At 33.6% G+C, this 72,089-nt stretch overlaps 2 protein-coding genes and 1 pseudogene across 4 annotated transcripts; all 3 read left to right on the top strand.

Moving 5' to 3' along the window:
- The first annotated feature begins 7,534 nt into the window (after positions 1-7,534).
- On the top strand, positions 7,535-18,892 carry LOC110666503 (uncharacterized; annotated as a pseudogene).
- A 42,481-nt stretch (positions 18,893-61,373) lies between these two features.
- Positions 61,374-65,687, top strand: LOC131173000 (uncharacterized). The gene is made up of 4 exons (XM_058134641.1): positions 61,374-62,536; positions 62,643-62,855; positions 63,053-63,823; positions 65,561-65,687. Exons 1-4 carry the CDS (start codon positions 61,374-61,376, stop codon positions 65,685-65,687), a joined length of 2,274 nt encoding a protein of 757 aa, XP_057990624.1.
- LOC110666500 (uncharacterized) lies at positions 65,137-70,697 on the top strand. Of its 3 annotated transcripts, XM_021827000.2 has the most exons (6): positions 65,200-65,273; positions 65,561-65,752; positions 66,387-66,559; positions 67,612-68,497; positions 69,849-70,018; positions 70,123-70,697. In XM_021827000.2, the coding sequence occupies exons 3-6, from the start codon at positions 66,393-66,395 to the stop codon at positions 70,229-70,231; spliced, it is 1,332 nt and encodes a 443-aa protein (XP_021682692.2). In that variant the 5' UTR covers positions 65,200-65,273; positions 65,561-65,752; positions 66,387-66,392; the 3' UTR covers positions 70,232-70,697. The 3 variants fall into 3 exon arrangements, with proteins under 3 accessions (XP_021682693.2, XP_021682692.2, XP_021682691.2); XM_021827001.2 differs by lacking the exon at positions 65,561-65,752 and having other exon boundaries at positions 65,137-65,273; XM_021826999.2 differs by lacking the exon at positions 65,200-65,273 and having other exon boundaries at positions 65,317-65,752.
- The last annotated feature ends 1,392 nt before the right edge of the window (positions 70,698-72,089 follow it).

Here is a 72,089-nt window from a genome sequence, read left to right on the forward strand (position 1 = left end):
TCTGCATTTGGCACTAACCAAAACCATTCACTGCTTTACATTATAGGTCAACTTGGACAAAATATAACCACTTCAAAATACACCAAATACAGTCACAATTTACAAAGTTCAAACCCAACAATATATACACATAAATACTTTTAATTATCACACATACTTCCATTAACAATTTGCCTATCTTATCACTATTATCCACACACATATATGCTGCCATTTTTTTGTACAATATTTCAATAATATTTCATGAACTTAAACACTTCAATCTTCTTCATGAGACTGTCAAAAATTTATACATACACATCCACTTCCATTTTCACTTTTCAAGCTTAACATTCAAACTTCACACATGGAATTCAACTTCAATACAATTAAACATTTAAATCAACATCCCAAACTACCATTTACATGCAAAAATAAGTTGTACATGGTGAAGTTCCATGGCTGCCGAAATGCTCCATCCCCAACAATTCATCAAACCTCAAACTTCTTCCATAATTCAACTACCCACAACCTTAGTTATACTTTTAATGAAATAAGAATTGAAAATAACCACTTACCTCTTTTGGACTTCTTCAAAACTCCACCATAACTTAGCTTTCTTGCTCCCTTATTGCTGCCCAAGGTCTGTAGGTAAGGTTTAGTGAAGGAACCTAGTGAAAAAGGTGACTTAATGAAGGTTGCATGGAGGTCCTTCCATGGCCGGCAATGGTGATTTGGAATGGAGCTTGAATTCGGCCAAAGTGAATTTGTGAGGAAGAAGATGATGTTGAGCTATCCACTAAGGCATTATATATGGCCACTTAATACAAAATTAGTGGAGCACTAAGTTAGCTTAATGATTAATTAATTTCCAATTTCCTTCATTTGCAATTAGGATACAATTCTTTCACTATTTACATTAGGTACCACTCTTTTAATTTTCATGATATTTTTAAGGTTTAATATCATTTATTTTTAATGGAAATTTAAGTCAAAAAGCAACTCGAGGTGTCAAATTACCATAATGCCCCTACTCGAGTTACATTCTTGATTTTTCTGTAACACCGAGCATTGTCGTTTTCTCGATTTCTCGTTTTTTCTTTATACTAATTAATTTTTTTTTTTTTATATTTCTAATGACATTTGTACTTCAATAGATGTTTATTTAAGTCTTAAAAATATTTTCTAGGGTTCCCCGCAATCCAGGGCTAGTCAACGGTCCTCGTCACAACTTACCGGTGCGGTCACCCATCTCTACGGTTATCGGCTCGTTTAACTTGGTTACATTTCCTTGCTATTATTTTTCTTTTATTTTTCTTGTATTTTTCTTTCTTGTATTTCATTATTTTATGTCTCCTCACTAACATTTAAATGTAGTTCTAGGCATCCTAGCTGTCCGGACAGACACTGGTCACCGGAACAGTAGAATGCACTGCCGAACATAGGGGTGTTCCAGCTTCCTTCCAATTCAACTTCAATTTAGGGTTTTCTATGGAAATCATAGGAAAAAGTCAAGATTTCACGCTTGGTAGAGGGCTTTAATGGAGGTTTTGAAAGAAACTTTGAGAGAGAAAGGGAAGAGGAGGACGACAAGCTTTGGAGAGGAAGAGAAATCTGATGGTTTTTCTATTTTTTTTAAAGATATTTAAGTGTATTTTAATGTTAAATAAATAGTTTGTCTTATTAGGTAATTTCCATTTAATTTTCATTTAAAATTTGTAATTAATTTTCTTAATTTTTCCATCTATTATTTTCATTCTTATACATACTCTTTTCCACTAACTAATTATGTTTCAATACTTTAAATTTCATTTAGCTTATGTAACATTTTGATAAAAAATTAACTCTTCAAGTGAAATGACCAAAATGCCCTTCATCGGGTCATGGTTTGTCTTTACCGATTGGCATTGCTTTCCTTTCATTTCCTTGACATTTTCATTTCCATTAATCCCTCAATTAAGCCCTAAATAAATGTCTCACAAGTTTTCCCATGAATTTGGGGTGACTACTGAACTTTCAGTTACTTCCCAGTACGGTTACCCATCATCGGGACCTCTTACTCATTTAACCGATTTGTACTTCGCTTTTTTTATTTTCCTTTAACTTTACTTGATCTTTATTCAACCAATTTATGACTCCTTACTCTAGTTTAAGCGTGGTTCCAAATATTCTAGCTGTCTGAACAGACGTTAGTCATCGGAACAGTAGAATGTATGGACCTACCTAAAATGAGGATGTCACACAGATTGGTCGACTCGATTGTAGCTGGTCTAACTGAAGAGAAGAAATGCTAGCCAGCACCAATCACTTATACATACACACTGACCTCTATCAATTTACTAGTAGAAATTAACCAATTAATTTAATTAAATAAGCGAGAATAATTCCTAAGGTTTTGCTGAAATTTTGGCAAAGTCCTTCCTATAATTAGACCTAACCTCCTGTAAGAAAAACTCAATAATAGAAACACACAGGGCCTTAGGCCCACAATAGCAATTATAATGCCTATCCGGGGTCTACAAGAAACCTAATCTAGGTCCAATCTACCAAGCTCCAGCTCGAGTCCCTAACTTATACAATCAAAATAATTATTTTTAGCACTTTAAAAATTAAAAAAATATTTCTGGAGGTTCTCAACATCATCCTTGTATTAATTAAAATCATTTTACTTCATTTTACTAAACCAGGAATATTTTACATATTTAATCAGCTAACTAAATCAAGACACAAACTACACAACTTGAGTTAGGGACTAACTTTGTAAATTCTGCTACTTGGAATGCGTTTGGAATGTTTCAAAATGTTGGGATCGACTATAATATTGACTATGTTTCGGGAAAGGCCGTCGGGCATCTGGATCAGGCTGGAAACTCGGCCCTAGGTGCCAGTGAGCTATCATCGATCTGAGTGCATATCCAGGATGACCATGAGATGCTATTGATAGATCTGCTAACGGTTAATCAAAAATCAGCTCCGATCGCCTGATATCGGCCAATTTAGTTTAGGTCGTCCGATGAACATCTTCTCCGTTCAATCTCCAATCAAGGCATAATTGGTGTCAAAACGAAGCTTGAGGAGTGTAGATCATAATCCTCGGGTCCGATCGTCCAAACTGGCTGTCAGTTGTTCGGGATCTAGTCGAAAAGCCACAAAAACTCAAAACTTCTCTCCTCTTGATCTCACTCATCCGACCAACAAATATTGCAAAATTGGTATCAAAAGAAAGCTCACAGAATAAGCTTTTTAACACCACCAAAAATGTCCTGATCAAACTTCTGATGAAGCCGAAATCGTGCCTGGAATTTCCCCTACCTACACACGCATTGAAGGCAAAAAACTCACCATGTGCGCTGCTGCTGGCACTGCTCCAGCTGGCATATGGCTTATCGGCGTCGCCTAGGTGGTGGTGCTCCTCGCCGACTGTCACTAATGGCTGGGGGCTCGCCGGCCATTAGAAGAAGGGAGGAGGAAATAAGGTGACGGGAGAGAGGGGAGAGAAGGAGGGAGAGGGAGAGAAAAAAAAGAGGTGCCATTTTTTTTTTAAAAACTTTTTATTACCCTTTCAGTCCTTGAACTATTTAGTTATATTCAAATAGGTTCAAATTTTTTTTATTATATTTAAATTAATTAAAACTTTGGTAATAATAGTAATAATAATATATGTAAAATAATATTCAAAATAAAAATATTATTATTATGAAAACACTAATTTACCACCATGAATATAATAGTAATAAATTAATAGTCTAATTAAGAATATTATATATATATATATAAAAAATTAGGTTATTACACTAAATAGCCTCTGCTCGCTTTCCCTGCCTCACCTCACATTATTGTCCCTCGTTTCATGCCATATGAACATACTGTCTAGTGCCCAGCACCATAAGAAGTCAAGAACATCCTCTTTGAGGTTCTTTAATTCCTCCTCTTACAAGTCAACAATGATGATTTGTTTGTTCTCTAGTCCCTAATTCTCTTGTATTTTTTTTTTTGTGTTTAGTTTTTTTTTTTAATTTCTTAACGTGTTGTTGCTGGGCTATCCATTGAGATTTCTTTGGTTGCAAGGATTCGTTCTTCAGCTTTAAGTTATCTTGTAGTCTACTTTTGAGAATTGTTTGGTTGAAAATTTGTTAAGTTTAAACTTCGTTAATTTCTTGATGGGTTGTCACTAGATTATTCATCTGGCTAGATAGAGCATAGAGGAATCTAGGAAGTGAAAACGGAAGAATGAATTGGAAATAACATCGTTTGATTTACTTGGTCATTCTATTTAACTTAACAAATTAAATCAATTTGAATTAGTTAGTTTAATTCAATATGATTTGGTTTTACCATTACTTTAGTTCGATTCAATTTATATTTTATAAAATTTTTATTTTTTAATTTTTTGATTTCAGTTATATTCAAAACTGAATTGAACCATTTATTTAACCCTAAACTATTTTGATAAAAGATATTCCCGTCTTTTTCACAATCTCTTTTGATATTTTTGATATATTTTTATCTATAAAGTTGTTTCATTCCCTAGAAAATTAAAACTAATAATAAAAATTTAATACCAAAATTATAAACAGCTTGAGAATTATACAAGAATTATTAATATCTAAAATAAAAAAAAAATTATTCTTCAATCTTTTCAATTAAATTAAACATCAAAACTCTTAAAAGATGAACAGCTACATATTTTATAATAATATATATTTTTTATAACTAGTTCGCATATGGGATAAAATTTTTAATTTATATTATCTAATATTTTTAAAAATATAAATATGCAAAAATATTTTAACTAATTTATAAGTTCATCTCATTAATAATAATAATAATAATAATAGATTATAAATTAATGTGAATAAATTAAAAAATTAATAGCACAATAAATGATAAAGTTTCCACTTATATTAGTGTCATTACCCACCAAACCTCTTTCATTTCTCATTTCTTGTGGCGGCCATCGGCCTTTGCTCTGTACTTTGCCTCTAACTAAATGGCTATTTGGAATTACGTTCAGAAAATTAAAATTATTTTTTTTTTAAAAAAATATTATTTTAAATATTATTAAAAAAATAATAAAAAAAATAAATTTATTATTTTAATTTTTTATAATTAAAATTTATTAAATTTAATTTTAAATTATTTTTTAATATTTTCTAATTAATATATTTAAAAAATAATTTTCTCTATAGTAATTTTATCAATAATATCAAACAAATCATAACTCTCTATAAAGATAATACCATATAACTACCGAATAACTAAGTTAACCAATATATTTTAAATTAATTAAATTATCAAGACTAATTTCATCCAACACTCAAATTAGAATTTGATAAATTATAATTTAATTTCTGAAATTTAGTGAAATCTTATACGTTAATTTTTATATTTTAAAATTATAATAATTTAATTTTTAAAATTTAATAAAATCTATAATTTAATTTTTTAATTTAAAATTTATATTTAAATAATATAATAAATATATTATTTTTTCCAAAATTAATTCTTCCTCCCATTTATAGAATAGTTTTAAAATTTTTCTTCAATTTTTTCATATATAATTTTTAGATTTTAATATGGAAAATTTAGATTTATTGAAATAACATAAAAGAAAAAAATTGTTGTGTTGGAAAAACAAAGATTTGGTTCCATCAAGTTGGGTTTATGAGTCATGACTAGGCTTACAAGATATTTCTCTAATACTTTGATCTTCGCGTTTCTAACGACTGTAAATTCATTTGAGGATGAGACTGATCTCAACTTGATCACGGCTTATGATGACTAGATCCATTTTTTTGCTCTTAGAAAATAAATAAAGTCAATGATATTTTAATTATTTTTATTATAGTTAAAATTAATTGGTCATATGAATTAAATTATAGATTTTGTTAAATTTTAAGAATTAAATTATTTAATTTTAAAAATATAAAAATTAAATTATAGATTTTATTAAACTTTAAGAATTAAATTATAATTTTTTAATTATAATTTGGAGATAAAATTTGAGTGTCTAATAAAATTTATTTAATTTTAAAAGATTTAACTTAATTGTTAAAATTAAAAAGTTTGAATAAAATAGTAATGAATGTGACAGTTTGGATTTAAAGAAAAATTGTAATTTACCTTAAAAATAATATGAATAACGCAAATCTTTGAAGTCTTCGAATAATAGACCAATAGTCATTTAAACTCTATTCAAATTAAATAAATTACTTTAATTTGATATTTTTTAAATAACCTCTTAACTCTTTAAAAAATAATATAATAGTCATTTAAACTCTACTAAATAAATAAATTTAATTTTAAAATGGCCAATAATTAAGTTTGCAATGAATTATGTTAATTTATATTGTAAATAAATAAAAAAATAATTTTAAAAATTGTAAAAAAAATAAAATATTATTAAAATTTATAAATATTTAAATTTAAATTTATTAAAAATGTAAAAAAATTCTTACTGAAAAAATTTAAATTTTCCTTTATCTTCTCATCAATCAAATACTAAAATTTAATCTCAAAATCTACCTAAAATATTTTTAAAGTATCACTAAAAAGTGTGTAAATATTATTCTATATAAGATAAATAATAAAATCTATAAAAATATATTAAAATTTTTAATTTAGTTTTCTCACATAAATATGAGATTCAAACTATACTGCAATTGAGAAATAAAAAAAATCCAAAACTATATTTTATAATTCTTTACTAACCTTATTAAACATTTTATTTTTATGACTTTTATTAACTTTAATAAGAAAAATTTAAAATTATATCTTAAATTTAAATTTTCAATATATTTTTATGAATTCCTATTTCTTTAAAATGATATTATAAAAATTTTTGACAAGATTTTAGGTTTAAAATTTAGTGTTCAGAAAGGAAAAAATATATATTTTGAATAAATTTCGATATTTATTATTTTTTAATAATATTTTATTTATTTTGTAAATTTTATAAAAATTATTTTATTTATTTATAAAACAAGGAAAAGAACAAAACAAAAGAAAAAAAAAAAAGTCACAATCTTTCTTACTCGCATTCAAGTTGACGAACGATAACTAAAATGCAGTGATCCTACTGCATCTAATAGCATTCCCAGTTTCTATATGTCGAAATTTCCCTCACTTTCCTGGGAAAATCTGCCTTCTTTATGGGCCGAAATACTTCTCCTTCCCAAATCGACGAAGCCGCTACCCCTACCGCCACCGCCACCGCCACCACCACCACCGTATCCTCTACTACCTCCTCCTCCTCTGCCACCAACGCCGTCGCTAATGGCGGCAATGGAAACAACAACAACAACAACAGCAATGACCAAGGTTTCCACTTGATCCGTGACCGTTTTCGCTTTAAGCGAAACCCTTGCCTTATCTCCACTGCCACTGCTAGTAATCAGAACAGAGCTGCCAAATCCTCTGTAGATCGTCCTTCTTTGCCTAGCCGATAGCACCATAACACCAACAGAAGCAACCGCAAGGACTTTCTCTTTTGGTTTCCGTTTAGAGGCGCGTATTTTCTTTATTTTGTGATTTTCTTTGCGGTTTTTGCTTTTGCAATGGCGTCCATAGTATTACAGAGCTCGATCACCTCGATGGTGTTTAGTCAGGGGTGGAGTGAGAACCGGAAGTCGATTAGAGAGGGATTGAAGTTGGGGAGCACCTTCAAATTCTTGCCAGGGAGAAGATCGTTGCGGCTTTTGGAGGGGCATGGGCTTGATCAATTGAGATTGCAGGGGAGAGTGGGGCTTCGGCGTCCTAGGCTTGCCGTGGTGAGTGTTTACTGATTTTATTTTCGATTTTTGAATTAGTTGATTTGAATTTTTTACATTGTTGTCTTATTTGGCTTTTGGCTTTATTTGGATTGGAGGAAGTTCATTTTGGAAGTGCACCTTTTAGTTCTAAGTTGGAAGTGAATAGTAAGGTCCGTACTTTTTTTTCCCCTATAACTTTTTTGCCTGTAAACTCAAGGGCAGTGGCACTTCTATTGTTGCTACAATAAAAATTGGAGAAATGACATATAAATCTGATTAGTAGAGGTTCTATTTTCGTAGTTTGTTAACTCATTTTAGTTAGTTATTAAACTGGGTTGCAACTTCTAATGTGGTGGGCTTCTTTTTTTGTTGAGAGAACTAAAAGGCAAAGGGGAAAAAAAAAATAAATCTTACGTTCCACAACATTTTAGAATCCACAACATTTTGGAACCTGGGCATGTTTGTTTGAGGCTTTGGTTTTATTGGTCACAATAATTATCAAGGTCCTTTAGATTATGATTATCAATGAACTTTAGCTCAGTGGTATTGGAATCATCTTCAGGACTGATGAGGTCTTTTGTTTGAGTCACAGGGGGAGTCAGATGAGCCAGAAAGAAAAGTAGGAAATGAATCACCATTTTCTGTATGAAGTTTTACTTTATTACCAATCAGTTAGTGTTCTGCAATTGGATGCTGCTGCTACAGTGGTCCTAATCCTAAGCATTCAAAACAAATGGGAATCACATTCTTAGAGGGTAGAGAAAATTTGGGAAAACATTGCTACAACAACTGAGTCTTAATTCTAAACTAGTTAGGGTTGGCTGGATAGGCCCCTTTTTGCCATTCAGCTCTGTAAAATTTGGGAAAACATAGAAAATCTTTATTAGCTGTAAGTGGAGAATATCTAGTATTTATTAAGGATGCGAGTAGAAATAAAGATTCCTGATGATATGACGTGGAAGGAGGGTTAAGGTTATGAAAAATTATATTGGAAACTATATAAGTCTACATATGCATTGTAAATAAAAGCTTGTATCTTGCCATCATTAAAATAAAGTTTGACATCCACATGCATGTAAACTATGATGTATATGAAATTTTCATTCTGAGAAATTTGGAGAGAATTTGATGGAGTTTTATTTTACGAACTTGAAGGAAATGAAAAAGCTTAAAAATTTAGAGTGAACAGAACAAAACAATCTCTAAAAGTGGAGCAAACATGCAAATTTTAGAAGAGAAATTGAGCAAGATGTTACTGGCAGAATACATATGTACTTTTTGAAACTTTGTGTAGTTTTGAGCTGGGATGTCCACCAAGAATGGGAATATCAATAATTGGCTATGCTGCTATAGTGCTATCATTAGTTATAGTTCAATTTTTTTGCATTGTTTGTTGCTTTCAAGTTTATATTCATCCTTAATCTTAATTTTTTGGGTTTCATATTAGGTTTGATTACTTGCTCTTCTCACTTCCCCTTTCATTCCTAAAAAAAAAAAAAATTGGAAAGTTGAGAAAAGGATAATTTTTAGGAGAAGAATATATGTTGATGAAGATATAGAAGAAGGAAATTTTATGGAATTTTAAGAAAAGGAAAAAAATGGAACATAGGCTATGGATAGTTTTAGTTTTGTCCCTATCATTCTTTTTCTTTGTATTAGCATGAGCACTGCACATGCATACTGCACACTAAACAATACACTTTCTTTTTATTTATTTTTATCTAGTTGGACTTTGTATGGTTGACAAATTATCTTTTCTACAGTAGATTCTTTAGGGATAATGACTTTTGAAGTCTTAATACTTCTTTTTTTTTTTCCTCCTCTTTAATTAAGTCCTAATACTTAACTCAACTCAACTAAGCCTTTATCCCAAAAATTTGGGGTCGGCTATATGGATTCGCTTTTTCCACTCTGAACGATTTTGGGTTAAATCCTCAGAAATGTTAATTAATTAAGTCCTAATATTTGTTAAAAATACTTACTGTTAGTTATAAGACAGAAGTTTCATCAAACTGAACACTAGATTAATTAACACTAATATGCTCTCTTCGTCTTTTGTTTTAATTTCAGTCCTAATGCTTTAAAAAAAATGACACATTTTTCTTAATAGCACTTGATTGGATGGTTGGCAGATCTTAGGAAGCATGAAGAAAGATCCACAATCACTGCTGTTGGCTACTGTGATGAAGAATTTGCAGAAACTTGGTTTTATGCTTAAGGTGAATTGCCCTAGCTATGCCACATACGATTGCTCTGCTATTTGTGAATGAATTTTGATGTTTTTGTTGGTGGTTGGAAACTTAGCTTCACTGTATGATATTGGTTTGTCCTATTGCCTCTTTAACTGGATGATGTAGCTCCATCTCAAAAAGAAACATAGCATAAATGTCGATGGAAGGAGTGAAGATCAATTATGTTATGTATTTTCAGCTACTAGTTTAGAAAAGCTTACATGCCTCATATGCCTTTGACAGATTTATGCCATAGAGAATGTGAAAGCACAATCAGAGTGGGATCAAATGGGTTTTCAGATATCAATTTTACAACCAGAGCAATATGATCATATTGATTGGTCAATGTACGTTTTCTCTTTGATGTAATGTGTCATTTCTTGAACTGATTTCTCCTTTCCGTTTTTGTTTCAGAATTTATTATTTTTTATAACTTTTTTTTTTTTTTTTTTAAATATTTGTTATTTTATAAGTTTTTAGTTGTGGTTAATTAACAAGTGTGTCTTCCAAAGTTTTGAAGGTGTTATTGTTGATTCACTTGAAGCCAATGAGGCCATTTCAAGGTGGGTAGATCTGATTCTTTATGTAACTCACTAAGGTTTATAATTTTAATCAATCGTTCCTTTGGTTAATTTCCTTGGTGGATTGTGTTTGATATTCTTATCTTATTGTTTATACCTTTTAGGACATCTATCAAACAAATTATATTTCATGTGGTTATATGTGTGTGCTGCATATTTTGATGCCTTTGCTTTGTATATAAAATTAAAGCACAAGTGGCAAACAAAGAATTATAGTTCCTTGATTGTAATAAAATTTTCGAAACATAAAATCATGTGAGATGTTGTGTGTCCTCATGAGTACTTGGATTGAGGTACCATGCCTGGTTGTTACTTATGTTTGCTGGAGTTAGAATTGACCATTATTTAGGGTATGGAGTTCAAGGTATTTTTACACCTAAAGAGAAACATAAAGATGTTTTAGGAGTTGTCCTGATAATTTGTGAAATTATTGCCATTAAGTACATCATATATTCTCAGAAAATATAATTAGTTTGATTTATGAGAAAATTTGATGGTAGCTGTAAAAGAAAGGTGATGCTGAAGGGATGTTGGAAATTTGATTGATAAACTATGGTCAAAGTCAAATTGCCTGTGAGTGTTTTATCAAATCTCTCTCTTCCCCTTGACCCTCAACAGGTTTTTGTGTATGAAGATGTGTATTTTTGCTATGATCAGTGAGTTTTATATTTATGCAGCCTTATGCAGGAGCCTTTTTGTTCAGTACCACTAATATGGATAATCCAAGAAGATACCCTTGCAAATCGTCTTTGGGTATATGAGGAAATGGGCTGGGACTATCTCATTTATTATTGGAGAAGAGCATTTAAGAGGGCTAATGTTGTTGTATTTCCAGATTTCACTATGCCGGTAATTGTGCCTTCTTATTTTGATGTTGCACCTTATTTTTCATTCAGCCTTGTAATGTTCTGAAGCTGTCCACTATTTATATTTCTTCTTGTTTCAGATGCTATATAGTCTGCTTGACACTGGAAACTTCTTTGTGATTCCTGGATCACCAATAGATGTGTGGGCTGCTGAAAGCTACAGTAAGACCCATGCCAAGCATCAAGTAAGGACAGACAATGGATTCAGTGAGGATGATGTGGTGGTTCTAGTTGTTGGGAGTTCTTTCTTTTATGATAAGCTGTCATGGGACTATGTTGTGGCCATGCATTCCTTAGGACCTCTACTAGTCAAATATGCAAGGAGACAAGATGCTGAGGGGTCATTTAAATTCATTTTCTTATGTGGTAATTCTACTGACAGTGATGCTTTGCAGGTAGTTAATTGCTTGATATAATACTATGTTCCAAGTTTCTCGTTTCCATTCTACATGCTTAAAGTGCCTCCCTTTATGATCAACTGAAGCAGTTAAATTTCATGAAGGTGATGATGATGATGGTAATAATAAGTTGGGGTTAGGGGGTGTACTTGTTAGATCAAACCTTATGTTTGCGTCTATGATATCTAAGGGACTTGATTGTAATATTCTTTGCAAGTTAATATACTTGTAATGTGTTGTATGCATTGATACCACTTGTTGGGACCATAATAACTTTGATACTACTTGCTGTAATAGCGTAAGTCAAACTTGAGTACATGAAATTATAAATTCACACATGAATAAAAGGCAATGCTACTTAACATGATTACTGTCTTTTATATGCTATCACTGAGTTGTCCCTCAAAATTCCCCATCAATGACAACTATTATAATCTTTCAAATCTCTTATCCTCAAAACTAAAAAGTCCTAACAACCAAGAAGCTCACTTCCTTTCTGGACAAGTGATGTAGAACACAATAGAATACTCAAAGTGGATGAGAGCAATTCTCAAAATTTCTGTTAGTTCTCAATATCAATGTCAAATTATCAATAATAAAAGTCTAATGTAATGCGTAGATGACATAGGTATTAACAGTATAATATTAATCTTATTACTACAATACTACTAGGATTAGGAATCCCAAAACAAGAAAAATACTAAACCAATAACTAGGAATATAAAACCAATAATTACTAGGAAACAATTGCATTTAAGCATAAGAAAATATAACAACTACAATTATAAACCCTGTTGCGCATATTAAACATAGGCATCTTTTAGCTCCAAAGTATCTATGCTCTTATGTCAAAGTCACGAAACTCTTACTCTTCTGTTCTGCATATAGAAACTAGTTCAATTTCTTTTTCCATAAGGGATAGCCGGTAGCCTTACCAGGCAAATCTCCAAGCTTCACCTCTTCTGATTAAAAAGAAAAAAGAAAAGTAAAGAGGAATTTGAGGAAAACTAAACACTCATATGCCACATCTGTAATGTGTAAACTTCATAAGAGAAGTTTTAGGATGCAAGCTTGCAAGGTTTTACACTCCTTGTAATCATGCTTGCTGGTATCTTGTGAAAGACTATGTGCGTACTTTCATTTTCTTAATTAAGTTCAATAATGGAAAGGCAGAAGTGAAATCAGGAAGAGGCATTTTTTTTTTTGTTTGGAGTGAAACAGCAGTAATAAAATGTGACAAGGAAAGAACCAAAATGTGGAAAAGCGTCTCAAAAACTGAAAGCAATAAAATTAAAATGTTCTCATTTCTTTGTGGGAACAATTTTCCTGAGATGATGTTCAATCTTATGATTTGGTTAATTTCATTGGACTTTTTTGTATAGGAAGTTGCATCTTGTCTGGGGCTACTCCATGGTTCTGTAAAGCATTACGGCTTGAATGATGATGTCAACAGTGTGCTATTAATGGCTGACATTGTTCTTTATGGCTCTTCCCAAGATGAACAAGGTTTTCCTGCTTTAATTATTCGAGCCATGACGTTTGGAGTACCTGTCATTGCTCCTGATATTCCTATAATGAAGAAATATGTAAGCCTATTTAACCTTTTCTGGTCTTTGATTGTTTCTTGGTAAATCACAATGAGCTTCCCTTACTTTTTCTCACATGTTTTCTTTTTTAGTTGTACTCTGATAAAGTCATTGCTGAATTGCAGGTTATTGATGGAGTTCATGGGTTACTCTTCCAAAAATATAACCCTGAAGCTTTGATGAATGTTTTCTCTCTTTTGATATCAGATGGGAAACTTTCTAGGTATGCATAAACTGTTGCTGCCTCTGGAAGACTGCTTGCTAGGAACATGCTTGCATCAGAATGCATAACTGGTTATGCAAGGCTATTAGAGAATTTACTCAGTTTTCCATCAGATGCCTTGTTGCCGGGTCCTTCATCCCAGCTTCAACTGAAGGTATGGGAGTGGAACTTGTTCGGGAAGGAAATAGTACAGGAAACTGATGACTTGTTAGGCATGGATGGGAGGGAATCTTCTTTCAGAGGATCTAGCATTGTTTATTCCCTTGAGAAAAGGTTGATGAATCTTATTGTTTCGACTAATATCTCTGCAAATGGAACCAAAATTCCATTCCCAGATATCCCAACTGAATCAGATTGGGATGTTTTAAGCGAACTAGATGGCTTTGAAGAATATGAGAGGCTAGAAATGGAGGAGGTATACATTTTTCTTGTTAATACAGTACAGTCTAGTATTGTATATGACTGCCTATTTCCTTGTTACCTCAAACTTTCATTTGGCTGAAATGAAGAGTTGTTTCCTGATTTGTAGCTTGAAGAAAGAATGGATAGAAGCCCTGGTGTATGGGATGACTTGTATCGCAATGCTCGAAAATCTGAGAAACTTAAATTTGAAGTAAATGAAAGAGATGAGGGAGAACTTGAAAGGACAGGTCAACCAGTATGCATTTATGAGATATATAATGGAGCTGGGGCCTGGCCATTTTTGAACCATGATTCTCTGTACCGTGGGTTAAGTCTTGTAAGTTTCTTCTAGCCACAAACATATTATTAGAAGTTATAGTTCTTTATTAAAGCTTATCATATTTCTTATCCTGTTTTGTTTGCTTTCTGGCTATGATACATGGATGTGGACACAATGACATGGACATGAAACACAACAATTCTTTAAAGAAAGGACATGACATAATGACATGCAGATATTAGTTATATGCCTGTGTATTTACATGTGCATTCTATTAACTTGATGTATAACATCTTATATATTGATAATTAATTGACATTATAACAAAAACACCACAATGATTAGGTGTGTATAATCTATGTATTAAAAAAAAAAAAGAGAGAAAAACAGTTTCATAGGAGCTTTCCATAATAACAATAACAATAACAATAATAATAATAATAATAACCAAATGCATGCAATCAAATGTTGACATATGAATACTAAAATGGCTAAGGCCAAAACTGCAACTATCTAGAAAGTTCATATAATTAATTGATAAATGACAAAGAATTGTCTAAATTGAAAAAATTCAAAAGTTCAAGTGTTTTTTTTGCAATCGAGTCTTTGTTTTTAACTCCATAATATTCAATTATGGTTATTGTCTAAATCTAGATGCATCACAATGAATTACATGTATCATTAAAACATTAAAATGCAGTTTTTTTAATGCAAAAGGAGCACATATTTTGGTGATTTCCTAACGCTTTTAGCTACGCTACTTCATTAGTAGTCAAACTTCTTTTCATAGTTAAGCTATATTTGTATCTACCAGTCTACAGAAGCACGGAGATCAAGATCAGATGATGTGGATGCAGTTGCCCGGCTTCCCATCTTGAATGACACTTATTATCAAAATATACTGTGTGAGGTTGGAGGAATGTTTTCTGTTGCAAACAGAGTGGATAATATTCACGGTAGACCATGGATTGGGTTTCAATCATGGCGTGCTGCTGGTAGGAAGGTATCTTTTTTTCTGGTGGATATTTTCAGTTTGCTTTTCTGAAATTTGGGGTTATTTTTTTCTTATTTAGTTTCACCTATTGCTATTGAACTTGCTGCTAAATTCAATAGTCATTAAACTTCAATTTTTATTGGCAAAACTACTCAACTTTAACAATCATTATTAATAAACTCTTGTATAGATTTAGTAAAACAAAGTGTGTTGAATATCTTTGTTTTATATCTTCGAGAAACCTCACCCTCCCCCACTCCGCGCCGCACAACCAACCCCACACCCCACCGGGGTCCTCTTCCCAATTTGGAACCCATGAAATTGGTGGGTTTGGACTTTAGAATGTTTGGCCTTGAATGGGTATTAACCTGCAATTTATCATCCTTTCCTCCAAACGAGATAGAGTAAATTATATAAACGGTACCTCAACTTAAGGCATGTATTAGTAAGGTATCTAAATTTTAATTTGTAACATAAAACCTTTTTTTTTTTAATTATAATAACATAAAACCCCCCCTTATAACATTCAATAGCCAGTTTCTAGGTTATTTGCTACTTATCTGGAAAAAAAAGAATAATAATTTTGTTCTTTATCTACCCACAACCTAGACAATTCAAACTGTATAAATTGATACTTTAGTAATCCAGAACCTATTTACCCGAAACTATCAATTCATGGAAATATAATTTTTTAATTTAGTACATGTTACGCCAGTATAAATAACTTAGAAATTAGCTACTGATGGTCTCAAGGGGATTTTATATTCCTTAAATTAAAGATCATGGGGTTTTATGTTATAAAACTTAGAGTTTAGTTTATTTATTGTTATATATCCCTAAATTGAAGTGCTGTCTGTATAATTTACCTGAACAAGATAAGCATGTAAGTTTTATGTTACTTTCTATTCCATTGCTATAATTAAAAAAGAAAAAAAAAACTTTATCCTTACTCTTGCTGAATGGGTGTTTGAATTTTTAAAGTTGCAATTATTTACATAATCTCATGTTCAAAATTGCAATTATCACTCCTTTTTTTCCCCCCCTCAAAGTAGGTCTCATTATCCATTAATGCTGAAAAGGCTCTCGAAGAAGAGATACAAAAAGAAACCAGAGGAGATGCAATGTACTTTTGGGCACGGTTGGATGTGGATAGTGGAGTTACAGGAAGCAATAATGAACTCACATTTTGGTCGATGTGTGACATTTTAAATGGAGGACACTGCAGGTACATTGTACTAAATATCAGTTGGTTATTTATACAGAGGTTCTGTTGCCACATTGTTTCTGATGTTATGAATGTCAGTCATTTGCATTTTTTTGTTACAATAGTATCTCGCACATTAACCTTTATAAGATCTGTTGGAAATTGAACTTATAGCTGTTAGTGGGATGAATATGATGGTCCCTTGTATTTTCTGGCCTTGTTAAATACAAAGTCAGTTTGAAACCAAATCCAGGGAAGAATGGTTCTTAGATGTAGTAGAGCTGTGAGCTGTGTTTGAGGAAACTATTTACTTTGTTGTGGAAATCATACATAGGAAAAATTCTGGTCTAATTTTGTGAAATGCAAAATGATAGGGTGAATGCAAATTTTTATGCTGATCGTCTTTGAACATGTTTATAGGACAATCCAATTTGGGCCTTCTTGTGTTTGGCACCAAGGCTCAATTAGACATAAAAATAACTTACGCGGCCAAATTGATACTGAACTTGACAACTTGGATCAATTTGTTACAAATTTGGAAACTGAGACATATGGCATAGTAGAGGTGTATGAAGGTTGGCAAATTGGAATGAGAAGTTACATTTTAGTTCTTGATACTTCATAAAATAATAATTAAGTTTTCAAGAATTTTTTCAAAGAAAATATATTTTTTAAAAAATATTTTTGATATTTGAATTATTGAATATTTATTGAATTTGTTGATTTTGATTTTCAATTTTTAAGGTGAAATTGGAGACTAAAAAATGAATTGATGATCATTTTTTCTTTTAATTTTTAATTGAATTTTTTTGTCATTTTTGTGGTTTTTTAGAAGGAAAAACATAGAGATGGATGGGAAAAGGGAGAAGTAATAAACTGTAGCTTCTATAAATTTTGGGGACCAAATTGTAAAATGCCAAATTTGATCTGTGGTGCATGTGACACACATTCTATTTTTGTGCCAAAGTGATCCAATATGCCAAGGTCAATGTCAATTTGGTTGCAAGAGTACCAAATACAATGGCCAAATTGGCCTTTTATCCCATGTTCATAGGTCTTGTTTTTCCCAGATTATTAGCCTTTGTTTTGAAGTGAAAATCTTATTCTTATTACATGAAAGCAAAATTTGCAATAGATTCAACTGCCTTTGGCTTCTTAATGCATGTAGAACTGCTTTTGAAGCTGCCTTCCGCCAGATGTATTCCTTACCATCCCATCTTGATTTTCTTCCCCCCATGCCAGAAGATGGAGGTCACTGGTCTGCCCTGCATAGTTGGGTGATGCCAACCCCTTCCTTTCTAGAGTTCATTATGTTTGCTCGGTGAGTGATAATTAATAAAGATACATTTTTCAGCCAGCAGAATTTCCAGTTATGTTGACTTCTATATTCGAACTGCAGGATGTTTGTCGATTCGCTTGATGCCTTGCAAACCAATTCTAGCCAAGTGAACTCTTGTTTGTTGAGTTCCTCAGAACATGAGGTAATGTGATTGGATACTGCAGTTTTTGCTTTAGATGTTCAGATATGGTATAAGAATATTATTCTTAAACTTTTCTCATATCATGACAAGCAGGAAAAGCACTGTTATTGTATGATAATGGAACTCCTTGTTAATGTTTGGGCTTACCATAGTGCCCGTAAAATGGTTTACATAGATCCACGAACTGGTTCTTTAGAAGAGCAACACCCAATTGAGCAAAGAAAAGAAATAATATGGCCAAAGTACTTTAACCTTACATTGTTAAAGGGTATGGACGAAGATCTTGCAGAGGCCACAGACGACGGTGATATTCCAAGGGAGAGATGGTTGTGGCCATTAATTGGTGAAGTGCACTGGCAAGGGATTTACGAAAGGGAGAGAGAAGAAAGATATAGGCACAAGATGGAGAAAAAGCAAAAAACAAAAGAGAAACTAAATGAAAGGTTGAAATCTGGATACAAACAGAAACCACTTGGGAGGAGATAGGAAGTGTTATAATCTGAATTGCGAGAATGGACCATTAACAATTTTGGAATGCTTGACGCCTAACACAGCTACAGGGAAATTTAGAATTATTTTGCAGATGGAGAAGCTAATTTATGTTTTTCAAACCGCTTCAACATTGATTCATCTTTTTCCAATATTTGCTGAATACATACTCATCCAATGGAGGGGAGAAGAACAGGAGCTTCCCTAATATTGCAACTTACTAGAATTCAAGGCCTTTTTGAACAAAAATTTCAGATCTAAAGGACGTATAGCACCCATCATTCATTGAAATTCTTTCTCAACTGTTCAAGATATTCCATCCAGGTACTAAAGCATGTATTCTTAATTCTTTTATTATTGTACATTCTTCCAGCAATGTAGAGGCAATTTTGGTCAGAATAATAATAGCTTTCTGATTCTCTCTTCTGATTTTTCGTTTTACTGCTCTACGACAGCATCTGATCTGTATTTCACTTGATTCATGACCTGTTTGGCATTGCTGTTGAAACTGTTTTTGAGAAAATCTCTTTTTTAAATATACTAGTTAGAGAGTATTAAAAAATAATTAAAAATTAAATTTGATCAGTTTTAGTTATAAGAACACTAAAATAACAAAATAATTTTTTTCAAACAGCTTTTCTCAATAGCATTTAAAATGGTGCTTTTATTCAGAAAAACAGTTTCAGATTCTGAAACTTAATGCAAAACAGAGCTTTAGTATTCATCTACAAATTGATAGAGAATTCCATTCTCTGATAGGACGAGTTTACGTGGGAAGTGGGAACTTAGAAATTACTTTGCGTTTGAATGGGGGAAAAATGAAATATGAGATTTGAATTTAATAATATTTATGGTTTTCTTTAATTTATTAGATTTGTGAATTCGTGTTAGGTTCATAATATTTTTGGGCATGGAAAATTTATAATTTGATATCTGGATTTGCCTTATATTATACTTTAGTTTCTAAATTAAGAAAAATTAATTATTTAGTCCTTAGGTTTTTCACTATATTATAGATTTTGAGAAATGAATAATTTAGTATTTTAATTTTAATATATATAGAACAATTTAGGCGCTGTAATTTTAATTTTTATAATAATTTCATCTATTGATAGAAAGATAAAATTATTTTATATATTAAAATTAAGGGGACTTAAGTGAATAGTATAAAATTTAGGGATTAAATTAATTTTTAAAAATTCAGTGAATAAAGTGTAATATAGTGTAAAATTTAAGAATTAAATAATTATTTTTTTAAAATGCAGGAACTAAAGTATAATATGAGGTAAAATTTATGGATCAAATTGTAAATTTTTCCTATTAGATTTATAAATTCATTTGTAGACCATAAATATGGGGGTAAAAAACCTTTATGTGAATTTGGATTTAAAATGTTGTATAAAAAGTGTTGTTTGTAAGCTACTTCAAATGAGTTCTTAGCTATGTTCTTGAATCTAATATTTTATCTAACAATATAATTAAGTAAAAACGAATTTGATTTCTTTAAGTAAAATAAAAACAAAATCAAAAGCAAATCTCTTCAAAAATCGAATTAATTTAATATCTTCATTTTTCTTTTATATAAGTCATATATTTGATTACATAATTATTTTCTTTTCTCTATGTATGGACTGAACTTGATTGGATGAAAAAAGATATACTCTTAGACGGAGAATTCTCTCGAGACAATGCTCGTAAGAGTCTCCTACTTCACCAACTGATGTTTGATCAAAGAAAAAGTGAAGCCATGATAATATAAAGGGATTGGACAAAAAGTTGCATGAGTATGAAGCTATCCTATCTTGAGAGGAATGACTGTGGTATTACAAAAATCTCTGTACTAATGATTCTTGCTAATCAAGAGTAGTTTAGCTGGTCTTTCGCCATAAGGCGCATGAAGTTAGAAGGGGTAATTTAGTTGGTTTTTCTTCGTAAGGTGCAGAAAGAAGGAAGATCTGGAGACCTAATCTTGCTATTTAACTATTGTAGAATTATTTGCGTTTACAGTGAGAAAGGAAGAGAACTGTCTCCCACTGTATAGCCTATTAATTATCCTGGACCATAATATTTATATTAAATTAAAATAAAATGATTCTGGGATTTTTAATTTTTTCTTTTACCAATTGAAGTACAAGACAAGCCTATATCAAAAAGAGAAATTCAAGCAGCTGTCTTTTATATGGACCCTATGAAAGTCCTAGATGTTGATGGTTATAATCCCCTCTTTTGTAAAAACGATGGCCAATGGTAAGTAAAGCGGTCCATCAAAATCTGTGCAAAGTTTATGAACATGAGAGATGAACCCTAATTTGAATAGTACTCTCGTGGTTTTGATCCTTAAAGTAGATAAGCTAGAGGTTATAACTCAATTTTCACCTATTAGCTTATATATCAAATTATCACAATGCTTATTGCTAATAGATTGAAAACCACCAAACCTAAATTTTGTGCCACGAAGGCTATCATGTACAATTTAATCATTTGCCCTATTTGGTTATAACTTTTAAGGTAGCCTTTAGTGTTTTGATTATAAGCAAAATAATATCTTTCTTATTTGTACTATTCGATAGTATAATATTTATATTAATATTAAGAGGTTAGTTTATGAAAAGTTTCCCTATAACTTTTGGAGGTGGATGAGCATTTTAACTAGAGTCAATAAAATGATATCACTCTTTTTATATCTAACAGCTAATTCAATAATTATTTTTATCGAACACTTCTACTTTCAATCACTATGTAAACAAATAACTATTAATAAATAATATCTAATAGTTAACAGTTAATAAAATAGTTGACAGTTACTAAAATAGCTAACAGCTATTAGAATAACTAATGTTGCTGAACAAAGTAATTGTGCAAGAGATTATTGACACTATAAGATGTTGGAGATCAGGAAAAGCTTGCAACATGATTGAGAATTCACTCAGTCTACTCTCATGGAAAGAAAGAATTCCTCATCATTTAATTAAACTTGTCTTGTATTAAGATTACTTCATTAAGTATCTGTTGTGCACCATAAAAATGAGTAAATCATAAAGAGATAAAAGCAAGTATACAAAACACAAACATTTAAGTGGTTCTCTTTCTCTATATAGAGTTACATCATGTGTATGCTATTTTTTAGTATCAATAAATAAATTATTAATTATAAGCTTAAAACTAACTGCCTATCATTTCAATTACATCAAAGAGAAAATCATTAGATAATTGCTCATAGCAAATACATTAACTAGTCACTCTCATTCTTCTATAAACATAACCCAATATACTTATTATTTTAATTATATTATGTAATACAAAGGCTATATTCAACTACAAAGGCAAGAACTCATTCATTAATAGATAAGAATTCATTTCACTTAAATTCTATGGTCTTTTCTTCATACCTACGTCAAAACCTCTCTCCCTCTATGGTACTATATCTTCAATGGGCGAAAGACACTCACATCTTCATTGAATTTTTTTTTCGCCTTTGTGTAAGAAAAAATTAGGTTATATATTACTGACAAATTTTTTAACAGTTTTATTGTTCCTCCTATTAACAAAATTATTATATTTTTATGAAAATAAAAATAACCCATAGATATTATATTTTCATAATAATATTTGATAAGCAAACTTTCCTCTTTTATGGATTTCTTAGTGATTCCAATTTTTTTTATGATGTTTTTTACTTATTGACTTTTTTTTTTAATTTAGCTTTTAAACTTTTGCTAGGATTAAGTTTTAAGATTTCTTATGATTTATTTAAATAAAATAATATATAAATTAATGTCTAATTGTTATATATATTATTAAAGTTTCTATATAATAAAACACTATATTTTTAAAATTTTTTAATAGGATTCATATTTCAATAGAAAATAATAATTATTTAAATCCAGGAAAGAAGGGCTTGGCAGTTAAGAATTCAGGTATTGTTATACTCATCATGAGTTTAAATTTCACTTACTGATATTTTTGTACCCATTAAGTTCAAATTTCACTGACTGTTGTTAAATTTTTCATGGATGTACGATACATCAATCTTATTGTTAATCTGTAGTGTTTTATACGCTTTCCCTTGCCCTAATATGGATATAGCCTTCCTACCCCTAAATACATTTGTCACAAAAAAAAAATATTATTTAATAAATAATTACAAGAGTTTGATTTGATTAATTTCTTTTTAGTCAATTTTTATGTTTAGAATAAAATGAATTTAAATATATTCTTTTTAACTTAAAAGAATTTTAATTTTAAAGGAAATAAGAATAAATATGATTATATGGGAATTTAATTATTTTTTTTTTCTTATAAATGATTTATTTCAAATAAAGCCTAGAAAGATAATTAATTCAATTGAATTCGATTAAACAATTTTAAAAAATTTTAAATGCTAAAAAATTTTATATAGGTTTAAAACTAAAAATTATATGTTAAATAATAAACTATTTTTTAAACAACATATATTACGCATAATACATAAATATGTACAACCAATTTATTTATACATATCAAAAATTAAGTTATCAACTATTTAAAAAAAAATAAACAAAATCCTCTCTCTCTCTCTCTCTCTCTCTCTCTCTCTCTCTCTCTCTATATATATATATATATATATATATATATACACACACCATCTTCTCTAGAGATTTGGCTTGTCTTTGTAGCTAGATTTGGATTTTACTGCCATTAATTAGCAAATCTAGTGAACTCGGATTCAAAAGTTCGCATTTATTTTTGGCTAAATAAAAATAATAAACTAACTTTTTTGTAATTTTATAAATTTTAATTTAACTATATTATATTATATTATAATAATTTTTTAGTTAATTTAATGAAATAAAATAAAGTATATACATAAGCATATATAACTATATTAATTGGTAAAAAATATATATTTTTTAGAAAGTCTTGTCAAGTATAAGATATTAATTAATTGATTTTCTAAAAATACGTACTAATTTTTCAAATAATGGTAAATGTAAATATTATTTTTTAAAAAATATATATCTTATGCTATCTACTTAAGAAATATCTTATTTTGTCTGCTAAGGGAACTAATAAAGTATAATGTGTATATTTCGATTTTCATTTATTAAAATTATTAAAAATAGTAAAATTAAAAATTAACTTTTTTAATAATTAGGCATTTATATATTTATTTTCCCGTGAAATTGATTTTACTCAATTTATACGTGTCAAAAACACATATGGCCTTTTCTCATGTGTGAACTAGATTATAGGCGTGCCAGGATATGATCTTAATGTAAAATAAATGTGAGTCGATCTGACTTCTAAAATAGAATGATTTACAGGAAAGAAATGACTTAATTTTCCCTTGGGTTCCCTAACTCAACTAGGATGCACTTCGATAGGATCTCTAGTCGTTTAATTTTTATGAAAATGAAAGAGAACTTAATCGCATGAGAACACTTAAAAGGAGTCTTGTGCATTGAAAAGTAAATTGGTCATTGTGAAAAATGTAAAGATTGCATTGGAAAAGTGAGCGCTTTGCACGAAATTAAATTTGTGCATTGAAAAAGTAAATTAATTGTTTGAAAAAATAAATATGTGCAAAAAAAAAAATGATCGCTTTGAAAAAATTAAATCATTGCTGGAAAGTGAATTGTACATTGAAAATTAAATGGGTAGATTGCTTGAAAAGAAATTGGACAAGAAAGTTATAGATTGCATTGTAAATCGAAAAATTGCTCACAAGAATCAAAATATCTGTAGAGAAAATGTAAATTGTTTGCTTGAATTGAAAATAAAAAGTTAGAATTGAAACTGAATGCTAGACTGAAAAGTAAAAGATCACTTAAAAATGTAAAGAGATTGTTGAATTAGAGAAAACTTGAGCTAAGACATTGTTTCTGTTAGGTGTTGATTGATTAGTTGTTTGTACCTTGCTCCTGCTCATCATGTCAATTTATAGAGAAACTATGCTTGGTGACCAAGTTTAGTGGTTATCACCTTCTATCATGACCCGATCTCATGGGCCAAAACGAAACTAAGACCTAGGCCGGTATAAAGCCCCTGAGGCCCATAGTAAGCCTTACTGTTCCAAAATCCAGAACCAAAGCCCAAAAACTGAGGCCCAACATGTAAATAAAATATTTCATTTTAATTCCGATCAAACCAATCCAATGATTATTAGCTACTAAAGTGAGGGGAACCCAGCTCAACCCTATTACCACCATTTACAAATTATTTATATATCAAAAAAAATTTTTCGTTTAGTAAAAACCAATAACTCAATTTAACACCGTCTCTAACAAGATCCCTAATACTGCTAACACATGCGGAGTTCTAGATTACAAATTTTAGAAAATAATATTACAAATAAATAATTGTTAATGAACCTACGAGGAAGAAAGCACGTTACTCTACAAAAAAGAACTCCTCCTGTAGCCTAAAAAATAGGGTGAATAGGAGTGAGTGTTTGACTCATTGAGTAAGATATTTATTTTATATACAATTTCTATAACTATCTAATTTTAATGCATCCTTAGAAATGAAATGCATTATTTTCATATAAGTCAAACAAATCATATTAAGTCACATTAAGAATAATCTGGAGCACTCACGCACCCGTGTCAAGTCCATACTCATGCATACATATATGGGGAGCTGATCCTCCTATCCAACTCTCTTAATTTAAGACCTGCCAGTGAGATCAACTCAAGCCAGAATTTCGCTTAATAATCCATATGCAGGGGTCAGCGAGATTAACTCAAAGCCGTACCTATCCCAACTTATCCATAATAAGGATCGGGTCTCTGCGAGTCAAGCTCCAGCTGCGTCTACCCGTCCTACCCATATCCATATACTCCACATACACACCAACTCACACACATAGCTCCAGATTATCAAAACACAACAACCAAAGTAATATCATCAAGTATATGTGGGAGGGGTGGGGGGCATGAGGCGAAATATCATATACTAGAATTATATAAAATGCACCAGGTAATGCTCAGGAAAGATGTTGGAGTCACAATGGTCTCACTTAAGTACCACCTCCTTAGACAGCATTTCCTAGACATGCACTTCATACAATCCTAATAAAATCAAACCACTGGTAAGTACCGTCTTACCATAACAATACCACGGTACTAAGAATTTATGCCACGAAGGCATAGATAGACAGGAGTCGCCACCCGGGTAAAAATCGAGACATATTTGGTGTTTCTTTCAAGGGTCATGAATGGCAACTTACTCCTTATAGAGTTTCCACAACCATCATTACCATAGCCCAATGTCTAGGTTCGGGATAGTGAGTACGTAAGGGGAAGGTGTTAGGCACTCCTTATGCCTGATCTAACCTCATTAATTTGAGTGTCCGTCCTCTACTAATGTTTCTAGAAGTCTTATTTATTATTTCTTTATTAAACTTTATCCTAAAAATATAATTCTAATCCTACACATGCAAGTAATTCACAAAAGGGTTGTTATTTACAAATAATTTTCATGCACAAGTAATTCCTATCTATGGGGTTGCTAATTATTTATATGATATTTACCAGATGACTAAAATTAATTTATTATTAAAAATTTAATTTACAAATAAATTTAATTTTAAATAATCTTAAGTTTCTATTTCACATAATTAATTAATTTTTCACCAAGTTACCCTAAGGATAATTAAACTAAATTAATTATGTACATGTGTAATTTATTCTAATATCACATAAGGCCCAAACAATCACAACCTAATAAAGATTTCTAACGTGCAAATTTATTTTACAATTATCAAGTATTAAATTAAATTTATTTTACATGTCAATGTTAGTTTAATTTACAAATAAGATTAATTTTAATTTACAAAGTATTTATTTAAATTAATTACACGCAAAAGTCAGTTAAATTAAAAACAAATTTAATTTTAATTTACTAAATAAAAATCCTATTATTACTATAATTTCATACCAATGGTTATTCTAGGAATTTATGATTACTTACTTGTTAGTAATTCCAGTTGTCATTGGGGCAAGCTACCCTTAAGAAGGGTCTTCTCTCATAGTATGGCAATGATATCCCTGGCTTACTCCCGTTTAGCTCCACATAAACTCCACGCAAATGCCCCTCTTTGGTACTTACCTTAGGGCTACTTACCAATTTTTTTTGTAATAAAAATAAAAAAACTAAAAAGTAAAGAAACTAAAGAAAATAAGAAAATATTAATAACAATTCATATTGGATTCTAACTCTAGTATCCTAAGGGGTTAAAATTTCTAATTTGTTATACCTACCTAAGCGTCCAGGTTTTTTAACATGATCAAAATACTTCATAACACTTCTTGAATTAAGAGAACTCAGAAAAATAAATCAAATATCAATTAGAACTCAAGAACACACTATAACATGCATAAATATACAATTATCAGATTTTGACAGATTGACTGTAGTAAGAAATTTGATTTTTGAAAAATAGTTAGATTTGCGTAAAAATGATAAAAAGAATTATAGATGATAGCCAAAACATCATACAACATCATAAAATTCATAGATTAAGCAAAACTCTAGTCAAATAATCTACACAAATCACAAATTTTCCTAATAACAGAATCGCACTATTTTTTTGTAAAATTCATAACTCACCACAAATAACATATATGAATGCGAAACTAAGTGGAAAAGATTCATAAGATTCCAAACTTAATTTTAGACACCAGATTTACACAAAAATATTAAAAAACAAGAGAGATATGGGCTCTACAATTCGGGTATCCCACAAATCGAATTTTACAGGAACCCTAGCTTCAAATAGCCATAAATTACAAAATATTAAATCTTTTTTAGTGAATCTTGAGCCTAAAATTAATAGAATTTCGTATTGAATATGAATATAATTTTTTCAAGTTTTTTTACAGATTCAGAATATAACAAAAAATAATAAAAATATGAGAGACAGAAAACTGAATATATGTAGAGTTATGCATCCCCTCAAATTAAATATGATTACATAATCTATATGAACATACAAAATAAATTAAAAACAAGGAATATAGAATTAAACATTACATGGCATAGATCTTGAAAGAAATAAAAAAAAAAAACTAAGCTTCAAGAAATATCGCAAGAAAGTAAGAATAACTAAAAGAATTTTGACTATTTCTCTCTTTAAATTTTTTTTTTTTATGTCTTCTCCTTTTTTTTTCTTCCCTTATCCAGTAGGGTATTTATAGGGTTTTGGGAGAGAGGTGTGATAGGGTTTGGAGTCCTAGGGTGATAAAGTTCATATAATTTAAACAACTAGGATTGCAGAATTTGGGTGAGACTGGGATATGGATGAGGTATTTCAACCAATAAGAAGAAAGGAGAAGTGGAAGGAGAAGACACCAATAGGGAGTGAGGAAGAGATGTGGTAGGGTTTGAAGTCCTAGTGTGATAAGGTTCAGATAACTTAAACAACTGGGATTGAGGAATTTGGGTGAGACTGAGATATGAGTGAGCTCTTCCAACCAATAGGAAGATAGGGAAAGGGGTTGACACCAATAGGGGTTGAGAAAGAGAGTGAGGCCAAAAGGGGAGAGAGAGTTTGTATAGAAGAGGAATAGAGAAAAATATATTTTCTTATTTTAATTTTCAAAAAATAAATTAAATGGGTCCTATTTAAAATTCTTAACTAGACTTTCTTAGGTCCATGGGATCCAATTAAACTTAATTAGATACATTTAAAAACTACCCATATTAAATTTAAATAAAACAAAATTTTATTTAAATTTAATTAAATTCACTTTCAAAAAAAAAACACATTATTATTTTTTTTTTCAAGATCATGCCACGAAATTAATAATTCATCTCCATGCCTCCAATTACATCTTATAGTCATATAATTTTTTATAATCGGGTTTCTCACAGCCTCAATGCACATACTCATCACAAAATAAGGGTCTACAGTTTGCCCCCCACTTTGGCAAAAGTTGAAATCAATGCGAAAGCATTGCTCAAGTTTTGTCAAAGTGAAACTCAAATTTCTAATAACTATAAAACATTTGCTATAAGGATCAAGTATATCTTGCTCGGTCAACATACTCTATGTTATGAGACTAGCTATGGTCTCATAACAGTAATAACTATGTCATATGAAAAATGAGTGTATCTTGCTCTATAGATACACCCTGCGTCAAGAGACTAGCTATAGTCTCATAACAGTGATAACTGTGTCATGTGAAAATCGAGCGCGTCTTGCTCTGTCAATACACTTTGCGTCATGAGACTAGCTATGGTCTTATGACAATGGCAACTATATGATTTGAAATGTTGTGGATTCGTATTTAGGACCACGGTCCCAAACTACCTACGTATTCTCCTCGCTATCCTAAGGAACAATCAGACCCACTCATAGTTCGACACTTGAAACTGTGGTGATGCATGTTCTTCTATGCCTTAGACACCTACAGGTGACATGTTGATGCGTGTTCTTCTACGCCTTACACAACTATGCCATATGCCCTAAACAACGTCTAAGGACTTACCAAAAAACATCTGTCATGAAATATTATGGGTTCATATTTAGGATTGCAGTCCTAAACTGCCTACATATCCCCCTCGCTATCTAGAGGAAGAATCAGACCCCCTCGTAGTTTAACACTTGAAACTATGGTGATGCATGTTCTTCTATGCCTTGCACACCTACAGGTGATATATTGATGCATGTTCTTCTATGCCTTACAGAACTATGTCGTGTGCTCTAAACAACATCTAAGGACTTATAAAAAAATATCTATTTCAAGATTTAAAAAAATTAAGATGACTGGGTCTCAAAACTCTTTTTGTAATTTTTGTGCTTCTTGTATGCTACTTCCTATCATGTGCATGCTGATTTTGCTAGAGATTCTAAAAAAACTTAGTCCTCTAGGGGACCTCTTTTCGCAAAAACTTTCTTATAACCTCAAAATTTTTGAGATTAACTGTTCACCAAAAAAGACTTTCTTAAGGTCACAATACAATTTTCCTCTTATTTTTCTTTTTCTTCTCTCCCCCATGCTTCATTATTCTATAGCTATTTCAAAACTTTGTTCTACCTTGACTCCTTTCTCTTCTATGAACTCATTTCTTTGTGCTCGAACTTTTGCCTAAAATATTCTTTCGAGTTTTCATTTCAGCGGGCTTGCTCTAACTTTTGTCTAAGCGGCCCTTTCGAGTTTTCCACTTAGCGAGCTCTCTTTTTTCTTTTCTTTTTCTTGTTCTTTTTCTTTTTTTTTTTTTTTTGAAATTAGACAATCACCAAGGCATTCATATCAAGCACCTATTCTGTCATGCTCACAAGGCAATAGGTTAAATCAAAACAATGCAATTCAATTACTTAATCTTTTGATGTATCCCTCAAGACACAAATATTCACAATCATAATTAAATAAAACCTATTCCTGGTTAATGCAATAAAAGCTTCTTTATTTATTCAGGTACACCATTACTCCCTCTTACATTTAGTTTTGCCAAATTTTCAACCTTCCAAAGTTAGATCTTCTCTCATCTCTCCTTTTGCCTAGACCACCTTTTGTAGATTTTTAATCTAGCATTTTTTTTCTTTTCTTCTTTTTTTTTTTTTTCCTTTGACCCTTACTTTTTCCTAGACTGCCCTTTTCAAGTTTTCAGCCTAGCGGGCCTATTTCACACAAAGTACCATTTGAGCCTATCTCAATTGACTGGTTCTTGAAATTCATTCCCATCCAGGTCTGATATTCTTACTGTGGCAATGTATGGACCATCCTAACTTGGGTTAAACTTTCCTCTTAAATCAAAAGGGACGGGTGGAGCTTGTTTCAAAACCATGTTTCCCTCTTTGATCTTTCTTGGCTTCACCTTCTTATTAAAGGCATTAGTTATCTTCCTCTGATAAGCCTGTATATGATACAAGGCTCACATTCTCTTTTCATCAATCAAAGCTAGTTCTTCATATCTCTTCTAAGCCCACTAATTTTTTAGGATCTTAACTTCTAGCATCAATCTTAAGGATCTAACATCTTACTTAATTGATAGCGTTGCTTTAGTCCCATACACTAAAGAGGATGGGGTTGCCCTCGTGGATGTCCTTGTAGTACTACGATAACCTTAAAGAACATAAGGAAGTTTTTCAGGCCAATCCTTATATTTTTCGAACATTTTTTCCCAACTAGAAACTTTCCATTCATATGGGGACCGCACATTCCTGCATGTGCTTCTTTCATTATTTCTCAGCCTATTTTTCTATCACACGTAAAAGTTTGTAAAATTGCCCCTGAGCTAAAGTAAGTTGAGTGGCTAATCTATGAATTGTTGCTCTATCTCTTTTGTTGGCTTATTGTGAGTATTCTCACACTTCCAAAGACCTACTTATGTCTTCGTATCATTTTCCTTCTTTCTCTAGGTCCACATGTGTTACTACTAATCCTTCATAGTACGAAATTTTATTCTTCATTAGGATAACTAACTAAGTCAACTTTTGATCACCCTTTTCCTATAAAGACACCAATGTGGCTTGGGAATCGGCTATCTAATTCTAAGCTTGAGGCATGTGCTTCATGGTCACCTTATCAAAAATTAGCCAATTGTTTCTTTATATATCCCAAGTATGGCCTCAATTTTTCTTCCTTCAATTGCCATTCAACTTTAATATAAGAGACCACTAGCATCGAATCTCCAATTACCTCTTCTTTTTTTGCCCTAACATTTATCAATGCTTCTAGGTCACAGATGCAGGCCTCATATTCAGTTCTATAGGGATCTTGTATTGTACTATGTCTCAGTCGATTCTCAACATATTTTTATAAGACCAGGCAAATGGTTCTTGGTACTTTGTTAATAAGGCTATAAATTTATCTCTTTCTTCTTGAGTTAAATTTTTAGCTAACTTAATGTCTTTAGGATTATCATATATACCCAAATTAATAGAGATCGATTTTAATGCATTAATAGAAACAAATTCTAAATGATTATGAATGCCATGCATGCACCCATTAGAATAAACATCAAACAAGTAAGCAAAAGGACTGGTCATGTTATTGAGCTTTGCCTCAAAATCTTTATCAAGTACATCAGAATTGGAAACATCAGTATCACTACTGTAAGCATTACAAGAGACATAATCAAACTTAGGGGTGTAGCTTTAGGTGTTTGGCTTTTTATGCAGTTTTTAGATCAATGGTGCTGGTTTTCTGCTTTGGCTCTTTCACATGTGGTAACCCCTAATCATATATCCAGGTAATTGCGCCCTCTTTTAAGGACTTAGGAGGCTTTGGCTCTTCTTTCTCTTTAGTTGGCTCATAGCCCAAACCATAACTCGTGATCTGCTCTTTCATCTCAAGAAAAGTCACCAGACCATCTATACTTTTTCCTAGGCCCATGCCAGAAAAAAAACTTCATCCCTTTCTTCACAGTAGCCACTTTTGGATCCATCAAGTTTTCATAGATCCTAGCAACTTGAAAACCAGACATTGGTGGAGCTGAACTATCTACTTGCAATGCAATTACCTCTTCATCAAAATTGGTCCAGACATCTAAAGGACTCTCATCATAGTTAGAATTATCACAAATATCAACAACCATTATAGACTAAGGTTCATTGGGCTTTTGGATGGGCTGGATAAAGTCAATAATTCTATCAGGGCTATCTAGGGTGGTGGAGATCACGTAAATACCTGATGGAGGTGGAAAATTTGGTTAGGCATAGGGCTGGTGTAGGTGTTTGGTTGATTTTTGGGTTGGTTATTTTTTTGGCATCAATTAGGTCTTAGATATTAGGCTTAAGTTGAAAGCATCGGTCTGTGTCATGATTATGGGTTTAGTGGAACAGGCAATATTAGTTGATATCATAGCTAGGTGGGAATGGATTTGGTGGTGGTCTGGGTGCTAAGAGCTATAGGAGGTCTTGAGTTTTGAGACGCTAAAAAACTTTGGATAAGGATTGGTTGAATTGGGTAAATCTCCTTGAGGTGTGAGACACAATTTGAACCTCAATAACTTTAATACCACTTAATTGGCCTACCTCAAGGCCTCTTTCCAAGGTTAATCACAATTTTCTCTTCCAGCTCAAACATTTTGGCATTCAAGGTTTCATCAAGCATGGCCATAGTTTCTTCCATCTTAAGTAGTGCAGGTAAAATCCTTACTAGTCTCTTCCCTTCTCTAACCCAAATGACCTAATCATAAGTCTCTTTGGTGTGTTTCAAGGCTATGTTTGCTCAAGAAAATAGAATTTAAGGATTAACCTAAATATGCTATGTACATGAATGCAATGCATAAATGGACTTTTTTCTTTCTTTTTTTTTTTTTCCTTTACCTTTACAAAACCAAAACCAAACCATACCAATAGAACCAAAACTGAACCAAAACCAAAGAATATAAACTGAACTAAAATTGGACCAAAGACTAAATCAAAAGCAAAAAGAACATCTTCAAAACTAAATCTTTGCCCCCTTATACCTTCAACTCTCACGTGCAATGTAGAAAAAAAAAATTCTATCCTAAGCTATAGTACATTGGACACACCAACAAGGGGTGGTCTAGGACGATCCTTCCCTCACAAACAAAGGATTTATATCCTTAAAGTTTAACCTTAAGTAAGCATCCTCTTACTTAACAAGAGTTTTGAAATGAACTTGGGCCTATACACACATTGGGTTTATGCATAGGTCTAGGTTCATCTCAACTACCATTAGAACTTATGGTTTGAATAGTAAGGTTATAAATCCAACACAACAAAAATCTACAGGATACCTAGGGCTGAAATCTATGGCTCATGGCCTTCATCGGACCCATGTGAGAGCTTGTCCATTAAGCACAATGGCCAGAGCTGTGGCTCTTTTATATACTCGAAGGTACGGGCATAGGGTGCTAGCATTCACCAATTTTTCATAGCTCGAGTGGAACTATGGTCTCCTTAGTTAGTACTAGCGGGGCTAAAAAGAGTAAGGGGGATCCATGTGATAGCGTAGTGCAATGCAAAAAGTTTAACTGAGGAATAATATTATACTAATAGAAACATGTTGGAGTAACTATCCATTTAGTCTCCAGTGGAGTCACCAAACTGTGGGAGGGGTGGGAGGCGTGAGGTGAAATATCATCTACTAGAATTATATAAAATGCATTAGGTAATGCCTAGGAAAGATGGTGGAGTCCCAATGGTCTTACTTAAGCACTACCTCCTTAGACAACATTTCCTAGACATGCACTTCATACAATCCTAATAGAATCAAACCACTGGTAAGTACCGTCTTCCCATAACACTACCATGATACTAAGAATTTATGCCACGAAGGCACAGATGTCGCCACCCGGGTAAAAATTGGGACATATTCAGTGTTCCTTCTGAGGGTCATGGATGGCAACTTACTCCTTACAGAGTTTCCACAACCGTCATTACCATAGCCCAATGTCTAGGTTTGGGATAGGGTACGTAAAGGGAAGGTGTTAGGCACCCCTTACGCTTAGTCTAACCTCGTTAATTCGAGTGCCAGTCCTCTACTAATGTTTTTAGAAGTCTTGTTTATTATTCCCTTATTAAACTTTAACCTAAAAATGCAATTATAATCCTACATACGCAAGTAATTCACAAAAGAGTTGTTGTTTATAAACAATTTTCATGCACAAGTAATTCCTATCTATGAGGTTGCTAATTATTTATATGATATTTATTATGTCACACCCTATCCCTCCGTAAGGCATAACATGATATCGTAGTATACCTAATGAATTACCAACTTCGTCTACAGATAACCTATTAAATATACTACAAGGGATTTTAAAACTTTTCTTACTTCTTTTTACAGTAGTGAGCACTATTGACAGGTGTTAAAAATTTTTTTGTACTGAAGTGAAACCAAATAACACATTTGAAGTATTAATAATTTCTATAAAAATTTTGGCAGAGTGCCATCTATATTTTGAATAAAATAATTCTTCAAAAACCTGTAAAAAGCACTTCAAATATATAATTGCTCAATCCCAAACTCTAATAATTTGTTCAACATAATAAATTTCTCAACATTATCAACTCAATTCAACAATCAAATTTTTCAGTGTTTCCAAAAAAACTGAGATAAGATAAATTTATCACAATACCTTTACAGGCCAAAATAGTTTACAATTTTAGTTTACAACTGCTCAAGACTAAGTACAATATATACATACAGTGCACATACATTACAACAAAAATTACAAAATATGGTATACTCAATATACCCGGTAAAATCCCAAAGCGAAGTCACAAGCAGCCTACTCTCTGCTCTGTCTATCTGTATACCTGCGACAACAATGAAAAATCTATCGCTGAGTAAAATTTACTCAGTGGTGCACAATAACAATTTAGAATGCGGTATATAAAACATTTATCGATAATTCACAATTCAAATGATTCACAATTTTTAAAGCTCATATAACACAAATTTGATCAAACAATTTGATAACACAGTGTTGCCAATCAATAACACAACTTAGGTCATGACACAAAATATTCCGAACATGCCGTGTTATACACCACGACAAGACATACTCACCCCACTAATAGAAATCAATGAGGGAGGTGGCTAGCTAGCTAACGAGTACTCATCAAACTCACTCAGACTGGCAAGCCAGAGAGAGAGGAAAATAATCAAATATCAAACTCAACCCCACAAGTGGAGGAGAAACAGAGTAAGGGACTGCCATGCCAAGTGTGAACCAAAAACAATTTCAAATCATATTATTCAAATATTTTATGCAAAACATAATCAATTTCCAAAGTCAATTTTCCATTCACAAAGTAGGCAACATAATAAATTCCAATAAAATTCCCAAAGCCAAAACAATAAAAAATTATCCATAACTCATTTTTCCAAATAAATTTTCTAGTAAAAGTAGTGAATATAACAAGTACTGTGCACAGACCTTGGTTGAGTCGCCTCTTGGCCTTGACTCAATGTTCCTTATGCTCTTCAATATTCTTTTCAGCTGAAACACACAATTTAAAGTGTTTCAGTACTCAGTTAAATTGTTTCTAATCATAACATTCCATAATTAAATTTTATTGATACTACTCCTTTCATTAGTCAACCTATTATGTTGACCCTCTATGCACTTTAGGTGAACTAGGTTTAATGTTACTAATATGTCACATTTTGCATTTGAATATGCTACCAATATAGTGCAATTTACCATTTTCACAAGTTGGCATTCATTGCCAAATTATTTCAAGCATCATTGTATGTAAATGTCAAGTTCTCAATTTTTGTGTGCTAGATTGGTCTAGCTTAAAGTCCTATTTCTCTTGGTTTTTAGTTTCTGGTCAAAGAAGCAAAATTGTAGATCTATGTCTTATTGCACGCGGGGAAAAGTTTCAGGTCATTCTAAGTTGTATAGACCAAGATATGATCAATTTACTAAAGCTGGACAGATTGCACTAAAATGGTAACCTTAGATTATAAACCTAGATTAATGATATTATAATCTAAGGTTTCAAAAATTGCAATTTTAACCTTAATTTCTCTTAATTTACATTTTATCTTTAATTCCATTTTTCATTTGATTTTCCCAAATGTAATAACATTTATTTTACATTGACATTTAGGTCAAAAGCCAACTCTAGGTTTCAAATGACCATAATGCCCCTATTCGGGTTGTATTCCCGATTTTTCTGTAACACCGAGTTTTGTCGTTTTCTCGATTTCTCGTTTTTCTTTGTACTAATTAATTAATTTTTCTTTGACATTTCTAATGTCATTTATACTTCAATAGATGTTTATTTAAGTCTTAAAAATATTTTTCAAGGTTCTCCGCGGTCCTGGGGTTAGCTATTGCCTGTGCCGTAACTTCCCCGTGCAGTCACCCATCGCCGCGGTGCTGGCTCGTTTAACTTAGTTTCATTTCATTGCCATTATTTTTCCTTTGTTTTTCTTGTATTTTCCTTTCTTGTATTTCATTATTCTATGTCTCCTCACTAAAATTTAAATGTAGCTCAAGGCATCCTAGCTGTCAGGACAGATACTGGTCACTGGATCAGTAGAACGCACTACCAAACATAGGGGTGTTACAATTCTCCTCCCCTTAAAATAAATTTCTTCCGTGAAATTTTACCCAATAGCCGTCTTGCAATAGTCATACATTTATTTTCTCCTTTTTATACGATTATATTATCTTCTTTCACTAACAAACTCTTCCAAAACTAATTTCAAAAATACTAGTCACTAACATATCAAAATTTATTTTTTTATATGAGGGATAGTAGGAAGGCAAACAATGCTGGCACTAACATAAAGGTATGCAGACCCCGGGTCAAATAATACATATATATATCTTAATTAAAAATTGAGAAAGTACTAGCAAAAATGTCAGAAGTTTCAGCCCCTTCCCTCTATTGTATGGTGTGTATTCTAGCTGAAGCATCACCTTGTTCTGGCTAATTCACAGTACTCTGACTTCCAGGTGCACTACCCCTACCTCTACCTCTGCCTCTACTAACTGATGGTGAACTCTTTGGGATAGAAACTTAGGCTGATCCCTCTGGTGTAGTAATTAATCCAGAACGGCGTGCATTTATACAATCCTTAGCAAAATGACCAGTCTCTCCATAAATAAAACATGCTCCTATGGCTCTATAACATACCCCACTATATGGTTTACCACAAGTTTCACAAAGTCGACCCGACAACATATTTCTGGGTTTTTACTGAGTTTGCTGATCGGATTGGGGTGGTTTCTGTCCAGAAGATCTATCTCTACCCGACTCGCGTGAGCTAGATCCTCCAAAGTGCTTTCTCTTTCTTGACCCACTATCAGGAATTTGATCAGTAGTCTTTCTAATTTTCTCTTATTCTTCTGTACCCTTTGTAACTAATTCTTCATTCTCAATTCTTTCCAGTTTCAGGGCTTACGATATTAGCTCTGAGAAATTCTGGTGTCGAAACTCCACAACTTGCATTCTTAGACTAGGCCTTAACTCGGTCTCAAAACTTTTACATCTGTCTCTAGGAGTGGTAAGCAGGCTTCCTGCATAATGACTCAATCGAGAGAAGTTTCTCTCATATTCTACCACTGTTCTGTTCCTTTGTTTCAGGCTTAAGAACTCCTGTAGCTTCTGGTCCACATAGGCATCTGGGACATATTTTTGTCTAAACTCTCTGAGAAAGTCATTCTAGGTTAGTACTGGAGGTTCCACCAAACTGTGGGAAATGGTTTTCCACCATTCATATGCATCTCCCTGAAGAAGTGAGACTGAGTATTCAAACTTCAGCTCATAAGTGCAATGCAGCTTCCTAAAAACTCTTTCCATCCTTTCCAACCATTGTTCTGCCTCTAGCGAATCCACTGTCCCCTTGAACTCAGTAGCCCCATATTTAATCAACTTTTCGTACTGCCTAGCTGAAGGCTATGGCTGTACTACTGGTATCTGCAGTGGGGCTTGAGTGGGCATGTTACTAGCCATTTGTTAGAACATTGCAGCCATCTGCTGAGCGAACTGAGCAGGGAACTGCGATACTGAGGGGGCTGGTGCGGCTGATCCACTCACATTGTGTTGGACAGGGGCATCCCCTTGTACCTCAGCCTCTACTGATTGATCAATTGAACGGTCCCTTTCTTCCATAGTCAATTAGAGGATATTATACCTCCCGAACAAATAACATAAGGAGATTTCCTCCCGTTAGTGCGTATTTATAATGTAATGTACTATATGTATCAAACCATGACATTGAGCAGTTGTACTATGAAGAAAGAATATTCAAATTACAGGTGAAAATAGAATTTTAAAAACTATCTCTGATACCACTAAAAAATGTCACACCCTACCCCTCCGTAAGGCATAACATGATCCCGTAGTATAGCTAATGAATTACCAACTTCGTCTACTAATAACCCATTAAATACACTACAAGGGATTTTAAAACTTTTTTAACTTCTTTTTGCAGTAGTGAGTACTATTAACAGGTGTTAAAAAATTTTTTGTACTGAAGTGAAACCAAATAACACATTTGAAGTATTAATAATTTCTGTAAAAATTTTGGCAGAGTGCCATCTGTATTTTGAATAAAACAGTTCTTAAAAAACTTATCAAAAACTTATAAAAAACACTTCAAATATATAATTCCTCAATCCCAAACTCCAATAATTTGCTCAACACAATAAATTTCTCAACATTATTAACTCAGTTCAACAATCAATTTTTTCAGTGTTTCCAAAACAACTGAGATAAGATAAATTTATCACAATACTTTACAAGCCAAAATAGTTTACAATTTTAGTTTACAACTGCTCAAAACTAAGTACAATATATACATACAGTGCATATACATTACAACAAAAACTATAAAATGTGGTATACTCAATATACCCGACAAAATCCCAAAGCGAAGTCACAAGCAGCCTACTCTCTGCTCTGTCTGTCTGTCTACTTGCGACAGCAATGAAAAAGCTATCGCTGAGTAAAATTTACTCAGTGGTGCACAATAACAATTTAGAATGCGGTATATAAAACATTTATCAACAATTCACAATTCAAATGATTCATAATTTCCAAAGCTCATATAACACAAATTTGATCAAACAATTTGATAACACAGTGTTGCCAATCAATAACACAACTTAGATCATGACACAAAATATTCCGAACATGCCGTGTTATACACCACGACAAGACATACTCACCTCACTAATAGAAATCAATGAGGGAGGTGGCTAGCTAGCTAACGAGTACTCATCAAACTCACTCAGACTGGCAAGCCAGAGGGAGAGGAAAATAATCAAATATCAAACTCAACCCCACAAGTGGAGGAGAAACAGAGTAAGGGACTGCCATACCAAGTGTGAACCAAAAACAATTTCAAATCATATTATTCAAATATTTCATGCAAAACATAATCAATTTCCAAAGTCAATTTTCCATTCACAAAGTAGGCAACACAATAATTTCCAATAAAATTCCCAAAGCCAAAACAATAAAAAAATTATCAATAACTCATTTCTCCAAATAAATTTTCTAGTAAAAGCAGTGAATATAAAAAGTATTGTGCACAGACCTCGGATGAGTCGCCTCTTGGCCTTGACTCAATGTTCCTTATGCTCTTCAATATTCTTTTCAACTGAAACACACAATTTAAAGTGTTTCAGTATTCAGTTAAATTGTTTCTAATCATAACGTTCCATAATTAAAATTTATTGATACTACTCCTTTTATTAGTCAACCTATAATGTTGACCCTCGATGCATTCTAGGTTAACTAGGTTTAATATTACCAATATGTCACATTTTGCATTTTAATATGCTACCAATATAGTGCAATTTACCATTTCCACAAGTAGGCATTCATCGCCAAATTATTTCAAGCATCATTGTATGTAAATGTCAAGTTCTCAATTTTTGTGTGCTAGATTGGTCTAGCTTAAAGTCCTATTTCTCTTAGTTTTTAGCTATTGGTCAAAGAAGCAAAATTGTAGATCTATCTCTTATTGCACATGGGGAAAAGTTTCAGGTAATTCTGAGTTATATAAACCAAGATATGGTCAATTTACTAAAGCTGGACAGATTGCACTAAAATGGTAACTTTAGGTCATTTTTAGGTCATTTCTGGTTCTGGCAGTTTTTATACCCGAACTTGTGCAAGCTATTTGACTTGCTTACGGTCATTTCTGGGTTTTGGTGTCTTGATAAGAATTGTAGCTTTATGTCTAACCTATTCATGGTAAAAAGTTCAGGTCATTTGGACCTGTTTTGAGTGAGTTATGGCCAAAACACTAACTCTTGCCCAAATGGTCAATTTCCAGGCTTTCAAGTCACTAATCCGGATTTAGTCATTTTTCAAGTCACTTTTTAGGCAGAATTTAGATAGACTTTCTTCATGAAAGTTGGCACATTTTGTGCCTAGTTTCACCTCCAATTGGCCTCATACTAATTGGAGTCACACACTTAGGGTTATAGGTTCATTTGTACACTGCCCTCTACATATTTTTCAAACATCAAACCAACCACAAGGTTATCAATTACATCTTCACTTCCCATACCATTCTACATTTGACACTAACCAAAACCATTCAATTCTCTACATTATAGGTCAACTTGGACAGAATATAACCACTTCAAATACACCAAATGCAGTCACCATTCACAAAGTTCAATCCCAATAATGTATACACATAAATACTTCTAAATATCACACAAACTTCCATCATCAAATTACATATCTATCACTACTATTTCACACACATATATGCTACCAAATTTTTATACAATATTTCAACAACATTTCATGAATTTGAACTTTACCAATTTCCATTTTGAGGCTGCCCAAAAATTACACATACCCATCAACTTCCATTTTCACTTTTCAAGCTTACAAATCAAACTTTATACATGAAAACCAACTCCAATACATTTAAACACTTAATTTAACATCTCAAATCACCATTTACATGCAAAGACAAGCTGTACATGATGAAGTTCTATGGCTGCCAAAATGCTCCATCACCAACAATTCATCAAACCTCAAAATTTCTTCCATAATTCAACTACCCACAACCTTAGTTACACTTTTAATGAAACAAGAATTGAAAATAACCACTTACCTCTTTTGGACTTCTTCAAAACTCCACCAAAACTTATCTTTCTTACTCCCTTATTGCTGCCCAAGGTGTGTAGGAAAAGATTAATGAAGGAAAAGTTCAAGAATTTAGCTTGAAATGAAGGTGATCTCAAGCTTGCATGGGTGGTTTCCATGGAGGGAAGTTGGGACACCATTTTCGGCCATGGGAGAGCTTGGTGACGATGATGAAGTGAGTGGAGGATTCTGCCCTCATTTTAAGTATTAATGTATCCACTTAGTACTCCACTAAACCTAGATTAATGATATTATAATCTAAGTTTTCAAAAATTACAATTTTAACCTTAATTTCTCTTAATTTACATTTTATCTTTAATTTCATTTTTCATTTGATTTTCCCAAATGTAATACCATTTATTTTTCATTGACATTTAGGTCAAAAGCTAACTCTAGGTGTCAAATGACTACAATGCCCCTATTCGGGTTGTATTCCCGATTTTTCGGTAACACCGAGTTTTGTCGTTTTCTCGATTTCTCGTTTTTCTTTGTACTAATTAATTAATTTTTCTTTGACATTTCTAATGTCATTTATACTTCAATAGATGCTTATTTAAGTCTTAAAAATATTTTTTAGGGTTTCCCGTGATCCTAGGGTCGGCTATTACCTGCGCCGTAACTTCCTCGTGCGGTCACTCATCGCTACGGTGCTGGCTCGTTTAACTTAGTTTCATTTCATTGCCATTATTTTTTCTTTATTTTTCTTGCATTTTTCTTTCTTGTATTTCATTATTCTATATCTTCTCACTAACATTTAAATGTAGTTCTAGGCATCCTAGCTGTCCGGACAGACACTGATCACCGGAACAGTAGAACGCACTATCGAACATAGGGGTGTTACATATCAGATGACCAAAATTAATTTATTATTGAGAATTTAATTTACAAATAAATTTAATTTCAAATAACCCTAAGTTTCTATTTCACCTAATTAATTAATTTTTCACCAAGTTATCCTAAGGATAATTAAACTAAATTAATTATATACATGTGTAACTTATTATAATATCACATAAGGCCCAAACAATCACAACCTAATAAAGATTTTTAATATGTAAATTTATTTTACAATTAACAAGCATTAAATTAAATTTATTTTACATGCTAAGGTTAGTTTAATTTACAAATAAGATTAATTTTAATTTATAAAATATTTATTTAAATTAATTACAGGCAAAAGTCAGTTAAATTAAAAATAAAGTTAATTTTAATTTACCAAATAAAAATCTTATTATTACTACAATTTCATACCAATGGTTATTTTAGGAATTTAGAATTACTTACTTATTAATAATTGCAGTTGTCATTGGGAGAAGCTAGTCTTAAAAAATGGTCTTCTCTTCTAGTATGGCAATGATATCCTTGGCTTACTCCAGTTTAGCTCCACATAAACTCCACGCAAATGCCCTTTTTGGTACTTACCTTAAGACTACTTACCAATTTTGTTTCTAATAAAAATAAAGAAACTAAAAAGTAAAGAAACTAAAGAAAATACTAATAACAATTCATATTGAATTTTTACTCTAGTCTCCTAAGGGGTTAAAATTCCTAATTAGTTATAACTACCTAAGAGTCCAGGTCTTCTAACAAGATCCAAATACTTCATAACACTTCTTGAATTAAAAGAACTCAGAAAAATAAATCAAATATCAATTAGAACTCAAGAACACACAAGAACATACATAAATATATAATTCTTATACTCTGGCGGATTGACAGTAGCAAGAAACTTGATTAAGAGAACATTTTAATTCTATAAAATAAATTCTTGAAAGATTCAATTTATTAACTAAAAATTGGCAATAATGGTAGAGCCAAAATTTATCCAATACATTAAATAAGAGAACATTTTAATTCTATTAAATAAAATTTAACGAGAGATGTGCTGACCAAAATTTATTTAATAAAATTAATTGTGATTTTTTCCTATTACTAAGCCCACATTTTTCTCTCAACTCTTTATTTTATTTTTTTTCTTTTTCTCTCCTTTCTTTTTTATGTACACACCAATCTTTTTTTTTTTTATCTCACAACCCATAAATCAATTTTCTCATAACCCAAATAGAATTTCAAAATTAAAATAGTGTGGTATTTTAATTTTCAGAGGCCCGCTCATAATTAGTTTCTCTCACCCAATTACAATGGAGCCTATCAACTCTCTTACCCATAGATGAGAAATCCAATATTACAATTTCCTTACCCAAACATAATGAACCATCAACTGTCTTTTAAAATGGGTTCAATCTCAACTCTTATTACCCATTAATTCTTCAAATATAATGAGCTCAGAATCTCAATCTTATGACCCAAACATATTGGACCTAATAATTCTTTCAAATGGATTGGACCCAATCTAATTCTTTTATCCCATTCTCACATTTCTCTCATTAATGGGCTTAAAATCACAATTCTCACTCCCTAATTATAAGCCCATTAGCTCACATAGGTACCTAAACCTCACACAGATGACCCAAATCACCAAAACTCAATTTCTCATGCACTCTCTTCCTCCCAATCAATCCCTCTCTCTTCCTCTCAGCCTCTTGCCATCTCTCTTACTCTCTCCATTGATCTCTCTCTCTCTCTCACTCCCAATCTTATAATTCTTCTCTCAATTCCCCTCCTAATCACATATAATCTCCAATTTTCTTCCCAATTTTCTAAAGAAAATCATCAAACACTCCCAATCCTCACAAACCCATACCAATCAAACTCAAAATCGGCAAGCAAGGAGAAAAGGTATCCATTGCCACTAACTAAAGGAGGAAAAGAAAAGCAATCACTAGCCAATGGAGGACCCAAGGCAGCCCCAAGAAGAGGGAAGAAAAAAGGGCAGCACCAAGGAGGAAAAGGGAAGGAAAGGAAAGAGAGGAAAAGAAAGGAAAGGAAAGGAAAGAGAGGAGAAAAAAAGAAAGGCAAAGGAAAATTTATTTTTTTGGAGGTATTTAATGTATCAAAAATTTTTGAGTAACAAATAATTACTTGATTTGATCAGAATGATGTGAAATTGTATAATTTGAGTACAAAAAAATTTTATGATTGATGAATTATTGATGAATTTGATGAGATTGCATGAATTTTTTGAGTCTCAAAATTTTTCCCGTAACGAACAAATTTAACACAACTAGTGAATGTGGGTATCAGAATTTTTTGAGTAATAAAAAATTGATAGAAACTGACAAACTAGAATATTGGAATTTTTTGGGTAATGAATTTGATGGAAAAGATGAAATTTGAGTATCATAAAATTTTTAGGTAGTGTATCTTTGAATAAAATTGATGAATTTTAAGTATTAGAATATTTTCGGGTAACACACCTTTGATAAAACTGATACTGGGCTACATAATTTTTTTTTGTACTATGTAATTGATGGACGACAATTGCAAATTGAGCTTCTGTGAATTTTTCTAAACCTCTAATTATTGAGAAAACTTTGATTACATATTGAACTGTGTAACCTAAAAACTTGCAGACTTTGAACAACATCTTCATTGTTTTGTGATTTGTGTCTTGATTGTGCTGCCAAAATTTTTTGTAGAATCAAAATCTACCTTATAACACCAATTTTCTTATTCACTGCAAATTGATATCCACTGCATAAATTGACATTTTGCTGCTTTTTTAGGAAATTGTAGACCAAACTGCTTGCAAACTTGACTTATATTACCCCATTATTTTTACTACTTGCTCAATATGGACAAATTGTAAAAATTTTCTTACACTGCTATATCAACTTGACTTCCACTTCACATGCTATAAATGCCCTTCATTATTTTCCAAATTGTCTTCCTCTATATTTTGTACCAACTCATTGCAAAATTTGAACCAACACTTAAAACACAATTCCACACCATAAATTAGAAAATCAAGCCACATGAAAGAAGCAAATTATTGCATTCTAAAAGAATCCTCTTCAAAATCCAAGGCTACTCTTAAGAATATTTTAGCAAGGAAATCCCATGGAACACACCCAATGCCAAAAATCTAAACCTCAAGCCACATTCCAATTCAACTTAATTACCCAAACCCACTTCTAGTCATTCAACTTCAACACATAGAGCACACACACAATATTCTACTAAGAATGCACTTCTAGCATAGCCAAAATCCTTAAACAATGAAACTTTAGGGCAATGAGAAATACCTTTCAAGCTCCATTGATAATTGTGCTTATCTTTTCATAGCTAGAATTGCGTTAGCATCCCACTGGAACGCTTGACAAAATTCTCTCCACCCAGTGTTGCCAGTATGGACAAGCCTTTATCCCTTAAACCTAGTGAGTATCATTATCCATTTTGCACATTTTACTTGCTCTACTTGTCTTCGTTGTGTTGACTTTCCATGAAACTTTAGGTCCCTCCAACACAACTATGAGAATGTTGATGTCACCCATTACCACAGCTATCACTCTAGGTACCTCCTCAAACTTTCTCTACTTGCAATGAACTTGTTGTAACTTGATTCTACTTGCAGTGACTCCTTTGTCTGCTTTTACACTATTTGCTCCAGCTAGGAGAACTTCTTTATTTTTTCAAGTATAGCATAGATTTTTTTTTTTAACACAACTAAATTTATTAGCAGGTAGCACAAAGCACTAGCTCTCTGTTCTTAGCACTGCTTACTATTGCATCTCCAGTAAGTTTTTTAGGATCATCACTTACTTCTTACATGCTTTCCTTCTAAGCTAACCATTACCTTTCATAGGTCACCATGGCTAAACTTCCTTCCACTAGCACATTTAACAACCAAACCAACTGATCTCTAGTTGTTAGTGGTATTCTATATGATCTAGGGTAAGTGTTCTATTGCCACCATCAGCTTTCTTTTCATGCTCAGACCATAACTTGCTCTTATCTTACTTGAATAGGGCCACCGTTGCCACTTCTTTTAATCCTTCTGGCTCTTGTCTTACCCCAATTGCCACTCATGATGAAACTGCTCAATGTGTTCTGCTTTACCCACTATCTAGCACATACGAGATTCTTCTAGGAAAATAGACTACTTCATGAAATCTTGGCCTTGACTACATGATGGCTAGATGGAATGGGTTGAATGCCTTTGCCCCAAATATGAGCAAATTTGGAAGAATACATACTTGATGAAGTTGATAGACTTGAGCTTGGTTGATATTGTCTATGATAAACCATTATTGACTGCTCTGTTGCCATTATGGTCCTACCACTACAACTGTTTCATACTTCCACCAGGATCCATGTCTCTTACTTTGAGAGATGTAATAACTCTTACTAGTCTTCCTATCCATGGAGAGACTTCACCTGCTCTAGCTGCTGAGTTGGCATCTACTCGGCCTATTAGAAAATGAGGGACATCCTTTGTCAATTTCATCTCACTTAATGCTAGGAAAGGTGACATCACCAATGAAGAGTATGTTCTCTTCCTGTGGGATCTCATTAGCAAGTTTATCATCTACCCACCTTCAGGTAAACCATCCTTGGAGTTGTTACCCATAGCTACGGTATTAATTGATGGCATACCTTGAAATTGTGGTGAGATGTTACTGGATCATCTATACTTCTCTTTGGGCTTGTTGGTTAGAGACAATGCTACTTTTGATAATGGACATGGCATCTTATGGCTACTCTAACTCTAGGCTTTCCACTACTTTCCTGATCTCTGGCCATCCTCTTACACTTTCCCACCATACTGCTCCTCATATAGTATGGTTGTAGTTGGCTATTAACTGCACTTACACCTTCAGACTTGATCCACTTCTTCCGATTCATGGATGCATAACATCTAACACGGTAGTTTTATCTTTTCATTGACCATTTCGACTGCATCCCATGCTATATGGATCTTGATGTCATTAGGGCTATTACTGGCTTAGTTATTGACACTGTTGCTAAGGTATGGGCCAAATTTGCTATTAATAGGCAATTGCATGTTAGAGTTTCTATCAGCCGACCTTGTACTTCTCCTTGTGGCTATGAACTGTATCTTTTTTGCTTGTTTGCTCGTCACTTAAGGTATATTTAAGTGGTACCTTTATAGATAGGTTTTACGTTACCTTCCCATTTTATTGTTTAGTGGCCCAGCCTTTGCTGATAAGATGAGATGCACTTTAGTGAGATTTAGAAAGCACTTAAACACTTTTCTGCTCATGATATGCTCGCTGGGTCACTTGGCTTGAGTCCTGAGTTCTCTGAATGGTGGAAGATTTGGACAAAGACTTTCCTCATCCCCTGATCAGATATGGCTTAAAACTATTCTATTTCTAGCTTGTTTTCTATTATTGTGTGCTAACCATCCCTTTGCAGGTCATGCATCAAACTCTCCACCTCTACAAAAAGAAAAGCCGATTATCACTCCATCTAGGGTCAAGATCAATATGCCACAGAGTTCTGCCAAGGCTATCACACCTCCCCAGTGATCTTTCCATATTACAGGGTGTCTGCCTCTAGGACTATTTAGCTTATTAGAGACTATTAACATGACTGGCTGTGATAGTCCAAAATAAAACCCTCAAGCTCTATTAGATATCTCTGTTGAGAAGCCATCATCTACACCTGCTTTTTTTAACTTTCAGCCTCTTATCAGCCAAGCCATCATCTGCACCTACTTTTGTCTATCTCAGGTCTTGATGATGCCCTTCTTTTCATAGTTTGTCTTCAGGTTTCTAGAGTTCTGCAAGTTTGAAAGTCCACTAACCATATTGGACCTCTCATTCTTATTCACTTCAGCAGTTACTTCACCTTCTTTAGATCATATGCCTGATCTTGCTGAAGTATAGAAAACTCAGTAGAAACTTTGTCAACTTCTGGCTCTATCTTTAGACCGATTTTCTGCTGATGATCTTACTCATGTTGACAACTCAATTACACATCTGCTTTGGACTCCTTTATCTGATAGTGATTGAGCCCATCTATGCACTCTCTATATAGATCTGGCACATCTCTTCAAGAGCTATCAAGGAGCTGCTTCTGAAGATAGCTCCTTGGAATAATAGTTGAAAGAGTTCTAAGATTGTAAGACAGTAACTGAACTGGCAGAAGCTACCATCCTTGCTTACAGTGACACTTGCACCCTGCTCAGAACTAAATTTTAAGCTAGAGAACATAAGATAGTTGAGCTTATTGCAAAACTATAAAAAAAAATATATTGAAGCTCGTGGCACTATGGCTAAGGTGGTCCACATCTCCAGGCTTTGATCAGAGGAAGAAACTCATCTCTAGGACTTAGCAGCATCTCTGAATTCTAGCTACTAGCAAGCTAAGGAGTGGCTTTCATGGAGGTAACATCTAGCAAGGTAGAGGAAATAGCACACTAAGCGCTGGGATCACCTCTTAACTTCTTTGAACATCAGTTTCCTATGATTGAGTTGAGGTCTACCTTTTTCCATTCTTGTTTTTGTTTTGCATCTCTTTTGCATATTTGTACAGCTGTGTGATTGACTTTTGGATTTTGACTTGATTTTTGCTGATGGATAGGCTAAGCCCTAATTATTCTTTTATTGTGAATTGTTGAGTAAGGCTGAGCCCTCTTCTTGAGATTTTTTTTATTGTTGACTAGGGCTGAGCTCTTTGATTTACCATTGTCACCCACTTTATTAAATATGAACTATTTTCTAGCAAGTACTCAATAGGCCACAAAGCCCTTCTACTTGCTTTGTCTGATTTGTCTGTGCATGATAGGAACAGTAGAATTGTTTCCTGAAAACTCCTCCCACCATACTGTTGTCTTGACTTTGATGATTCTACAAACCTGGCAGTCTTGAGGCTAGTCCCATGCTGGCCAACTTCCTAGTTGGGTAACTATTTGCCCCATTCTTTATCTTTTATCCCTAGAGGCAAGATAACCTTCCACATCAACTTGCTTTCTACAAAGTTTTTCTTCTTCACCCTTTTATTGTAAGCACGAGGCATTTTCTTCTTCTAAGCCACCATTCAGTTAAAAGCATCAATTCTGGCCTCATCTAAATCCTCCAGCTCCATAACCATATCCTCACTATACTTGTCTGGAGTCTAACCATGTTGTTATGCCCCCCTTAGGGAGAACACTACCACTTTCATAGGCAAGATAGCATCATGACCATAAACCAATGAAAAAGGAATTACTCTAGTATTTAACCTTTTAGATGTCTTGTAAGCCCATAAAGTCTCTGAAAGAATGTGGTGCCAATCCCTAGGATTGTTCTCCAACATCCACTCTGAAATATCAATAATGATCTTATTAGATGACTTGGCCTGCCCACTAGCTTGGGCATAATATGGTGAAGATTGCAACATTTTGATCTCATAATCTTCTGCAAAATCCTTAACCACACTTCCAGTGAACATAGTACCATGATATGTAATGATTTTCTTAAGAATTCAGAAGTGATGGATCAAGTTTACTTTGATGATAGTCTGTCGCTACTAGAATCCAACTGTATTCCTTTGATGAAGCCAGATGAATCTTACTAATAAGATTAATGGCCCATCCTCTAAACAAACATGGCTTCACAATAGAATGAAAGTCTGATACCGAAACTCTCTAGATAGCTCCATACTTTTGGCAAGCTTAGCACCCTCTAGCATAATTGATACAGTCTCTCGAGATAGATGGCTAGAAGTAACTGTGCCTCCTGATTAGCCACCTCATCTTAATCCCAGCCTGATAAGCTCTATAGATACCTTCATGAACTTGGGCAAGAATCACTGATTACCTTGCACCTTAAAAGCAACCCATCAAAGCCCTTTCTAAACAGCTCACCCTTTAAGAGCAAATAATGCAAAGCTTGTACCTTCAGTTTACGAGGAGCCTTGAAGTAAGGCTCACTGAGGTACTTAATGAAAGGTACCCTCTAATCATTCAACTTTTCATTTGTGAGTACTTCTACCAATATCTCCCTTTCATGAATAGATGGATGCCGCCTTTTTTGAATTATTAGTACCCAATAGGCTAGATCTTCTGAAATCTTTAGACTGGAAATAGCCTAAGCTAGCTCATTTACCTCTCTATTCTTTCTCGTGATAGGTGTTCAAACTTTATCTCCTCAAAACTTTCCAATAGCTGAATAGTTAGAGCAAAATAAGGTGTCAAGGAAATACTATTGTATTTGTACTCCCTTGAAAGCTGTTTGAGCACCAACTGAGAATCTCCTATAACTTTGACTTGCTTTGCTCCCAACTCCTGCAAGATTTCTAGGCCAATCAATAAAGCCTCATTTTTTACTTGATTATTAGTGCATTCAAAATCCAAATTGAAAGACAAAGTTGTCTTAGTTCCTGTAAGAGACTTAAAAAGAATTTCAATTCTAGCTGATGATTCTGTGCTTGAAACATCAAACTTTAGGACCCACAAGCTAATCTAAATCTCATTTACCTCCAAACCACCTTCAATCCCCATCACATCCAAGCAAGGGTGGTTTGCTAAGAAGTCCACCAATGCTTGATCTTTGACTGCCTTCTGAGGATGGTAGGTTAGAGAGAATTCTGTTAAGGCTAAGGCCCACTTTCCAACTCATCTTGTGATGAGTGGCCTTGACAACATATACTTGATTAGATTTGTCTGGGACATTATGAGCACTTTGTGCTTGATCAAGTAATATCTTAGCTTGGTACAAGCAAAGCAGAGAGCCAGACACATTTTTTCAATTATCAAATATCTTATCTTAGTTACTGAAAGAACCCTGTTTAAGTAGTAGACTACCTGCTTAAAGCTTTGACCAATGTCTTAGGCTAGGAAATAACTAATTCACTATTTTGCAGCTAAAATGTAAAACTTAAGCAGGATGCCTTCTACTAGAGATATGAGCATAGGAGGTTTATTGAGATACTGATTAATTCTCTCAAAAGCAGATTAATGTTTATCTAGGTAGACAAACTTATCCTCCTTCTTCAACTTTAGCAGGTCTCTAAACTCCACCTTGCCTACCAGGTTTAAGATGAACCTTTTAAGGTAGTTCACCTATTTAAGGAACCATTGTAAGTCCTTCTTATTTGTTGGTGCCTTGGCTTTAATAATAGCTTTAGCTTTATTATGATCCACCTCCATGCCTTTTTTATGTACCAAAAATTTGAGAAAATTCTTTAATTTCACCCTAAAGGCACAATTTTAATGGATTCACTTTCAGCTTGAACAATCTCATCCATTCTAAGACGTTTCTCAAGTAGATCAGATGACTTGTCACCTTCTTTGATTTAACCCCCACATCATTAATATACACTTCCATCCAGCAACCAATCATATCATGGAAGATGGTATTCATTGCCTATTGGTAAGTAGCTTTTACATTCTTCAATCCAAAGGGTATCACTAACATTTGAAAGTGCCAATCGCCCACAGGCATCTGAAAGCTATTTTTGAAACATCCTCTTTTGCAATCAAAATCTGGTTGTAGTTAGAGAACATATCCATAAATGATAGTAACTCACGTCCAACTATTTCGTCTATTAACATATCAGCCACCTGCATTACATACACATCTTTTGGAGTGGCAGCATTGATGTCTTTGAAGTCTACATAGGCACACAATTTCCCATTCTTTTTCATCACAGGGACAATGTTGGAAAGCCACTTTACATATCTAGTAGGCCTGATGAAGCCTATTTTAAGCAACTTCTCAATCTCCTCTTTGATTTTAAGTTGAATCTTAGTGGACATTTTCTTTAGAGGCTACTTGAATGGTTTGTTCCCTTCCTTGATAGGCAACCTGTGCTCAGCGATCTCCCTTCTTAGTCCAGGTATCTTATCATAGCTCTAAGCAAAACAATCCCTGAAATCCTTTATAAGCGTAATTAATTACTTCTTTAAGACTTTATCTAAATAGGTACTGATGTAGGTAGGCCTTGGTCTTTTATAATATGTAAGTTCAGTTCTTCCAAAGTATCTTTGACCTTTGCCATTTCATCATTCAATTTAGGTGGTGCTTTTTAAAGATACTCTACCTACAGCTCCTATTCTGATTTTGCCTCCTCCTCAGAGCATTCATTATCATAAATCATTTATGAATTGAAAACATCTATATCTTTTGATATTAGCTTGTCAAACACTGTTTCCAACTGGAACATGGCAATGTCAACACCTACCATTGCCTTCTCTTCGTTAGAAAGCATAGTCATTGATCTCCTCAATGATCGAAATGCTTATCGGCTTATAGAGCATGATAGCATTGGCTTTTAAGAGTTCTGTAGCCTTCCTCTTGAGGAATTCCTATTGGTTATTGATAATGTCTTTGTTGGAACCTTTTTGGCCCTTAGCCTACTTCAAGATCTGAATTGAGCGAAAATTGATGTCATAGTATCTAGTTTCCACATTGCTACTGGAGATTGTAAATGGTCTGTGGTCTACCCAGACTATCTCTATATGATCTCCATTCTAAAACAATACCATTTGATGTAAGGACGAGGGGAGACAAAGATTAGAATGGATCCAGTCTCTCACTATCAACAAATGATAGTTTACCTTAGAATTCACTACAAAGAAAGTGGCAAGGGTGGTCTTGCTGTCGACTGTGACCTGCAATAGGATGACTCTAATTACTCTAGTTGTTTCTCTTGTAAAACTAAACATTGTAACTTCTGTGTGCACTGGGTCTTCTTTTGATTTGCTTAGTGCCCAAAACATATTAATGGCATCACATTTACTGCAGAACCGTTGTCCACCAGAATCCTTGAAACTGACTTGCCATTAACGTAAGCCTTGATATACAATGGCCTCAAATGTTTAGCCAATTGTACATTTGGCTTCTCTTGAATAACTCTGTTTGGATTGCTTCTGTACTATAACTGAGCTCATAAATCCATTTAGCTTGTCTTTAAATGTCTCTCCAGCCAACTATGCCTATTTGTTTTTTTTCCTCCTGATCTCTACATTATTCCTCTTGGGTATTTGAAATGATGTGGGTAGCATAATTTAAGTGGCTGCACAACCAAATGGTATTGGGATCTCACTAACCATGAAACAATCCTATCCTTATGTTTCTTAATCTAGTTGAGCGTCAGATGAATTGTCATCATCACCCCATCCTATAGGCTAGATTGATTCAAGTGGTATGTTAGCTGAGGGTGGTTTGGAGTATTTCACATAGAAGTTAAACTTGCCAAATAGTTAAGCAAGCAAATCCCACTCTTATGCTTGAGGTTCTTCTTACTCTTGATTCTGATTTTTCGATGTTATCCTTGGTACCAAAGTCCCTCATATGGCACTATTTGGCTCTCAGCCATTGTAACCTGTTTTTTCGTGTCCTGGTTAGTAATTTAGGAAACTTCTTGTGTCGAAATAAATTCCATTCACTGATAGCTATGTCTCTAGATGATACTATGAATGAAAACTTTCCTTCTATTGCATTCAGCTTTTAGTGTCTAGGTCCCATGGTCTGCCCTACAAGTGCAACCTTCCTTATTTGTCTTATCTACTATCTATCTGAAACCTTGTAGATTTGTTATTTAGGAACCCAGGCTTGCTTAGTTTTGGTCTATAATCCTTCATGTCTGATTTCTAGATTTCCTAATCCCTAAAAGTGCCTTTAGATTAATATTGTTGATATTAACCATTGCCATTGGTGGAAATGGGTCCTCATCTATCAATATTGAGTTTTCACTTTTCTTTGAAAATTTGAGAATACCCTTGTTAATCTTATCCTAGACCAAATTTCTGAATGCCCAACAGTAGTTGGTATGATGAGTCCAAACATCATGGTATTTGTGGTAGTCTTTATCCTTCACTTTTTCTTTGGATGGCATCTTGTGTTCCTGTGGAAGAGTAAAAAAATTTTCCTATAAAAGAAAATAAAAAATCTCTTTTGCTCTTGTTATGTCAAAAGAATACTATTGTTGAGGTAGTAGAGGGTTAAAAGAGACTTTTCTCCATGGTTCTGGAGGTTTTGTCAATTTAGATAAAACAGAATAGATGCAACTTTTCATGTTAACAAAATCAGCAATACCCACATCATGAATAGTTTCCTAAAAATATGTGCCCATGGAGGTTTTTCTTTTCTGGTTTTCTTCCCTAAGTAGTTCTTCATAGCACGCTAATTTTGCATCAAGCTCAAAGAAGCCCCTAAATTCCATGCCTTGAAACTTCTTCCTAAGTTTAATATCTAAGCCACCTTGGGCCAACTTGACAAACTCACATTCGGGTAAAAATATTTTGCACCTATTATACATATTCTTGAACCTAGCAATATATGAGTCTACAGATTCTCCTACTCTTTGGTAAATTTTAGACAACTCAGTAATAGACACCTCATGTTCAATTTTGTAAAACTGCGTGTGAAATAAGTGCTCCATGTCTTACCAAGTGTGTATAGAATTTCTAGATAATGAAGCATACCAAGAAAAAGTAACTGCATTTAGAGAATTGGGAAACAACCTTATTTTGAACATGTCAAAATTCTCATAATTAGCAAGCTTACCATATTACACAGAAAACCTACCATTATGTTCTAAAATAGACTGTAACTCATCTCCTGAGAATAAACTGAACTCAGGTATCTTATAACCCTTGGGATAGGGATTATTTCTATCCACCCAGTTTGGATAGGTTTTATGAAACTCAAGATGGCCTATCTGATGAAGACTGGGTCCATACAACTCTTCAATAACTGTCCTAAGGGCTTCATGGTCAACATATGATTTAGGGTGATGTATCATAGGTGCATGCATAGGTGGTGGTGGTAGTGATGGTGCTATATAATTAATCCTAGCAATATCCATATTATTCACTGCATTATTTAAGACAGTACTTACATTTGTAGCATTATATACATATGAGTGAGTGGAAAGATTGGTAATAGCATAGAAGTTAACTCTCTGTCAGCCATTGAATGACCTTACTACTTGTGTAGGAGTAGCTATTGGAGTTATTTCTCTCCTTTGAGGTGGTTGGTAATTTTACTCCTCATGGGTTGGTGTTACTTGCACCTCATTGGACTTCTGTTAGGTAGTCATAGTGTGACTACCTAAGATTGTCGCTTGCCCCGAGGGCGGTCTAGCTTCAAGTAAATTCCTCGCAGACCCTCGGTTAATCCATTCTAACTGAACATAAAGTGTCTTGAAGCCAATCTCAAAAGCAACTTTGATGCTAGCTTTAATTTGTTCTGCCTCTTATTGAGCAAGCTGAGTGTTAATGCTAGCTATATCAAATGCAATTGGAGCCACCTCTTGTCCTACAGGTGACTCATTCTCAGGATCTTATTGTTCATTGTCATTGAGTTCAACTTCATCAGCTACTCATTCAGGGTTGAGCCCTGTGGCTTCTTTTTCATAAAAAATTCTTATTTTGGGCATGATGTGCAAAATGTTTGTGTGAAATCTGTGAATTAAGTGTGAATGAAGAGAGTAGAAAGTAAAAAAGGTACCACTGGCATGCCAAATTATTATTTCCCAGTGAAATTGATTTTACTTAATTTTAAATGTGTCAAAAACATGTATGGCCTTTTCTCATGTGTGAACTTGATTGCGGGCATTCCAGGGACACGTATAATCCCAATGTGAGATAAATGTGGGCCAGATTAACTTCTAAAATAGAATAATTGGAGGGAAAGAAAGGACTTGATTTTTCCCTTGGGTTCCCTAACTCCACTAGGATGCATTTCGTTAGGATCCCTACTCGTTTAACTTTTGTGAAAATGAAAGAGAACTTGATCACTTGAGAACACTTGAAATGAGGCTTGTGCATTGAAAAGTAAAATTGTGCTTGAAAAGTAAATTGATCATTACCAAAAATGTAAAGATTGCATTGGAAAAGTAAATTGAGTGCTTTGCAGGAAATGAAATTAAATTTGTGCATTGGAAAAGTAAATTGATTGCTTTGTAGAAAAGTAAATTAATCACTTGGAAAAGTAAATTTGTGTATGAAAATTAAATGATCACTTTGAGAAAATTAAATCATTACTAGAAAGTAAATTGTGCATTGAAAATTAAATGGGCAGATTGCTTGAAAAGAAACATGGATAAGAAAGCTGTAGATTGCTTTATAAATCGAAAATATTGCTTACAGAAATCAAAATATGTGCAAAGAAAATGTAAATTATTAACTTAAATTGCAAATGAAAGGCTTGAATTAAAACTGAATGCTAGACTAAAGAGTAAAAGATTGCTTGAAAATATAAAGAGATTGTTGAACTAAAGAAAATTTAAGCTAAAACATTGTGTCTGTTAGGTATTGATTAATTGGTTGTTAGCCCCTTGCTTTTGCCCATCACGTCAACTTATAGAGAAGCTTTGCTTTGTGGCCAATTTATTGGTTGCCACCTTCTCCACCACTAGCACATTTCTCTCACCACTACTCCACTTCCCATAACCGCTTGTAACTACCCACAATTCTCATAACCACCAACTCACACTACCTCTTCCACTTGCCCACTTGCCTACTATTCCAATTCCATGCTCATCCTTTAGTAGATATTTTTAAACATTGAATAAATAACACATACTTATATGGGTAATTGATGAGGATCATCATGGAGCACCACCACCCTTCAAAGGGGCAATCACTAGGGCAAGAGCTAAGCAACTTCAAAGCATGCTCATGGACCATAAAAGGATTTTTGGCTTAGGAGGGGAGCTGCATAAGGAAGGCCTAGCTTGCTTGCTCCAAGAATCTAAGTGGATCACCATGTGCCAAGCTGGAGCTTCCATTTCCACGTCACCAGCCGCGTCAGATTCCATTGCCACGTCACTAGCCACATCACCAGCCACTTTGGACATGCCTCATGCCACCTTAGAGTCCATTTGGTAGCCACCTAGGTGTTTGTAGGGTTCACGCCATGTGGAGGGAGCTCATTGGTTCATTTGAATTAAAGAGAGCTACTTTTTGACTAAGTGGCCCCCAATATTCTGCCATAAAGAGGGATTAATTGCTGCCACCTTCTGCCCTTTTGCAATTAATGCTGCTGTCATCTTTTGTCTTCATAATTAATACACTTACTATTCTTATTAGGATAGCCAACATGGCATAATTATTTGTAACTTTTGTTTTAATAACTTTAGCTTGTGTTTCTATAACCCTAGGTTTATAGGGAAGAGAATACCATCTTCTTCCTTCAGTTTTCATTTTCTGCTATAGATGAGAGCCTCCCTTAGAGAGAATTTGAGTTTTCTTTCTTGCTAGTTTCTAGAAGAACTAGAACTTAGGCAACTTGATCACTTGCCTATTTTACTTGATGATCAATGTAATCTCCCACAAGTTGGGTTATTGTGTTGACACTTGATCTGTTCCTCTTTGAAATATATATTATGGTGATTCTTTTTCCATAGAGATTGCATCTTATTTTGTTCAAAGAAAACTTATTTTGGTGTTAATGATCCTTGGGTTCCATTAGAGGTCTGCATCCTTAGGCAATGTTCATTTGGGTGCTTATCATATTGGTATCAGAGCATTAGGGCATCAAATCAAGTAAGTATCCTTCATTCTTTATATTCCTTAAGTTGATTTTTCTGTTTGGTTTAAGCTTCTATGGCATTCTGCCAAAGAAGACATTTCTAGGGTTTTTATTTTTCTTTATCTTCCATGCTTTTCATTTCTGTTTCTAATACTTGCTGCTAAAATCTTCATCTAGGGTTTTAGAGAAATTTCTTTAAATCCGTTTTTGATTCCAGTTTTGTCTTAGGGTTTAATCTATATTCCAGCTTATACCATCTTTGTGCAAGCTAATTTCTTTGAACTCTTGCATAATATCAAGCATGTTGAGCCTACTGTAGTAATTTTGATTTATGAGAGATTGATGAATTGATGACTGAAATTGGGAATTGACATGATTAGTAACTGATAGCAATGCAATTTTGATGATATATCTACTGCACTATTGGAGTTTGTGATGTTTGTGCTGGAAATTGTGATTTCTTACCATTGTTGAATTGGGGGAAATTATAGAAACGTGGGGTTAAAGTTTGAATTTGGTTTTGAAATTTCACCAGAATCATTTGGGTATAATTATTGTGCTTCCTACCAAATTTGGGGTGAAAATACCACTGTTTGCCTATTGAACCAAATTTTACGGAGAAACTGGACTATTTTTAGTTCACATATCAAACCAACCCATAAAACTTTGAAAATTTACAGGTTTTTATACCTCATTTCACTAGTTCCTGTGTCAATTTTCGGAGTTTTTTGACATTGTTTGCCTACCAAACTAAAATTTTACGATAGACCTGATCAAATTTAGTTGGCATAAGAAACCAATCCAGAAAACTCTGAAAATTTATAGGTTATTTATACCCCATTTCAGTAGTTACCATGTCAATTTTGGGGGTCGTTTGACACTGTTCTCTTACTGAACCAAAATTTTGTGGCAAACCTGATCAAATTTAGTTTATATAGTAAACCCCCTCAAAAGCTCCTGAAATTTTACCAGTAGTTAGTCTGTATTGGGTTTCCAATGTATACCAAATTTCATATCAAAATATTGTCGTTTGTATGGTGAACCAAAATTGGAGCATATTTTTGGTAAATTATGTGAACTGTTGGTATCTGTGCTGCATTGATTATGAAATTTGATATTTGAGCTTGATATCATTTCATTAGGTTATCTTCATTCCAGTTTACTAACTCTTCATTTGGTGTCTATATCTTATTTTGACCCTAGTGTCACATTGCTTGTTCTTGTGTCACGTCTTATTCCTTATCGTTCTTGATCATTAAGTTTAAAATTTATGAGTTTTAGAATTGCCATTGGTATCTTAGTTCCAAGGGAACCAAGCAAGAAGAAGTGAGTGGTAAAAGGCTCGAGGGTGTGAGTGCATTAGAGGGTAAAAGCCATCTATTTGTGTGAAACACCTAGAGAGGGTTAGCCATTTCCTACTAACTTGTTTTCTTGTAGCTCAAAATCATGTCAAATGAAATTGGTAGTAGTGGGGAAAGAGTCCTAGTTGATGAAGCTATGTATAGGGACGCCATGGCTGCACAATTTGAGAGGTTGACCTTGGGCATGAATACATTGAGGGATGACATGAATAGGATTTTGGAGGAGATGAGAAGGGATAGGGAAGAGAGAGCAAGGGGTAGAGATGATGCTAGGGACATAAGGCAAGAAGTGAGAATATAGGGGAACCAAGAGTGGAGAACCTTGAGGGTGAAGTGCATATTGAGGAAGAGTTTAAGGAAGAGATAGAAAAAGAATTTGAGGTTGGGAACTACAACTATGGTGGTAGGGGTTATAGACCACCTAGGGGCAGGGGAGCTAGAGGTAGAAGAGGAGGTAGGTTGCCTAGATTTTGGGATTATAGATATGGTGATTATGGATATGGAGGCCCAGAAGAGAGGGTAGACACTAATATGGGTAGTATTAAGATGAAAATTCCTCCCTTTCATGGGAAGGAGAATTCGGATGCTTACATGGAATGGGAAAGGCAAGTTGAGCTAATTTTTTAGTGTCATAACTATAGTGAAGAAAAGAAGGTGAAGCTTACAGCCGTAGAGTTTAAGGAGTATGTTATAGTGTGGTGGGACCAGTTGATGGTTAGGAGAAGGACTTTAGGTCTTAGACCCATTACTTCTTGGGAGGCTATGAAAGAAGCAATGAGGGAGAGATTTGTTCCCCAACACTACTTTAGGGAACTCTACCAAAGGTTGCAAAGGATGACATAAGGAGGGAAGAGTGTAGAGGAGTACTATAAGGCAATGGAGATAGCCTTAGCAAGGGCACAATTAGATGAACCTCCAGAGGCTACTATGGCACGTTTCCTAGCTGGTCTTAACATGGAGATTGCACATGTTGTTGAGTTGCACTCTTACACTAATTTGACTGAGTTGGTGCACATAGCCATTAAAATAGAAAAACAATTGAAAATGAAGAGAGCTTTGAAGTATGGTAGTGGTGTCCATTCAGCTCCAAAGGCCCCTTGGAAACCAAATATAGATAAGACTTCTAAGGGTGAGAAAGAAATGTCTAAGTTTAGGAAAGAAGAGTGGAAGGGGAAAGAAAAGGTAGAAAGTAAAGATAAGGAGAAGGAGGGTACTGCTACTACTAGGACTAAAGATGTGAAGTGTTTCAAGTGTTTGGGATACGGGCATTATGCTTCCTAATGTTCTAACAAGAGACTCATGGTGATTAGGGAAGATGGGGAGGTAGAGAGTGAGGAAGAAAATGAGGTCGAACCTTTGATGTTAGTTGAGGGGAATGAAAATGAAGAGGGTGTGCACGTTAAAGAGCCCTCCGATGGGTATGACTTTGTATTGGTTACCATGAGGACCTTGAGTGCTCAACCTATTGCGGGTAGTGATGAGTTGCAAAGGGAAAACATCTTTCATACTAGGTGTGTGGTGAAGGAGAAGTTGTGCAGCATGATTATAGATGGGGGTAATTGTTGCAATGTGGCTAGTTCCTTACTTGTGGAGAAATTAGGATTGCCTACCCTTAAGCATCCTAAACCTTATGGGTTAAAATGGCTAAATGATTGCAACAAAGTGAAGGTAACTAAGCAAGTAGTGGTGCCTTTCACTATAGGGAGCTACCATGATGAGGTCTTATGTGATGTAGTGCCCATGATAGCTACACATATCTTGCTAGGTAGGCCTTGGCAGTATGATAAGTATGTGATTCATGATAGGAGGAAGAATCACTACAATTTGAAGAAAGATGGCTACACAAATGCCTTGGTGCCCTTGTTACCATCACAAGCACATGAGGACCAAATGAGAATATTGAGGGCTGTTAAGGAGAGAAAAGAGAGTTGGAGAGAAAAATTAAGAGAGGCCGAGCACAAGAGTGAAGAAAGTAAAGAAAAGAGTGATGGGAAAGAGAAAAAGAAAGAAGTGAAAGAAAAGAAAGTGAGTGTAATGGAAAAGGGAGAGGGCTCGGGACAAAAGGAGAGAAGAGAGCAAAAGATGAGCTTGTATGTTGGGGGAAGGGAGTTGAGAGGAGCTTTGAGGGGTGGGATGCCATTGTACATTCTCATGTATAGGGAGAATTATTTCAAAGTTTCTGACCTTGACCCCAATCTTCCTTCTTCTGTTGTGTCTCTTTTACAGGAATACCAGGATGTGTTTTCGAATGAGATACCTTCGGATTTACCACCTATTAGGGGTATTGAACACCAAATAGATTTCATTCCTAGTGCTCAAATTCCTAATAGACCAGCCTATAGGAGTAGTCCAGTTGAGACTAAGGAGCTTCAGAGACAGGTAGATGAGCTTTTGGCTAAGGGACATGTCCATGAGAGCATGAGTCCTTGTGCAGTTCCTGTTTTGCTTGTGCCAAAGAAGGATGGAACATATAGGATGTGCGTGGATTGTAGAGCTGTGAATAAAATCACTGTAAAGTATCGCCACCCTATTCCTAGATTGGATGATTTGTTGGATGAATTGCATGGTTCTTGCTTTTTTAGTAAGATTGATTTGAAGAGTGGTTACCATCAAATTAGAATGAGAGTTGGTGATGAATGGAAAACTGCCTTCAAAACAAAATATGGCTTATATGAGTGGCTAGTGATGCCTTTTGGTCTCTCTAATGCCCCTAGTACTTTCATGAGGCTTATGAATCATGTTTTGAGAGCTTTTATTGGACAGTTTGTTGTTGTCTACTTTGATGATATTCTTGTCTATAGCAAAAACATTGATGATTATTTGCATCATTTGAAACTTGTGTTTGATGTGTTGAGAAAAGAAAAATTATATGCAAATGTGAAAAAGTGTTCTTTTTGCTTAGAAAGAATTGTGTTTTTGGGATTTGTTGTGAGTAGCAAAGGTGTTGAAGTAGATGATGAAAAGGTTAAGGCAATTAGAGATTGGCCAACACCTAAAAATGCATCTGAAGTTAGGAGTTTTCATGGATTAGCAAGTTTTTATAGGAGATTTGTACCTAACTTTAGTACATTGGCTGCTCCATTAAATGAACATGTCAAAAAGAATGTGACATTTGTTTGGGGTAAAGAACATGAACATGCATTTGCCATGCTTAAAGAAAAATTGTGTTCTGCACCTTTATTAATTTTGCCTAATTTTGACAAGACATTTGAGATTGAATGTGATGCATCAGGAGTAGGGATTGGAGCTGTTCTCATGCAAGAGAAACGTCCAATTGCTTACTTTAGTGAAAAGTTGCATGGTGCCACATTGAATTATTCTACATATGACAAAGAATTGTATGCATTAGTTAGGGCATTAGAGACATGGCAACATTATCTATGGCCTAAGGAATTTGTCGTACATTCTGATCATGAGTCTTTGAAGTATATCAAAAGCCAACATAAGTTGAGTAGGAGACATGCTAAATGGGTAGAATTTATAGAGTCTTTTCCTTATGTTGTGAAATATAAGCAGGGCAAAGAGAATGTGGTAGCTGATGCACTCTCCCGCAGGTATAATCTTCTTACTACTCTTGATTCTAAATTATTGGGATTTGAGTATGTTAAAGAATTATATGAGCATGATGATGACTTTGCTGCCATATTCCATGCATGTGAGAAATCTGTATTCCAAAAGTACTTTAGGCATGATGGATATTTGTTTAAAGAAAATAGATTGTGTGTGCCTAAAAGTTCTTTGAGGGAATTGCTTGTAAATGAGAGTCATAGTGGAGGCTTTATGGGGCATTTTGGTGCTGCCAAAACACTAGATGTCCTTAGGGAGCATTTCTTTTGGCCCCACATGAGAAAAGATGTTGAGAGACTATGTGCTAGATGTGAGACTTGCAAGAGAGCAAAGTCTAAGGTGATGCCTCATGGGCTATACACACCCTTACCCATGCCTAAGCATCCTTGGGTTGATTTGTCCATGGACTTTGTCTTGGGATTGCCTAGGTCACAAAGGGGTCATGATTCAATTTTTGTTGTTGTGGATAGGTTTTCAAAAATGGCTCATTTTATCCCATGTCACAAAAATAATGATGCTACATATGTTGCTAATCTATTCTTTAGAGAGGTTGTTAGGTTACATGGTACCTAGAACCATTGTGAGTGATAGGGATGTCAAGTTCTTGAGTCATTTTTAGAAGGTTCTTTGGGAAAATTGGGAACTAAGCTATTTTTCTCTACTACTTGCTATCCCCAAACTAATGGCCAAATAAAAGTAGTGAATAGGACCTTAGTCACACTTTTGAGAGCCTTAGTGAAACAAAATTTAAAGTCTTGGGAGGAATGCATACCATACATAGAATTTGCATATAATAGGGTTGTGTATTCAACTAATGGATACTCTCCTTTTGAGCTTGTTTATGGTTTTAATCCACTTACTCCCTTGGATTTGTTACCATTGCCTATTGATCATGTAGCTTCATTGGATGGTGAGAAAAAGGCTGAAATGGTTAAAAAGATGCATGAACAAGCTAGGTTGCATCTAGAAAAGAAAAATGAGCAATATGCATCTCATGCTAATAAGGGACGAAAGCCTATGATTTTTGAACCTGGTGACTTGGTATGGATTCATTTGAGAAAGGAAAGGTTTCCTAACCAAAGGAAATCTAAGTTGCATCCTAGAAGTGATGGCCGTTTTCAAGTGCTTGAAAGAATTAACAATAATGCTTATAAGACAGAATTGCCTAGTGATTATGGTGTTAGTAATACTTTTAATGTAACTGATCTTACTCCTTTCCTTGGTGTAGAAAAAAATTCGAGGATGAATTCTTTTCAAGTGGGAGAGGATGATGAGGATCATCATGGAACACTACCACCCTTCAAAGGGGCAATCACTAGGGCGAGAGATAAGCAATTTCAAAGCATGCTCATGGACCATAAAAGTATTTTTGGCTTAGGAGGGGAGCTGCAAAAGGAAGGCCTAGCTTGCTTGCTCCAAGAATCTAAGTGGATTACCATGTGCCAAGCTAGAGCTTCCATTGCCACGTCACCAGCCACTTCAGATTCCATTACCACGTCACTAGCCACATCATCAGCCACTTTGGACATGCCTCATGCCACCTTGGAGTCCACTTGGCAGCCACTTAGGTGTTTGTAGGGTTCACGCCACGTGGAGAGAGCTCATTGGTTCATTTGAATTAAAGAGAGCTACTTTTTGACCATGTGGGCCCCAATATTCTACCATAAAGAGGGATTAATTGTTGCCACCTTCTGCCCTTTTGTAATTAATGCTGCTGTCATCTTTTGTCTTTATAATTAATACACTTACTATTCTTATTAGGATAGCCAACATGGCACAATTATTTGTAACTTTTGTTTTAACAATTTTAGCTTGTGTTTCTGTAACCCTAGGTTTATAAGGAAGAGAATACCATCTTCTTCCTTCAGTTTTCATTTTCTGCTGTAGATGAGAGCCTCCCTTAGAGAGAGTTTGAGTTTTCTTTCTTGCTAGTTTCTGGAAGAACTAGAACTTAGGCAACTTGATTACTTGCCTATTTTACTTGATGATCAATGTAATCTCACACAAGTTAGGTTATTGTGTTGACACTTGATCTGTTCCTCTTTGAAATATATATTATGGTGCTTCTTTTTCCATAGAAATTGCAACTTATTTTGTTCAAAGAAAAACTTTTTTTGGTGTTGATGATCTTTGGGTTCCATTAGAGGTCTGCATCCTTAGGCAATGTTCATTTGGGTGCTTATCAGTAATTATTTAATTAGTCTGGCTTTATAAAGTTAATGCATACTGACTGTTGGTCTTATGACAGCTTAAGCTATGAATTCGATCACATTAAATTGATAATTTAATTTAATATTTCAGAGTCATTAATTGACTGGGGTCAAAATATTAAAAATAAATTATGGTGTAAACAATATTTTTACTAATATATCATATAATATAGAGGTAGGTTGAATTTTTTCAAGTGCATGATCTGGCCTCCTTATTAAGATGGGTTTGAGAAAGATATTATCAGTTTTGATATGAGTTTAGGTTTATGAAATAATATTTATATTAAATTTGAATTTACTATGTTGATTGCTCGTTATTCAAATTATTTATATAAATAATTAATGAAATATAAAATATATTTTTTATAATATTAAAGATAAATTTTTAAATAATGTATTTTAAATAAATAGTTTTAAATATTTTATAAAATTATAAAATTTTTAAATATAAATTATTAATAAAAATAATTTTTATTAAGATTATTAATTAAAATATATATTTAAACGGGTTTAGTATTATTTTAGCCATAATAATTGAATTTGAGATCTACTTAAATAGTTTGAAATAATTTTTAATCGAAAATAAAATTCAGTATTATAAATATTTATTGGGCTTTCACAAAAACCGGGTGAGTCCATGTGGATCATCACAATCAATCAACACAGAGTGTTTTCATTATGAGTAAAAAGGCTGCCCAGTTTGGGCCCAAATTTGGAAATTTTCGTGGTTTTACACTCTGCTCTGTTTAGGGTTTTAAATCGAATCTAGAACCCATGGAAACCAAATTTCTCTCTCCTAAGCTCCCAGGTAACATATCACTCTACAAGTGCATGTTCTTGCTTCTTCTGCCATCCATTTCTTTATTATTTTTTTGTAATTTTCTTTGTAAATGCAATAACTTTTTGCTGAAATTCAATCCTTCAGCAACCCAACCATCAGATTGCTTTTATTTTGACTTTTTTTGTTTATTTATGTGTTTTGGCCTTTTGGGTTGACAGGAGTTTTTTTCCTTTAGTGTTCTTAGAATGTTTTTCTTGAATTGGATTTAATTACTTTGCCACTGAATTTCTGCTTTCATTTTGGACTAATTTCAGTGTTTTTCCACCTCTTCTATATGGGATTATCTGTGTTGGTGGGTTGGATATTGGAGGGTTGGACGTGTGCTCTTTGATTTCAGAGAGGAAGAAAGTGGAATGTGAAGAGAAGTTTGAACTTTCATGATTAGGGCATGGCAAATTAGAAATTTATACACAATTGGGTTTGCTGCAGTTATTTACCTCTGAGATGTATGTTCTTGTGTTTGGGATTGGAACCACAAACATATTTGAGATGACATCAAAATTTGAAATTAATTTCCTTTCACATGTTTTGATTCAACTGTAGATGGGGAAAATTCTCTCTATCTGTATCGTCTATCTCTCTCTTCCGAGCACCCATGCATGTGCACTTTCACTCACATTGAAATGGGTCTTGTCCTCTAAAATTTAAGAATTACTTTTTTTTTTGAGTACCTGATGTTTTAAGTGCACCAGATATGTTTTATAATTTGCCCTCTCGTCCCTTTTTTTTTTTGATTTATAAATGTATCCTTTGTATTTATTTTTTGGCTGAACTTGTGCTGCTAGTGTACCCCAGACATGTTGCTTACTTAAATTTCTGGTAGAGATATACCGGCTTTCTCTTTCTTATACTTTATTTGTCTTTTTCTTTCTAAAAGATCTTGGGCAGCATGGATTTTTTTTTTCCTTTGCAATTTCACATTATTTCTTGATGTTAGGTACACACGTTTTTTTTTTTTTTTTGTCCATCAAAAATGTATGATTTGGAACTGAGAACAATTATGTAATTTTTAAATACTTAGAATCGTCTAATGGAGAGTCTGTGGTAATAATATTCTGATTTTCATCCTTTAATATGTAGGTGTACATGCTGAAAGCTGGTGTACGATTTGGCATCATGCATTCTATAAATTGTGGCTGGGTAGGCCGCCACACATATGCCTTAGCAAAGAGCAGTGAGTCTGGAGGGAGGAAGTCTCGTATTCGGCGGTCAAAGAAGGAGAGAAAGGAAATGGTTGAATCCTTTATAAAGAAGTAATTTGCATAATGGTTCCCCTTTGGTGAAATTCTTCCTGTTAAATTAATTCTTTATGGTCCAAAAATAATCACTGTTGCAATTGATCTCATCCCTCCTAGTTTTAATATAAAAAAACGTCAATGCAAACTTCTCATGCATACTTGGGATACATGAAGCTGCTCACATGTGTAAATGTGAAAATGTATGCACCCACGGACCTTGAAGTTGAAGATAGATTCTAATCATTTAGAAAATAAGCTAGGTGCATGTTTGAAGCAGTGTAGCGAAAAGGGCAAAAAGAGTAAAACCGTAGCGACAAATAGGAAAGTGCTTTTACACATGCTAAGCTAAGCACATTTAGTGAAGCAAGGGCCTTTTGCGCTTAAAGCGCAAAAAAAATAAAAAAAAAATTAAAGGAGCCTTGACTTTAAGGCCAATGTGGAAGATGTTGAGACTGATTTAGATGAAGATTTTGATAGAAATGGATCTTATTTTGGAGATCATGATGAAAGTGTTAAAAACTTTTGAATGTTCGATAATTTCTTAAGGGTTTAAATTTTATATAAAGGATTGTATTTACTTTGTATGTTATATTATTAGTTAATTTTTTAAATAATTTTGCACTTTCTTCAATGAAGTGAGCACGTTTTTTGCACTTTGCACTTCAAGCAATGGGTTGATGTATTGCTTTGAGTGCACCTTATGCTTTTAACTAAGCTGGTTTGAAGGAAGGAGGTTTTATTAGGTATTTGGTTCATTTTTCTTGATCAGCAAAGATAGAATTTTATAGGATATAAAGGGGTCTCCATTGATAAACAATGTTGAAATCATTTACAAGACATTCTAAGAGTCTATGACAATTTGTATATAGTAGGCTTTAGGTTCATATCATAAGCTTTAGCCAGCAACACAAATGACAGCTAATAGCTTTACAATGTTACAATTAGGATATTTTCATTGTTTAGATTAGTCCTTTTACCTATTAACTTTTCTCTACTAACCTTTGCCAAGTTATATGAGTAGGAATATGCAACTTGGATATATCATTCATTCAGCAAATGTTTTGCAGGCACCAGAGCTTAAACAATGGGAATTTCCCCTCTCTAAATCTTACACACAAGGAAGTTGGTGGGTCTTTCTACACAGTAAGAGAGATTGTTAGAGAAATAATCCAAGAAAATAGGGTGCTGGGTCCTGCTAAGGATTTGCCAGAGGAACAGAATACTGATCAGTTATTGGTGAAATACCCATTGGGCACAATTTCCATAGAACCTGAAGCTTCTCTGCCTATTTCACCGAATGGAAGTCCTTTTGCATCTGATCAGTATCAGAATACAAGTGAAGAACCTGACTTAATTCCTGATGGGCTTAATGCTGAACCTGAACAGCAGGTGTTTAACAAGGAGCAAATCATTAATGGGAATCATATAAGTGTAACAAATAAAGAATGTGATGAAATAAAAGTTGCAAAGACTCAAGTAAGTGAAGCACTGGAAACAAAGAAAGGTATGGAAAAGGTGGCTGCATCTAGGACTAAAGTGATTCAGATGGCAGATGTAATTGTAGAAACATTTCCATTACAGCCTGTCACTCAGCCTTCTAATAACTTGGATGGAAAGTCTGGTGAATTAAGGGATTTGAATGGAACTGTAGTAGAAAAAGATGTTGAAAAGGTGCCCTCGGGACCAGGATATGTTGATTCTAAAATAGATGGAATGAATTTGTCAAGCAATTCCTGTTTGGTGGATGATAAAGAAGTAGAAGACCTAGCAGGTCCACTGTTTGAAGGAGACTCCAGTTCTGTGGATGAGAAAGCCATTAAAACTGTAGAAGATCTGCCATTAGAAAGCTCAAATTTGTTTGCTACCAAAGATGGCATTGTGCGTGATACTCAGGTTGACATAGATGTAGAAGTGAAATCATCACGTAATGATGAGGCAATTACCGAAACGAAGGTGAGATTTTTTTTTCTTTTCTTGGAGTTTGTGTTAGGGCTTCTGTTGGATGAATGCTTTGCAAAATATAAATGTTTAGCTCATCTTTTTTTACATAAGTCAGTATCAGCAGCACAATTTGTTACATCATGCATAAAAAAGATTTAAAGCATAGGAATTATTGTTTATTAGTATGAAAAAAAAATACGGAATATGAAGCAAAAAAATAGGTGAATGGTGAACCTAGTTATTTAGAACAAACGTGGAGGTCAATTGGGTTGGGGCGGATCAACATGGTAGTCAATGGCATATGGGTTCCAAATGAAGTATTAGTCGTGTTTGGTAAAAGAAAAAAAAATCGTGGTTTTTATAGTTAGTTAATAATATTTGTGAAACATTAGAAACTCGTGTTACTGTTCATGTATTTAATAATTGTAGTGCAATATATGATGCAACAGGGTTCTAAATAGAAAAAAAAGAACAGGAATTACATGCTATCAACAAGGCTGTGGCGTAGGATTATTTTTCTCAGTTGCCTCTTCTTTTTTCTTATCTTCAAAGAATTGCCGTGGGTTTCAAAATAGCCCATGTTAAATATTAAGCTTTATTATCTTGGACTCCTGTCAATTATTCACTCTCTTTCCCCCTCCCGTTATTTTCCTTTTTACTTTGCTGAACGCATAATTTACCTGTAGAACCATGCAATGGACTTCTCATGCTGACTATTAATGTACGTATTGATGGATATGGAACACTTGGACAACATGGTTCACTGGTTTGGTTGCCTTTATGCTAAGAATTAATGCCCATACATTGTTCAAATTTTGTGGTTTTTTAAAGATGAAAGCCGAATAGACTACATAGTTTATCAATTTAGAGGGGGAGGATGTTACAGCTGGACACAAGTGCTAGGGACCAAGGTTTGTTGTTGAGTTTCCATGACCAACGACTTAGCATTGTGTTGTGTCCATATGCAGTCCTCAACACTCATGTATTTGGTGAATGCTTCTTTTAATCATGTCGGTTCCCATTGTCATGGCTGTATTAACTTACTGCAATTGGAGCAATTGGGCACCAAAAGGACTCTAAGTTCTTGCAATCTGCAACTGCTCAGCTATTATTTCTTCTCTTGTGCATTCAAGCTTTTGAAATGATGCAAGATGCAGGAAATAGGTTGTATGAATAAAAAATCTGACTACACATGATTTAATGTGCCTGGGTTGAATTCTGCCACTGATTATTTACTTGGATGAAACTGTAAACTTGACTCAAAAAATGAAAAGCATAATCTATAGTTTCATTTGAAAATATGTGGGGATGGAAAAATTGGGCTTGGAACTAATATTAAACTACTGCTGATGTGTTTCTGCAGGTTGTAAATGCATCAAATGGCACCCAAACCGCAACTCTAAATCGTACGTATGCTAGTACCAATAGCAGTGAGCCAATAACCCAAAAAGAAGTTACTGGAAATAAAGCTGATGTTCAACATAGTGGCAACTCTCAGAAAGGGAACAATCCAACATTAGACAGAATAAATATGTAAGTTTATACGGTAACTGCACCTTCAAACTTGCTGCTTTGATCTTCAATCTTCCTAGATATTTTAGGTTCACTTATTAGTCTTTCTCTTGGATTTTGGGCAGTAAATCATGGGAAGGGGCATCTAAAAATCCTGCAGAATCAGAAACTAACCCAGTGTTGGCTATTTTTAAATCGTTCATAGCTGCGTTTAAGAAATTTTGGTCTGAATAAAGTTTTGGTGTGTTTGTCTACAAGAGTGGATGAATTCTGCATTTGCCAAGAGTAATGTATGAACGCTCCCTATTCTTAATGTCACTTTTTTCCCCCTCATACACAATCTAATATCATATCGAAGGGAATTTTCACATTTGATGATGGAAAGGCTTGCATGCTAGAAGGATATCTGAATATGAGATATAAGAGTGATTGCAGTTTCTAGGCAGTGGCAGCTGCTGGGGGAACCCTGCTTTATGTATATATAGACTGCCTTATCAGATTGTTCATGGTTGCCGCGAAGACATCTTTTTCTACTAATCTTTTTGGTCATCAACCATGGTAGAGCTGGTTCTTGTGTGTCTGCTTGTAAAGTCTACAGATTAATAGTTTACCGTTCTAAATGGAGGTGGCTTCTGTGTTCAATATGCTTCATTGTCATCTTTAATATTTTTATTATTAAGAAGTTCAAACTTGATCAGTATCTTTTAAGGTATGGAACTCCAGAAGTATTGTTTTTAAGGGCTTTGATTGAGAGTTAAACACAAGACACCGTAGTCCTAGGGACAACTATAGTGCTAGTGAGTTAAAATTCATTGGTTATTCAGCTAGTGTTATTTCCCATTTTGTGCGATGAACCTAAATATATAGATAGGTTATAGTAGGCTTAGCTTATAAGGAAACACGTGTATGGAAATCACGAAAATTTCAATAATAGAAGACTTCATTTAGCTGTCCATGATACAAAATTTCAATTTTGATTTTGACAAAGAATATGGAAATCATATTTAGCTGTCAATAATAGAAAATATTTTTAATTCAAAAAATTAGAAGATTTTCATATTTTTTTATAATAAAAAAATCATTATAAAATATATTTAAAATTTTTAATGTACTATTTATTTATTGTATAATTATATGATTTTTATTTTTATAAATAAATATTTCTTAAATAATTATTTAATTTTATTTCAGTCAAGGTATGGTTCCTAAACATTGCAGTCATATTCTATCAACATTAGATATTTGATTACATTGAGGGGGATAAACATATAAAGGAAGAAGTTGTTCTCGTAAGCTGAGATCCCCAAGTCATCTCATATAAAGGTATCTATGTTTTGATATTGTTTACATGTTCTATTTAAAAATGATAAATGGGTCAATTGTTGAATATAATGTGAACTGTATGGAGATATTTAGTCAAAATATAATTCATCAGATATAAATGTTCTAATTGTTCTTGCTGAGTGAGGATTAAATCCTTGTAAAAAAATTGGAGTAAGATTCGCAAATAAGATTTAATTTTTTTCAATTAATCAATAACAGTAGAACATATACATGTATCATTGTCTAAATTGGAACAATGAGATGAAGGGATTAAATTACAATGGGACTGGTCACTGAAAGGTTTTATCAAACTACTAATATTTCTAATATTTGGATGATGATGATACATTATTAGATTTCAATTTTAATCTATAAATATAAATGTAGAGGTGATAATAAATTAATTAAAGAATTAATTTATTTAATCCATAATGATAATTATATTTATTATCAATAGATAAGATCCAAATGGATCACATAAATAAAGATTATATGGAAGAAATTAAAATGGAGAATATTAGGACTTGACTGGAATAAAATAGCTTCAGAGACCTAATGACTAAAGCATATTTTTATAGGAAGTGCTTTAGGTCCTTATAGTTAAGCAGGAACTCAATTCTAAACTTCCAAGAGTTATAAAGATTAATTTATGATCTAATTTCTAAAAAGCCAACTAGTAATTAATTAATTTAAAGGGTTAAATTAATAATTACAAGAAAAAGTGTTCTCCAATAACTGTGCACAGCTCTGATTATAATAAATTAATTTT

Source organism: Hevea brasiliensis, chromosome 14 (genome assembly GCF_030052815.1).
Source record: "Hevea brasiliensis isolate MT/VB/25A 57/8 chromosome 14, ASM3005281v1, whole genome shotgun sequence".
Lineage (NCBI taxonomy): Eukaryota > Viridiplantae > Streptophyta > Magnoliopsida > Malpighiales > Euphorbiaceae > Hevea > Hevea brasiliensis.

Bases quoted from the DNA above. Each gene is read 5' to 3' on its own strand.
- LOC131173000 (XM_058134641.1), top strand. From the start codon at position 61,374: ATGCCTTTTGGTCTCTCTAATGCCCCTAGTACTTTCATGAGGCTTATG. The intron at 62,537-62,642 runs AAAAGATGTTGA...CCTAAGCATCCT, and splicing joins TTCTTTTGGCCCCACATGAG to TGGGTTGATTTGTCCATGGA. The intron at 62,856-63,052 runs GTTCTTGAGTCA...TGCATATAATAG, and splicing joins GTGAGTGATAGGGATGTCAA to GGTTGTGTATTCAACTAATG.
- LOC110666500 (XM_021827001.2), top strand. From the start codon at position 66,393: ATGCTGAAAGCTGGTGTACGATTTGGCATCATGCATTCTATAAATTGT. The intron at 66,560-67,611 runs GTAATTTGCATA...AATGTTTTGCAG, and splicing joins GTTGAATCCTTTATAAAGAA to GCACCAGAGCTTAAACAATG. The intron at 70,019-70,122 runs GTAAGTTTATAC...GATTTTGGGCAG, and splicing joins ACATTAGACAGAATAAATAT to TAAATCATGGGAAGGGGCAT.